Here is a 72,089-nt window from a genome sequence, read left to right as displayed (position 1 = left end):
CTTGATAATTCATTTAACATGAATTTATAAATGTAATATATCAACAAATGAATTAACAGTCAAGAGTAATATTTTTTTATCATGTGCCAGAAATTCATTTGAATAAAAAGAGACATGCATGAAAGATATTAATTTTAATTGATTTATGAAAATAAAAAATATTATAAACAAATACTACACAACTATATAGAATTTTATAAATATTTTTTAGTCTCTTTTAACCTTAGATTTGGATCGTTGCCCCTCTAAACAAAGCTTAGGATCGGCTTTTTATGTAAAAACAAAAAGTTAAACAATTTATTTTGCCTTTATGTAAAAACAAAGAGTTAAACAACTCAACAATTAATAAATAATAGTGAAGCAAGAGAAACTTCTTATATTGGAGAAGAAGACCTCTCAAATGAAGTAAGACACTAAGACCCTACCCGTGCACTTGTCTGGCTTCAATAGACCCACTTTCATTATCATTACAAATTTACAACCTCTAGTTGCAAACAAACATATCCACTCCACGTCAGATTTTCCTCATCACGATTCTCCCACAGCACTTTTTTCTTTTTTTTTCTTTCCCTCCTTCTTTTAGTCACCACTATTTTTATCTATGCCAAATTAATATCCCATTCACTTTCTCATTCACCACCACACCACATCATGAATTTGGGCCAGAGCCTGGGCAATTGCCCAGGGTAACCGGGCCTTGAAACCGCCTATGACTCAGGCACTGCTTTGTTCAAGCCTTAAGAGCCTGCACTTCTCAATTCCCAGTTACACTCTTGTGTTATCTCATGTCTTTTTGCATATGGAATCTCTTTTTTTTTTTTTTTTCTAATCTGTTTTAGAGAATATAGTTTCATAACCTTACTCGTGTTCTTCTACTTCTCTAAATCTCTCCCTAATTAACTAAAAAAATCACCACTTAATCACTAAAAGCAGTAAAAAAATTAAACTAGAATAAAAATATCAACAATTAAAGCAATTCACTCACAAATATTTTAAGTATGTCATATTTTCTAGTCATGGAAAGGGTGAAAATAGAAATCATACCTTACCACAAGTCACATGGTTTAAGTATCTTGGGTCAATCATAAAAAACACAAGAAATAATTATTTATCAACCATACCACTTATAAGCTGAAAATTGAATCTTTAATTGCATATCTAAAAAACATAATTATTTATCAACCATACCTCTTCTAAGCTGGTTATTGCTTTCTTTGATAACCAATTACAAACACTATTACACACACACAACAGGATTTTCAGGCTGAATAATTCGAACTATTTATACATTGTAATAGTCGTTGCAGTTCCTGGCCAAAGGAAAAATAAATAAGTTTTTACTAGAAATTAAGGAGCAGATTTCTTGCAATACACGAGATCGTCCTTTACATGGCTAGTTAATTAACCTATATAACAAATCGTATATCATTCAGTTTCAGGGTCTTGAACCACTAATTAGTGCTACTTATTGAGTCCTAATTAACTAATTCATATGGTTGTCAATGGCGTGGGGTTAAACTTTAATCTTCCTAACACCTGGCTCCAAGCAATCAAATGTGATAGCAAAACATGGAGCAATCAGAGCCAGTATTTTTTTCGTCAAAGATTAGAGTAGTTCTACCAGCTTGTTTTCTTTTTTAGGCAAACAAATCAGCTAGCTACACTTCTCGAGGGCTATCCCCTTCTCCACTGAGCACTACTGATCAAGGTTCAACTCTACAAATGTCTAACTTCCCAATTACAACTCTATATCTTTTTAGTTTTTATTTCGTCTAGCCGACTAACTAATATCCACCAACTACCTACTCTTCGCTGTCTAGAATAGATACTTAACGTCTTATTACATTGTGTTGTATTTAACTTGCAGAAGATTTGGCCCTAACACCCACCTACAGTTCCTTAGTGTTTCTTGTGCTCAATCACCCGGTATGAGAACCATGTGACTTCAAGATCTTGTTTGGTTTCAGGACAGTGGGGAGAAGGAAATTTGTTAAGATTTGTGATGTGGTCTGTTATGTTCTAATCAAACAAGAAATACAATAATTTTATTTTCCCAATGCCTTATACCTTCCTTTAAAAAAACAATTATTTTTTTAAAAATATTAGTTTAGTTTATAAAACACCACTTGGAGCTGTCACGAGTCTAAACTCGAAACATTTTTTAGTTGAGTTGGGCTAATAGTGGCCTGAAATTTTGGCTCCTTTTTATTAGCGAGTGTTGATCTTCCTTCACTTGATCATGAAAGATTCACTCTTCACTAAAGTAATTTATTAGCAAGTATATCCATCCTCTATGTGTACTTAGTCTAAAACTCCTTTTTTTTAAACACCATCTGGGTTGTTTCTTCCTCTGTCACAAGCCTTTCAGGCAGCAACATTACTTTTTTTCGTCTTCTGTTTAGATTTTTATTTTGCATTTGTTTTTCTATTAGTTTCACTTTTTTTTAGAATTTAATTTTCACGTGTTATTAGTATATTTTTTTATAGTGGTAGCCAATTAAAATTTATTTATGATAGTAACTTTTAAAAATAATTATTATAAAATTATAAAAGTAAAGTTGATTCAATAATAATTTGAAAAGATTTTACACATTTTAATTAATTTCTCTCTCTTTTTTCTTAAGAAAAAAATGATAAACTTATTTATGACATAAAATATTGTAATAGTTGTAAAAGAATTAGCATGCATTTAATTTATAATCCCCTATTTAAAAATGTAAGAATATAAATTTCGTTTTTATTTACCGGGATTGTTTTAGTGACGAGGAATGTTAGATAATATTTAAAAAATGAGATATAAGTTGAGTAAGTTGAATACTTAAAAGGAGAAAAATAATCACAGTCATTTGTAAAACTAATAAAAATTAATAATTAACATTTAATTACCTAAGAAAACAACAACTAATATTTGTTGGTAAAAAAAATAATATATAAGATCATAAATTTTAACTTTGTTATTATTATGTAAAAAATAATATTAAAAGTTAATTAATGTATAAGTTCATTGCATTTGAAGTATTGGCGGTTTTGATTTTCAAGTCTATTTCAATTTTAGCTTTTAAAGATGTTTTACTGGATTAAGAGAAGAAAAAAAAGATATTTAAAAACTTAGAGGAATTTTCGACTAAACAAAAGAAGCATTATTGCATTAGTGTACTTATTTAATTGTATCAATAACTATTTCAGAATAGTTGAAAACCTAAGACTCCTCTCTCTATATCAAGAAAGTATAAGAATAACAAGACAAATTTGTGGAATAATATTTATGGTAGTTCATTATCCAGAAAATAATTAATTGCTAATATTCTTTATCGAATTCACAAAGATCAGTGGTCTTCATTATTGATTATCATCTAAGGCCAGACTATAAGGTAATTTTAACAAATATTTGTTATTATTAATTTTTTTTAGGTTCTATTTTTAATTAATAAATTGTTTGTTTCATAGGGATTATGCAGGAAAAATACTCGTTAGAAAAAAGTAAAAAATTCCCCATACTAGTGTGTCAAAACTTTTATCTACAAAACAACATGAGATGGTAAATATTTTGTTTTTTTCTCATGAGTCTTAATAAATATTTTTTTTGTTCTTTTGGACTTACATGTATTGTGTATTAGGAAGTAGATCTTGGAGTGTTGTGGGTCAAGGAGAACTATGCATTGCGACTCACATGAAGAAAAGTGGATCATATGTCAATGAGGAGGCAAGGTCTATTGGGATAATTTATGAGATTCCTTTTTATTTCTTAATTTCATATGTTTCTAATATTTTGTGCTTCCTTTTGTGTTTAATATTATCTATTCTCAGTTCTGATGAGTTTGAAACTCCCAAAAACTTTATTGTTCTTGCATGTTTGCCCCTTATGTTGTGTGTTAGTGTGTAGTATGGATATTGGTGTGAGGTAGAAAATTGCTATGCAAAGGGGGTGTTTGGACTGATTTGGGGATGTACCGGAAGTAGTGCTCTTGCTATTGGTATTGGTGGGGTTCTAGGTAGTGAAGGGAGGGTTGTTGCTATAGATTTAAGCCTTCTAGTTGTTGTTGCAGTTTACAATGTGCATAGATATTGCTTGCATAAGCTATTTTCCCATCATGGTTTTCTTTCATTGCTTGCGTTGGTTTTTTTATGAATATGTTGAAAGTTTTTTCTAATTTATAGGATAAGATGACACAAGATATGAGTCAAAGTGACAACTTTATAGAAATTTCAGCTAATGATGGTGTGGGTAAAGTAACATGAAAGGATCATATTGGGCGTGTGCGTTGTTTAGGACTAGGAGGTCTTCACAGTGTTGCATTTCAGTCCACCACAAGCTTTAGTGGTTCAGGGTCTAGTTTTTCAAATTCTAATTCAGCTGAGTACTGTAGATTGAAAGAGGAGGTTACTTGTTTAAGGGACAAATTGACAACTTCTTAAGAGAATGTCAAGATATTAAAAAATGTCATGCTTGCATACATTCAAATGAAGGAAGGGCATATTCCTTTTGAGACGAGTGCTATGTTTGGTCATAATACTAGTAACGGAGTTGTAAGTACTTCTCTTATTCTTGTGTTAATTAAATTTAATATATTATTAACACTCACTACTACAAAAAATAGATTCAACATCGGTGTGTTAACATCGGTTGTTAAAAAAACCGATGTTAACATATGCGCGGTGGCATAATTGTAAATACCGAGTATACGTTAACATCGGTTTTGTGAAAAACCGATGTTAACGAAGTTCATTAACATCGGTTATTGGAGAACCGATGTTAACATTTATTAATTAACATCGATTTTTTAATAACCGATGTTAACATATGTTTATTAACATCGGGTTTTTAGAAAACCAATGTTAACGTTTGATATGTTAACATCGGTTTTTTTCCAGAAAACCGATGTTAACCTTAACATCATTTTGTTAACATCGGTTTTTTTTTTAAAAAACCGATGTTGAACTTATATTTTAAAAAATATGGTGAGCCCTAAGAAGCTGGCACTCTATCTTCTTCTCTATCTAAGCTTTCGCGCTCTCTTCTTCTTCTAATCTCCGTCTACCTTCAAGGTCCCTGTCTGCATCTGAGCATCGTGTTCGTCGCACTCGAGCATTGTCTTCGTCGCACTCGAGCATCGTCACAAGTCTCTGCTTCTTCTCCTTCGCCACCATACCTAGGTATGTTTCGTCTCCTTCGCGTTGTCTTCTCCTTCTCTCTGTCTTCTTCTCCATCTAAGCTTTCTTACTTTCTTTGTTCTCCATCTACCTTGAAGTTGTATGTTCTCCATCTGACCATCGTTTTGTCTAAGGTCGAGCATCGTGTTCGTCACACTCGAGCATCGTCAGAATTCTGTGCTTCTTCTCCTTCGCCACCTCACGTAGGTATGTTTGGTCTAATCCTGTATAAGTATTTGATTGCATTCATGTATCGCACACTTAGTGAACTAAACATGGCTAGGGTATCTCATATTTAACTCGAGCATCGTGATAACTTTGTGCTTCTTCTCCTTAGTGAAGTTTCCCTTACCCTTATTGTGTTCTTGTAACAGTTTAAGTGGAATCATGGTTATAGGTATGTTGAAAAACTGAAAATTCAGGGCTAAGAATTGCACTCTGTATTTTAGGTTTATTTTAGGTTCCAAATCAGACTACATTTAGTCTAGATAGGAACCACTGTTGGGCCCTATCATGATTTTAAAAGCTCATTCTTACCCTATTTTGGTCCCCTATTGATACAAAAACCCCTCCCTAAGATTGGTAGACCATTGATAAAAATTAGTAGAGAAATTCTTCTCCAAATTTCTCAGCCAAGTCCATATTAGAGAATATTATCTTATTCCTTTTCTGTTCATAATCTGTGTAAAATTCATAATTGGTTCACTTGAAAAAAGTATATTTGGATCATAATGAATAAATGATTTCTTTTGTAAAGGCAAAAACATCATCCAAAACCAAGGACGAGACTTGTATTCCTTGACAACAAATCTAGTCTAGCTAGTTCATTAGCTACTGTTCGTAGATCTGTGAGTGTAAGTAAAACTATGAACAAAATTAGTACACCTCCCATCAAAGCATAGTCACAATAGTTATCTTTGTTCCTAGCTTTCAACTGTTGTACAACTCTTTGTTCAGTGATGTAAGGCTCGTAGACTTTTGGAATATGAAGGGAAGCTGCTGCCAGAACTTCCCATGCCTCTTATATTATGCCAGTACCCTTCTGCTGAATGGAGACATCAAAATTATCATTTGTTGAAAATTTTGGTAACTTAGCTCGGCATTGGAAACTCATGAAATCTTCCCATGTCTCTTAGTGTTTTGTTTGTACTTGCTATTGTGTTTCATATTTGCATTCCACACTTTCTCACAAATGATGATCCAACTTAGTGTTTCATATTTTGGGTATGGATCACACGATTGAAAACAAACTTGAACATACATTGTCTTACTACTTTGACACCAATGAGAAAATCTTCTGTTTCCATAGATTCCTTGATAAAACATCCTAAAGAAATTGCAAAGTCATTGACTAAATGTCCTCATGTCATGCTTCTTGTTATCATTGCTTTTCATTTGTAATTTTCCCTGAATTGCGGCCGACAATCCTTCAAAATGAGCCCATGGCCGACAAGCTCTTGAAGCTGCTGCTTCCTTCACTGAAATTTGATTTCTGTGATCTTTCTGGCTTCATAGGGCTAGATTCCACTTCTGTATCACTGATTTTGTTAATCTTAGCAACCATGTTGTTTTATTTGATTCCACTTGATGACTTAGTTGCCTTTTTTGTATTGTTCTCCCTCACGCTCTTTTTTTTCTCATTTCTTTTTTCTTTTTTGCTTGATGATTATTAATTCAGTCCCTCATATTTAAGTGCTGCTTGGACTTATAAAATTTAAGAGTTCACGCCTATTATTGGAGTTTATATTAATATTGGTCGTTCTATCTCTTTCACAGACCATTGTTACCCTAAATGATTAAACATTTTGACTGGAGACTATTATGTTAGTTCTATGGTATTCATATGTAAATTATGATACTTGCCTACTTGGTTTGCTTTGGTGTAGAGGCAGATTGTGTTACCAGAATCTCACTTCCTTACCCCTCTCTCCCTTTGTGCGCATTTTTTAATGATAACTTTATCATTATTTGGTTTGAGTGCCGTATTTGTTTTCTTATGCTCTTCTTTCCCAGTTTAGTTAGGATTCTTTTATCAGCCCGTTCTTTTAATCCAACACAATGTCAGTATTTTGGTCTAAAAGTTAAGATAGTTCCAATGATTGTTTTTTATGCATATTTTTGTTTGTGAAGTGATCCTAAGAATTTTTGTATGTAGCTTGTGTAGAAAATTGAAACCAGTAATTTGAAAATAGGATGCTTAAACTGGTTTAGGCTATAAGAAGCAAGTTTTAACCACTATGCTACACAAGCCAATAGCATAGTTATGAAACCAATAATTTGAGAACAAGATGCTAAACTGGTTTAGGCTACAACAAGCAAGTTTTAACCACTATGCAACATTTGCTTTTAACCAATGTAGTGTATATGGTCCTTAAGCACACGGGTTAGTAGATCAATCTTTAGGTCAATGTATATGAAATAACATATTTTCTCTTTTTTGCTTGATCATTATTAATTCCGATGGCAATATCAATAGATACAAAGCCACAACTGATATAGAAGTGGCCCCTGCAGCAAAATATAGAAGTTTAGTTGCTGCCACAGCTGATATTCTCTGGATTCAAACTCTTCTCTTGGAACTTTTAGTCCCTCATTCTAGACCTAGGTAGGTTAATTATTCACCATGAAGTAAAAAGAGATTATCATTTGTATATGCAGATAGATATATAACATAACAAGGCAGCTAGAGAGAGAGAGAAAAACTAGAGAAAGAGAATGATAGTAAGGGAGAAGTTCATTTATGTTCCAAATTTCAGTGACATGATTGATTCATTGATTAAATTCCAACCAGCATGGCTAAAAGCTTTTGAGTTCTTCCCTTAATTCTTTTTTTATTCTTCTGTATTTTATACTTTTTTTTTCTATAGTTCATTTCATCATCATTGTAACTATAGCTGCCCATTATAAAATAGCTTAGACAATCTAGGTCTGCTGCTTCTGAACCTTTTATTTATCCTTGAAGTAGTTTAATTTTTTTTATTTGTGTTCAACTAGTGAAGAGTGAAGACTGAAGTTGTTCTATCAGACTCCTTGATTTTCCTTTTATTTCAACGGAAGCCTAAGCAATACACTGCCACTAAATTGCCAGTAAGAAAAATTGGTCATGAAACACACACACACACACACACAAACCCTAATGACACACACACACACACACGTATGATAGAAACACACAGACACACACTGATGACACACACACACACACACACTCATCATACAAACACACACACACAAGTTTGATAACAAATTTGTTCAATTATACATGCAGAAATTTGTTCAGTTCTGACTTGTTAGCTGTGACAAGGTAGTTGGCCTCTTCATAAGGTACTTATCTAAGTTTAACTTAAATTCTACTGCAGTGGTGATGACCTACTAATATTAGTGAAAACAAATTTTCCTACTGTACCTTAGTTAATTTGTTCACAGTTGTAAAAAATGAATTGATTTTAACTTGAGTTATTCGTATTTTAAGTTTTCAAATATGCTTGCATGATTGTATTTGTATGAGGATTATATTCTTTTTTTATATAAATTTTGGCAAGCTGAACAGTTGTTAGTGTAATGTTGGTATTTTTATTTTTTTTAAAAACAACAAAAGTATATTTTATAGATAAAAGTACCAGAGGTACTAAAGATACAAGATAGTTATAGTTAGAACTGAATTTATCAATGTGACCTTCCCTGCCATTGATAGAAGTTTATGGTTCCACTTAGACAGCTTTGCTTCAAATTTTTTAATCAATGGTTCCCACACCAAGCAGCTAGAAGGCTTAGCCCCTATAGGAATCCCCAAATACTAAAAAGGAGTCTCCATCTGCCTACACTTGAGAAAATGAGCTGCATCATGAACCCAGTTGATATCAACTCCAAATATCCCCACACTACTTTTGGAAAAATTAATCTTCAACCCAGATACCATTTCAAAGCCCCTAAGCATGGCCTTCATCACAATTACATTATCCCATAAGGCTTCTCCCACAAAGATAGTATCATCTGCATATTGCAGAATGTTTACTGGCACCTTCTGCTTTCCTACTAGATAACTTCTGTAAAGACCTTTGGTTAAAGTTGCCCTCATCATACCAGTCAAGCCTTCTGCCACAATATTAAAAAGAAAAGGGGCTAAGGGGTCCCCTTGCCTCAAACCTCTAGTGGGAGCAAATTCCTTTGAGGGGCTACCATTTATTAGAATGGAAATAGTAGCTGATTGATTACATGCATTGATCCATTTTCTCCATATGGGGCAAAATCCCATTCTGTCCATCTATAATCCAAAAAGGACCATGAGACAGAGTTGGAAATTTCTGCATTAATGCAACTCCTTCACCATTCCAGCAATTGGGAGTGATCATAAAATAGAAAAACTAACATGAATTTAATTTAAATTACTACTTTGTTATCATTCTTGATGGATGTTCTAGAATTCATGAGTATTGACTTTGGTTTAATGGCTTCCATTTCTTTTAAAGGATTAAATCCTGCTCTGATATTGGATGACCATTGGTTGAAATGAATACCAAAATCCTTCTCCAAATGTGTCAGCCATGTCTATGACCATTGGTTTTTTTTTTTCAGGTTATCATAGACTACTTTTAATTGACATTGTTGTTGAAGGTCGTTCGGGTTATAGCAACTCCAGGTATGTACGTAGGAACTAGCATGTATATACTGTTGTTTCATTTAAAATATTATATAGTGGTATTTGCTTTAAAATGTTATATACTAGTGTTTGATGTAAAATGTTGCATACTGGTTTCAATGAATGAGGAATTGAGTCCCTTAGGAAATGAATTGATGTAAAAAACAGAAAACCTTCTGCAGTGCTTATTTTTCCACCCACATTTTTTTTTATCAGCCAAGATAAATTTTATTTATATATATTGTGAGTACCAGAGGTACAAAACAGTACATGAATTAGATTGACTTGCCAGCAACATGGTTCCAAGCTCAGACTGAGATCAGTCTCGCAAGGAACCAAAGCTAGGTATTACAAAGACCTACAACACCCACTGTCTATGGTTTCTACCCCCCTGAAAAGACAAATCCTGATGCTAATAGCTGTAGGTGAAGGCAAAGTCCTTCTCAAAGTTCTTCAACCATGTCCATAGTGTAAAAATAGCATCCTCCATTAACTTGTTACCATCAAAAGTTTCATTAGAGAAGATGATTTTATTCCGATGCTGCCACACTGTCCATGTGAGGGCCAGCCACCAACTTCTCCATCGGTTAAGACGAATTCTACTAGGCAAACAGAACGCGTGCTGGGAAAAGTGCTGCCACGGTTTCTGCGGAAAAGCTCCATGAATGTTGACCCATGTCATAGATTCCCACCATAATGGAAGTATTCTATCACATGTCAAAAATACATGATGGAAGCTTGCTTGTGGGGCTTCTATGGAGGCTGGATCTTTGAGCTTCAATGGGGTCCTTTAATGGTGATTTTCCACCATGGAGATGCAGCGGAAGACAAAGGAAAGGAGGTGAGAGGAGGCGCCATCCATTAAGGAATAAGCCATGGAAGAAGGAGCTTCACCACCAAGATGACCCTTGGATAAGAAGCTTGGAGAGGATGCTTCAATGGAGGAAAAGAAAGAGGGAGAGAAAGAGGGAGGGGGAGCACGAAATTGAAGGAAGAAAAAGGGAGAGAAGTTGAACTTTGAGTTGTGTCTCACAAGACTCTCATTCATCAAAGTTACAACAAGTGTTACACATGCTTCTATTTATAGACTAGGTAGCTTCCTTGAGAAGCTTTCTTGAGAAAACTTCCTTGAGAAGCTTCTTTGAGAAAACTTCCTTGAGAAGCTAGAGCTTAGCTACACACACCCCTCTCATAACTAAGCTCACCTCCTTGAGAAGCTTCCTTAAGAAGATTCCTAAAGAAGCTAGAGCTTAGCTACACATACCTCTCTAATAGTTAAGCTCACCTCCTTGAGATGAGAAGCTAGAGCTTAGCTACACACCCCCTATAATAGCTAAGCTCACCCCCATGACAAAAAACATGAAAATAACAAAAAAAGTCCTTATTACAAAGACAACTCAAAATGCCCCGAAATACAAGGCTAAAACCCTATACTACTAGAATGGCCAAAATACAAGGCCTAGACGAAGGAAAAACCTATTCTAATATTTACAAAGATAAGCGGGCTCATACTTAGCCCATGGGCTCGAAATCTACCCTAAGGCTCATGAGAACCCTAGGGCCTTTCCTTGGATCTCTAGCCCAATCTACTTGGAGTCTTCTAGCCAATGCCCTTGCGGGGTAGGATTGCATCAATACATGTGCTTCATTCTCCTCAGAATTCCCACAGAATGGGCATAATGTGTCATTAATTACCACCCTTCTCCTCCTCAAATTTGTCTTTGTTTGTAGTCTCTCCTTTAATTATCGAATATTGTCCAGTAGGGTCTATTTTCCAGATCCATTCATCTTTTTTGTGAATCTGAATACTGCTGCCAGCAACATCATTAAGGAAACAATCTTCCATCTCAAGCTCTCTGTCAAACAAGTGTCTTCTCCATTTAAAGTTCCACTCCTACCCTTTTTCCACCCACATACTACAGATGCTGCAGAATTTCTGCCTTAAATAAGCTGCAGTGCTTATTTTTGTAAAAGCTACAGTGCTTGTACATAACTTCAATTAATTTGAATCTGCTTTGCAAATGCTGCAGAATTTCTGGCTTAACCAAATTAATTTCTGCCTTTCTAGAAATTGGTCTTTCAGGGGAATCCCATCCTCAGCCCAACCATCTTCCGAGAACAGCATTTGGTCACCCCTACCCATCTTCCACCTGTTCAGCCTATCCTCAAATTTCCTAATTATAGGATCCCACACCACCTTTCTTTTGGGATTGACACCAATCGGAATACCTAAATAGCAGAAAGGAAATTGGAGCAAAGCACAATTGAGGTAGTTTGCAGCATGAAGACACCACTCCTCAGATTGACCAAAAGCTTGTAAAGCATTGATTTGATACTGCTTCCCTCATCATGTGGCTCATGATGTTTACAATTTAATGATCCTTTGCTACCCTGCAATGAGACACACATAGATACACAAACACACACACATAGAGACAAACACACGCAGACACAAACACACACACACACAGAGTCACACACACATAAAGACACAGACAAACACACAAACACACTGAGCCACAGACACACACAAAGACCCACACACAAAGACACACACACTGAGTCACAAACACACACATACACAAACACACTCACACACATAGACAAACACACACACACACACACACATAAAGAGACAAACACACACACACACACAGATAAAGAGACAAACACAAACACACACACACACACAGAGTCACCCACACATAAAGAGACAGACAAACACACAAACACACTGAGCCACAAACACACACACTAAGTCACAGACACATACATACACAAACACACTCACACACATAGACAGACAGACACACACACACACACATAAAGAGACAAACACACACACACACACACACAGAGAGAGTCACACACACATAAAGAGACAGACAAACACACAAACACACTAAGCCACAGACACACACTGAGTCACAAACACACACATACACAAACACACTCACACATAGACAGACACACACACACACACACATAAAGAGACAAACACAAACACACACACACACACAGATAAAGAGACAAACACAAAACACACACACACACACACAACTGTTGATGTCCTTGTATGTTCTTGTACGTCATGAATGTTCTTGTATGTCATGAATGTTGTTATACGTGCTGAATGTAATTTGCTATATAAATAACTGTTGTTCATGTTGAGTGAACCGTAGATTCCCGTTTGAGACTGAATGCAATGATTCTTGCAGATAGTTTGCATTAGTCATTGTATTTAGTCTTGAATTGTCCATTTGGACAGTTTGGGGAGACAGGTATTTTTATGTTAGACTCATTCGGTCAGGTTATTATTATTTTGAATGCATTTCAAGTTGTTCTCTGAGTGCATACTTGATTATCGTGAAATTCGTTTCACCGATGTCATGTCGTGTACTTGGAGACCAATGCGAAATGCTGTCGAAATTTACTCAAATTGTTCAAAATAATGCTAACCATGACGTTTGAGGCTAACATAAAAGACAGTCTTCCTAAATGGGATAGGGCCACACCTATAAATAAAAAAGTGAGATTTGCATGCATGGATTTGCTTAGATGGATCGAAGTTGGATCAATCAAAGTCGCATGAGCCCAGAATATGAGGATGGCGTGAAGCAGTTTTTGCAATTTGCTTTAGAAAGAGGTCGGCCGAATGAAGAAGGAAAATATTATTGTCCTTGCATCAACTGTTTGAATGGAAGACGACAACTACTTGACGACATACGGGACCATCTATTGTGTGATGGGATGAAGAAGAATTACACGACGTGGATATGGCATGGTGAAGTGACTGACATGCATAGTGGGTCCCAATCTGAACCGTTTGATGTAGAAATGGGAGATCGCTTGGAGGACATGATTCGTGACCTTGGACAAGAGTATTTTCAAGAAGCACACGCCCCTATGTATGAAGGATTGCAGAGTGATTCAAAGAAACCTTTGTATACGGGGTGCAAGAATTCCTTAACCCTGTTGTCTGCAGTGTTAAGTCTGGTTAATGTGAAGGCCAGGTATGGGTGGAGTGACAAAAGTTTCACCTCACTGCTTGAGGTAGTGCACAATCTGCTTCCAGAGGACAACACGCTGCCTAAAAGTTACTATAAGGCGAAGAAGATACTGTGTCCCATGGGTATGGAGTATCAGAAGATTCATGCTTGCCTCAATGATTGCATACTCTACAAGCATGAATTCCAAGAAATGTCCAAATGCCCTGTGTGTGGGACTTCACGGTACAAAGTGAAGGATGACGAGGAAAGCAATTATGATGAAAAGTCACAGAGGGGCCCGCCAGCAAAGGTTTTGGGGTATCTTCTAATCATTCCAAGGTTTAAGCGTCTTTTTGCTAACGAGGACGACGCAAAAGACCTTACATGGCATGCAAATGAAAGGATTTCTGATGGAATGGTCCATCATCTGGATGATTGCTCCCAGTGGAAGAAGATTGATGGTTTGTATCCGGATTTCGGGAATGAGCCAAGAAATCTTAGACTTGGACTAGCCAGTGATGGAATGAATCCATACGGCACCTTAAGCACTCAACACAGTTCATGGCCAGTTTTGCTAGTAATTTACAATTTGCCTCCTTGGTTGTGCATGAAGCGAAAATACATGATGTTGTCTATGATGATATCGGGCCCAAGACAGCTAGGAAATGACATTGATGTTTATCTAAGTCTGTTGGTTGAAGATCTGAGAAAGTTGTGGGACGAGGGGGTTGTAGTGTTTGATGCGTTTTGCAAGGAGACCTATGAAATGCGTGCAATGCTTTTTTGTACCATTAATGACTTTCCAGCATATGGGAATCTCAGCGGTTACAATGTTAAGAGTCATCATACATGCCCCATCTATGAAGAAAATACAAGTTACATACAACTTAAACATGGCAGAAAAACAGTCTACAGTAGGCATCGCCGCTTTCTAACACCCAATCATCCTTACAGACGACTGAGAAAAGCTTTTAATGGAAGTCAAGAGCATGATATTGCGCCGATACTGTTGACTGGTGAGCATGTATATCAGCGGGTTCAACACCTGAATACTATATTTGAGAAAACCCAAAAGAAGGATAAAAGTCAGAGTTGCATATGGAAGAAGAGGTCCATTTTCTTTGATCTTCCGTACTGGTGTGATCTTGACGTTAGACATTGTATTGATGTTATGCATGTGGAGAAAAATGTTTGTGACAGTGTGATTGGGACGCTCCTTAACATTCAAGGCAAGACGAATGATGGTTTGAATACCCGTCAAGATCTAGCTGATATGGGTATACGATCACAGTTGCATCCAAGGTCTGATGGGAAGAAAATTTACTTGCCCCCAGCCTGCCATACTTTGTCCAAGAAGGAGAAGATAAGTTTTTGTCAGTGTCTTCGTCGGGTGAAGGTTCCACAAGGATACTCTTCAAATATTAAGAGCCTTGTGCAGTTGAAGGAGCTTAAGCTTGTAGGGTTAAAGTCTCACGTGTCACGTGCTCATGCAACAATTGTTAGTCGTGGCTATACGAGACATCTTGCCAAACAAAGTCAAGTTAACGATAACTCGCCTGTGCTTTTTCTTCCATGCTATATGTAGCAAAGTCATTGATCCAGTCATGTTTGATGAGTTGGAAAATGAGGCCGCAATTATACTGTGCCAGTTGGAGATGTATTTTCCCCCTGCTTTCTTTGACATCATGATTCACTTGATTGTGCATCTGGTCAGAGAAATCAAATGTTGTGGTCTTGTTTATCTACGTTGGATGTACCCGGTTGAGCGATACATGAAGATCTTAAAAGGGTATACAAATAATCTATATCGTCCAGAAGCATCTATTGTTGAGAGGTACATTGTAGAAGAAGCCATTGGATTTTGTTCAGAATACTTAGAGAAGGCTAAACCTGTTGGGCTTCCTGAGTCTCGGCATGATGACAGAGTGGGTGGTAAGGGTTCAAGAGGACTGCAGGTGATCACTCCAAGTGTAGAAGATTTGTTACAAGCTCACTTGTATGTCTTGAACAACAGTAATGAAGTTTTGCCATACATAGTTAAGCATGAAGCTTTAGTCAAACAGAATAATCCGAAAATGTCAAAGAATTGGGTGTTGAAAAAGCATAACAAGACTTTCTGTGATTGGTTTAAAGATACAATCTTTGCAGATGAGAATGCTTCAGAAACATTAAGAAAGCTAGCAAATGGGCCTAAAAGAAATGTTATAACTTGGGAAGGATACGACATAAACAGGTATTCATTTTACACAAAAGCACAAGATGACAAAAGTACAATGCAGAACAGCGGGGTCACCCTAAGGGATGAATCTCAACACTTTGCAAGTGTCAATGACGCCAATCCCTGTGTAGCTTCCATCCCTTACTTTGGGTTTATTGATGAAATTTGGGAGCTTAATTATGTGAAATTTACAATATGTGTTTTCAAATGTAAATGGGTTGACAACAACACCGGTGTGCGCACCGATGATATAGGATTTACGCTGGTAGATCTAAAGAAACTTGGTTACCACAATGACCCTTTCATCATGGCAAAACAAGCTAGACAAGTATTTTACGTGCAAGACCCTTGTGATGAAAGGTGGTGCGTGGTTCTGTAGGGCAAAACAGTTGGTGTTAATGTAGAAGATGATGATTCATACATGGACACCTATGTTAGTCCTTTGACCGCTCAAATCACTCGTAATGTTGTCGGAGAAGAAGAAGCTGACGACGTTCATGCTAATCGAAATGATCATGATTAAGGAGAGATTTATTAACATCGTCTAATGTAATTTTCTGCAGAGACAGAGGTCACCAAAGCTAGTAAGTGACAACTACATTTTTCTCTGATTGAGGCATCGCTTTTTTGTTTCAATTTGCCTCCTTAGGACTTCATCCAGGTGATGTTTGTCGCCAGTTTCATCATCCACCACCCTTTTCTTCTCTGTCTTCTCACGTTTATTGTTGTTAAACCCATATTTATGCTTTCTTCCCTTCATGTCTTGTTTTATCACAACTTTAGCTGAATCTCCCATCTTCAGCATAGTTGAATCTCCTGTCTTATTCTCCAATGACACACTTTGATGGCCCGTATCTCTTTTCTTCGTATGTTCTAGTGCTTCAGCTTCAGAATGCATAAAGCAATCAGAATTTTCCAGTGATCACCAAAGGCTTCTGCATCATCATTGACACTCTCCACCCTCTTTGGTTTATGCTTCTGTGTTTTCTTCCGTGCCTCCTCGTTATAAATCTCAGCTTTATTCAAGGTTGCACTAGAACGATCAGCACCAATCTGTGCTTCTTCCTCGTCTATCAAGTCAATATCTTTCCTTTCAACTTTTATTTTGTAAATTACAGTGTAGATCACAAAAGCAAGGTGAAAGGAAAGATATTGAGCTGGTAGAGGAGGAACATGCATGGATTGGTGCTGATCCTTCTAGTGAGACCTCCAATAAATCTGAGAATTATAAGGAGGAAGCACGGAAGAAAACACAGAAGCATAAACCAAAGAGGGTGGAGAGTGTCAACGCTGATGCAGAAGCCTTTGGTGATGACTGGAAAATTTTGATTGCTCTATGCATTCTGAAGCTGAAGCACTAGAACATCGAAGAAAAGAGATAGAGGCCATCAAAGTGTGTCATTGGAGAATAAGACAGGAGATTCAACTATGCTGAAGATGGGAAATTCAGCTAAAGTTGTGATAAAACAAGACATGAAGGGAAGAAGGCATAAATATGGGTTTAACAACAACAAACGTGAGAAGGCACAGAAGAAAAGGGTGGTGGATGATGAAACTGGTGACAAACATCAGCTGGATGAAGTCCTATGAAGATCCTCCTCATTCTCAAAGAGGGGAACGAGCAACAATTTGAAGGTTGTACATTCAGGAACTAAAGAATTCAGAATAGCTAGTAATAAGAGGGATTTGTTTTTGGGATTTTCTGAGCACCAAGAGCGGCTACGCCAGAAGCTTGCACTTGAGGAGGGAAGGATATTTGCAGCTAATGAGCAACTTTCTTAACTATGTGTCCTTAAGATTTTACTGTTTCTTTTTGCTAATATGTAAATATAAATGGTATAAGGGTATCGCGTAAAAACATGGTCTATATTTACTTCTAAGATTGTTAGGGGTAAAAATGACCATGTCCATAAGCCATAGCCTTATATTATTTATATTTACATATAAGAAAAAAAACAGTAAAATCTGAAGGATAAATAGTTAAGAAAGTTGTTCATTAGCTGCAAATATCCTTCCCTCCTTAAGTGCAAGCTTTTTGCGTAGCCGCTCTTGGTGTTCAAAAAATCCCAAAAACAAATCCCTCTTATTACTAGCTATTTTGAATTCTTTAGTTCCTAAATGTACAACCTTCAAATTGTTGCTCGTTCCCCTCTTTCTTTTCTGAAAAAAAAGAAAATCAATATCAAAGAAAACATGGATAAAGTCCTAAGAAAATCAATATCAAAGAAAACATGGATGAAATCACAATTAAAAAGCACAACTACCAATCTTTCAGAGTCCTTTGGTTAATTTGTCTTGTCTCCTTATGTAGTGGGGTTTTGTTTAATAATATTATACTTTTGCCTTCCAAAAAAAACTTATGACTGATCCTCTTTTCATTAATCCTATTTTGTATGTTGTTGTATAAAAGATCATGGGTTCTCCACCTGCCTCCACTACTCCTCCTCCTCCTCCTCCTTTTTCTCCTTCTCCTCCTCGTCCTCCTCCTACTTCGGACGCATCGGCTTCGATGTCTGCCGTGAAGCGGACACGCAAAGCCTCACGTCTACGATCGTTGTCCATTAGACCACCTGGTGTTGAGAGACCAGTGGTGCATGTTGATCCTGCTACCGGGAAGGCCGACGGTCCCCACAGGAAGAAATTAAGAACATATTTGGGGATTGTGGCACGTGATAAGGTGGACATCACCTACGAGAACTGGAAGGAGGTCCCTACTGCTCAGAAGGACCTGATTTGGGAGGATATTCAGGTATTTCTCTTTTCTTATTTGATTTTGTGTAATTAATAGCCAAAAAATTTCATTATTGTAACAAATAAACTTTGTTTCATGTTGTCAGGCGGAATTTGATATCCTAGAGGCTTCTGGCAGTAGGAAGAAAAGGAAGTTACTACAGACCGTGGGGGAGAGATGGAGGCAGTTTAAATCAGACCTCACGAGGAAATGGGCCCTTGCAGCCGATCAGGACGGTGTCGAGGACACTGTCTGTGACAAATACGGCATCAGCAAGGAAAAGTGGGCCCAGTTTTGCCACTCGCAGAGACCCTTCTTGGGAGGTATGTTCCTTTGCCATTTAAGTTGTTTTTCATATTAAACATGATGTTGTTATACTTCATTCTACCCATTTCAAACATTATTGTTTAATTTTTCCAGGATGTGCGCATCAAGGCACAGGCCATCCAGAAGTAAAATACTGCCCCCCACGTTTTGTCTCGTGGGGGTTATGATTATTTGGAGCAGAAGCTCCTGGCTGAAAAAACCAAGAAGAAGCTGCAGGAAGCTGCACAGTCAGGAAGCGTTGATGGCGTCATCGACCCTCCATCCCCTGTCAGACGCCACGTGAAGTGGAAGATGGCCCGCACGAAGAAGACAGGGGAGATAACGACTGAGGCCGCAAAGAAAATCGCTGAAAAGATTGTAAGTCATTTTCAACTAACCATTACAATTATGTTTGAATATTTTGAGAATGCCATGTACCACTATGTGTTTTTTGTGCAGGATTCGTTTGAGGAGCAGGCCACACAGGGATCGTTCGTCCCCCATGGACATCAGGATGTTCTGGCCGCTGCTATTCGACGTCCAGAGCACCCTGGACGTGTCCGTGCTGCTGGAGCCGGTGTCACCATCAAGCAATACTTTGGATCAGCTCCACAGATGTCCCGCAGCGCTTCCTCCCTGCCTCCTGACGAATTACAGCAGCTGACCCAACAGATCAGGGACCAGCTAGAGGAGTCCATCACAGAGAAAGTGACAAGGCAGGTCATGGCATCCTTCAGCCAGCTTCAGTCGCAGATGCAATCTTAGGGACTTGCAGTGCCTCCTGAGCCTCTGGTTGGTCCTGGTCCCTCCGGTCCTCGAGTGAGCACAAAGGGGAGTTATGTTGATCCCTCAGGAAACGATCCTGAGACGGGTGACTCTGACAGGTGCGGCTTGTACATAGAAGCATATCCTGTCCGCCTGGTTGCCATGGGGAGAGTTTATGAGGGATCCACTCTTGTTCATAACACTCATTTGTTGCCTGGCCAAGTAAAGGTGAGTGTGGACGAGGTTAAAGATTCACATGCTCCAGTTCCTGTACCCACTGATGAGGTTTCCTTAGTGGGGCAGGCACTTCACACCTTTCTTGCTTGGCCGACACATCTAGTCAAGTCTTTATCACAGTAGGTACTTATTGTCCTTACTATATGTTTCTTTTTTTTAAAATTAATTCATTAAGCGTGCCTCAAATTTGGCTATTTAACTTTGTTTCATGAACAGGTAGTTGTGTCTCCGCCAAAACCACCTCCGAAGCTCGATCCGGAGGTCGATGATCCGCTTTATCTGATGACATTGACCATCCCAGAGCTTTTCTTGAGGCCTTATCAGGTTAGATGGGATGCCACCGTGTTCGGGGTCATTAATTCAGATTTCCCCCTGTACATAAAGCACGAAGACCTCTCCGAAATCGCACACAGTGGTCAATGTCTCAGCATATCAGTGTTACAGTTGTGGATTTTGTAAGTCTTTAAATAAAAGGATTTTATTTACCTAAGTTATGGCTTTCAATTCATAAATATTTAACTTTGACTTAACATAAACAGGCATCTCACTGAAACATGTATGCGAGCGGGGAATTCTGATATCTATGGATTCCTTGAACCACAGTCCATTCAGAGGTCTGGGCAATCGCAGTTTGAATCTGAAAGTTACATAAAGAGTTGGATGCAGAGTTCACAACGTGATGTGTATCTTGGAGCCTACCTAAATGGGTAAGTAAAAAAATAACAAAATTTAATTAATGTTTACTAATGTACTAACCCATTTTAGGTTCCACTGCAGCGGACACTGGCAGATGATGGTCATCCTGCCCAAGGAACACTTAGTTGTTTGGTTTTGTTCATTGCATAACAGGCCAGACAACTACCTTAAGGGGATTATTAATAGGTTAGTGTTCTTTTCAATACATTTGCATTGTAATACCTCAACGTATAACACCAGTTTTTAATTGTTACTCATATGGAATAGTGCTATCAAGGGTCTTGATGATGCTCCACATCCTAAATCAAAGGCTCCTGTTAGGTGGATTGTCGTCAAGGTACGTCATTTACATAAAACTTCCACTTATATATATTTCTTTATATGTCTGTACACTAGTTGTTTAATTAATACCCAAATTTCATTATGTATTTAGTGTAATAGATAAAAAGGAACTACTGAGTGCGGCTACTATGTGATGCACTGGATGCCCACCATCATTTTAGGAACTTTTAGAAATAATTGGGAAGCGGTAAGTTTATTTCAAAGAAAATCAATTAATTTATAATTTGTATTACATTATTAACTTATTATGATTTATTTCATCATGCAGTATTTTAACGATCCTAGACCATTGGAGCCAGAGAGATTAAAAGCATTGCGGATCCAGTTGGCACAGTTTTATCTCCGAATTAGAGATCAGGCCTAGGATTTAGGGACATTTTTTAACATTTTTTACATTTTTTACATTTTCTATGTAACATGAACATTGAATTCATTTGATGATTGTTCTTTATAATAAATCAATTATTTAATTTGATGTTTATTATCATTAAAACTGCTTGAAAGCAGAATAAAATGTTTATTTGCTGTGAATTAGGCCTCCTGAAATTGCATTTGACAGGTACAATTTTAGGTTTACTGTAAAAACATAAAGTATATATAAAAAAAATACTTGAAAACAACATCGATTATTAACAAAAACCGATGTTAATATCATAACCAACATCGGTTATAATAGAAAACCGATGTTAACGTTTGTATATTAACATCGGTTATTTGAGTATAACCGATGTCAGCGTTTGAATTTTAACATCGGTTATCTGTGAATAACCGATGTCAACTATTGTACATTAACATCGGTTAATTATAAATAACCGATGTGAATATTGCGCCGTTAACATCGGTTATGTACAAATAACCAATGTGATACACAAAGAACTACACCAAATAAGTGTATGCATCATCAATGTTGACATCGGTTTTCTAGCAAAACCGATGTTAAGGTCATATATTAACATCGGTTTTTTTAGAAAACCGATGTTAAACTAACATATTAACATCGGTTTGACTGGAAAACCGATGTCAACGTTCATCATGCATACACTTTTTTTGCTGTTGTTCATTGTGTTTAACATCGGTTATTTAGAGAACCGATATTGTCATATGTATGTTAACATCGGTTCTAACCGATGTTAACATTCATACATTCAACATCGTCATTTTCAACATCGGTTTTAGAACAAAACCGATGTAAAATTTTCTAAATAACCGATGTTGAAAGTGTATTTTCTAATAGTGACTTGACATGATATGATTTTTATTTCATAGGATGAAGGAAGTGGACATGATGGGCCAATACCAAGAGGAGGATCATCATTAGATAGTAATTTTCATACAACTTCACATATGTTGCTTAATTCCTTTTGATATATATGGTTTTGGATGTAATATATATTTCAAACTTTTAATGGTTTGACTAATTAGATTTCCTTACTTTAACACATTATCCATGCACATTGTTTCAACTTGGAGCTTGTTATTACAATGAAGTTTTATGCATGTTGAAATTATGTTTGTTATTTTTAATTGCAATTCTAATTCTATCAAAGATGTAATTTTCTTATCGGTACAAAGTATAATTATAGGATAGAATGAATCATTTTGAAGATTGTGGTGTGAATAAGAATAAATATGAAAGAAAAATTATACAACAAGATAATATTAATAATTACAATAATTATGATAGTATTAAAATTTGATAGAATAGAAATTTAATACATTATCTCAATTTTTATACTTAATCAAATAGGAATGAAAATTATTATAGAACTAATGGAAATAGTTAAAACTAGAGAAAGATTAATATGATTTTTTATATTAAAAAGATATTGTTTTTGGCAAAAAAAAAAAATACAAAAACACACTTTGTGTCATTTTTATACTTAATAATTAGAATAATTATGATAGTATTAAAATTTGATAGAATAGAAATTTAATACATTATCTCAATTTTTATACTTAATCAAATAGGAATGAAAATTATTATAGAACTAATGGAAATAGTTAAAACTAGAGAAAGATTAATATGATTTTTTTATATTAAAAAGATATTGTTTTTGGCACAAAAAAAATACAAAAACACACTTTGTGTCACTTTTGTAATCGCCAAAAAATGAAAAATAAAAATAAATGAACTATGTGGCAATTTTCATCATCACAAATTTTCTGGTGAATTTACCAGCGATCATCTGACAATTGCTACAAATTTTTTCTAACACCAATTGCCTTAAAAATTGATCCTGATCGTCATAAATTCATTTTGTGGCAACTTTTAACCGCTAAAAATAACATTTTTAACCTCCATAAATTATCAATTTTTATATAATGACCCAATAAAAAAATAAGATAAGACCCGGTTCACAAGACTAAGTCAAAAAGACCTCATCAATGAAAAAATTAACCATTTTTTATTAAGCACTAAGAAAAATTAAAAGGATTTCCAATATTTAATAAAAAAAAGATGACATTTTCCAAAATAAATGTTTATAATAAGGTTAATAAACTGCAAATAATTGTTAATTAATACATTCAAAATAAATAATAAAATCAATTAAAATATGACATTAGTTCCATTTTAAATGAATGATTCTTGAGTTTACATGAATAAAAATAATATATTTAATGAGAGAATTTATGATAATATAATATAAATTTATCTTACTTTCAAATTTTGATAATAACATTTTATATTTAAGCCAATTTAAATTGTCTTATTAAGTTTGCTTATAAATTTTTCTAAATTAATTCAAAATATTTTAAATTCAGCTCGATTCAAATGCATTATTTGTTTAATCATTTATTCCCTTGTCAAAGGAAACAGTCAATAAATTAAGTTCAGTGACATAATAGTTTTTTTTTAACAGAACAAAACAATGAATGTATATAACTGCAACAGTCAACAAAGAAGAGATATATCTAATAAATCTTGAAAAAAATCTACAATGATTGATTACGTGTTAGTGCTATGAGTGGTGGGTAGCAAGCAACTTATCTGGCTGTTGACTGTTGACTTCGCCTCATAGGTGCGCGATGATTCGTGTCGTCATAATTAAATCTTTAGTGAAAATTGAAAGTTTCAAACCACTGATATTTGTTTGCCAGTTAGTAAAATATTTAATTAGTTAATTTTTTTCTAAAAAAAATATATAGCCAATTCATGATTTTGGTTTCACATTTTTAATTTCACAATTATTTTTAAAATTGAAAATTTTAACCATTTGTTAACTTATCATTTATTATCTTTTTTTCCCTCATATTTTTAGATGTTTAAACTTAATGCTTATAAACGAAGAAATATTTAATTAATGGAATTAAAATAATTAAGTTTACTGAAGGCATAAGTTTTATCCCTTAATCTAATTATAAATTATTGTATATGATAAATTTATTAACTTTTATATAATAATTATTTTAAGATTTATACTAATAATAATTTATACGAGTTAAATATGTCAACTGTAATTTGTATGATGTTGAAAGTAAAGTAAGCAATTTCAATCAATTTTCATAAAATTGATGGTCAAAGTTATCTGCGCATGCATTACAAACCATATATAGATGAGATAACAATCGTTAATTTTGTTTATCAATGACTAAAATAACTTATTTTAATTTATCATTTTCTCTCTAAATTTATGCAATTTAAATCATTCATTTAAATTAATTATTAGTTTCAATACTTTCATACACAAACTTGACGTTACTTAAATCAACACATACTTGTATAATTCACAAAGTACTTACTATTTTAATTTATCAATGGATTTCAAATGACAATTTTTTAATTCTCCTTAGATGAGATTAAATTCAAGTTCCTGAACCTCAGGGCATCAACTAACATTCAATGCGATACATATTATTTTACACTCAGTTAAACTCTTTATTATATATCCGTAGTTGAAGACTTGAAGGTATTTATTTATCTTTGATTACCACGGGCCCACGATGTGGGTGTGAGTAAGATCAACCAATACATTCTTCTATATTTTATCTAGTATGGTTGACGATTTACATTATACAAACTTTTTTGAAGTAATACAGTATCACACACAAAAAAAAAAAAAAAACCCATTAAACTCCTTCTTTCTTATACATAGCTAACACAAACAGTCCTCCTCCATATCTCAGACTTTAAAACTTGGATATTAATTACCTTAGTCCATCCACACATGAACATCATTAAAAATTATACTTTTTTTCTTTGAGAACATCATTAACAACTATACTTTTTTTCATTGAGGCCTATATCAAACCCATCTTTTGAACCCTTAGATATATACCGATCCAGTCTGAGAATCACAAAAGAATATGGTGAAACTCTTCAAGGTCGTAGCCTTAACTTTGTTGGTGTTATGGTCATGGTGGAGCTTTGAGGGTGCAGTAGGAGACCCTCAACTCTTTTTACTCACAAATGAGTGCAGCGGATTTACCACCGCAAATTTCGACTTGTCCACTTTCTTCCAAAATCTAAACGCAAGTTTCGCAGACCTGAGAGAGCAGGTGACCAACCAAAGCAAGCAATTTGCCATTGCTCAATCAACCAGCGGAACAAGTCCTGTCTATGCCATGTTTCAATGCATGAACTACCTCTCCATCGCTGACTGCGCTGCCTGCTTAGCAGCCGCCGACACCGAAATCCGCAACTGCTCCACCGGAACCACCGACGGTGCTCGTGTCGTTTATGACGGCTGCTTCCTCAGGTACACATGCCTCTAATATTTGTTCAATAATTGTCCATCCCTATGGCTGCTAATTCAAAAGTGATTATTTATTTTGTACACTCTGGGTACTCTTTGAGTTTGAGGAAAGGAGAGGGAGAAAATTTTGTGTGACAATTAGAAGGGTAAAATGAATAAGACGAGCTACGTCACTAATCCTATAAAATGTAGGACTGAGTTTTAAAAAAACAAAAAATTCATCTAGGGGTGGACTTAGCATTCAATGACTGTGTGTTAAAATCTGTTAACTATTTGACTCTTGAAACAGATTTTTTAAATTGTAGTTAGTTTTTTTAGGATATGCTGTTACGCTGCAGATATGTTGTTAGGCTGTTTTTAAATTTATCTTCTATTTTTTAGGCAACAACCCATAGGAGTTTTATCTATATATTTTAGCATCTCTTTGTAAAAGGTACTCTGCTTTCCAGATCAATAAAACAACCTTCTTCTGAAGTAATATCCTGAGTTTCTTTATCTTTTAATTCTTCGTATCTTTCTAAAAACAACAAATTGGTATCCTGAGCCTTATTCTGAGGGATCTGAGAGATCGAGAGAACCCATACACATTCAAAACACAAACACACATAACCTGGTCAGAATGAATCCAGAAGGTTCATCCATTCCACTTACACTTCCGCTGTTTGATGGTAAAAGTTGTCATCTCTGGGCTTTTAGAATGGAAGCCTATCTCGAAGCAGGTGATTTGTGGGAAGCTGTTGAAGATGTGTACGAAGTCGAACCCTTGTTGGACAATCCAACGGTTGCTCAAATCAAAAATCACAAAGAAAGGAAGCAGAGAAAGTCAAAAGCAAAAACAACTTTGCTTGAGATGCAGAGAATGAAGGAATCAGAAACGATTAAGGAATACTCTGATAGGCTTCTTGGCATAGTCAATAATGTAAGGCTCCCAGGTACTGAATTTTCAGACGCTAGAATTGTTCAAAAAATTCTAGTCACAATACCTAAAAAGTTTGAAGCCACAATTGCATCTCTGGAGAATTCAAGGAATTTGTCAAGCATTAAATTGGCAGAATTGTTGAATGCACTACAAGCACAAGAACAAAGGAGGCTTATGAGGCAAGAAGGGTCTGTTGAGGGTGCTTTTCAGGCTAGATCACAGAATTACAAAGGAGGCAAAAATAACAAGAAGAAGCAGAGCAACAACAAAAATGGCCAAAGCAGCAAGACACGTGTCTTTTCACCTTGTCCTTATTGCAAAAAAAATAATCACCCACACAACAAGTGTTGGTGGAGACCAGACATAAAATGCCACAAGTGTGGTCAATTAGGACATGTGGAAAAAATATGCAAGACTCAACAACAACAACAAGGAGAAGCCAAGGCTGCTGAAGATCAGCCTATGGAGGAGCAGCTGTTTGTAGCATCATGATTTGCAACCAACACCACTACGGAGAGGTTGCTTATAGACAGTGGTTGCACAAACCACATGACTTATCATCGTGAACTTTTCAAAGAATTGGACGAGACAACTATTTCCAAAGTCAGAATTGGAAATGGAGCACTCATTGCAGTAAAAGGCAAGGGAACGGTTACAATTGAAGGCCACTCAGGTTTGAAATTAATTTCTGATGTATTATATGTCCCTGAAATTAATCAAAACCTTTTAAGTGTTACTCAACTGCTGGAGAAAGGATATAAGGTGTTGTTTTAGGACAAAAACTGTGTGATTAAAGATGCAAACAACATAGAAATGATCAAAGTTCAAATGAAAGGCAAGAGTTTTGTCTTGGACTTGATGAATGAGGAGCAGCAAGCAGCTGTACACAAAGAGGATGATAATACAATGCTTTGGCACAAGAGATTGGGGCACTTTCATCATGCTGCACTACTTTTCATGAGAAAGAACAATATAGTGAAAGATATGCCAGAATTAGACAATTTACCTCCAAAATGTGTTGCTTGCCAATATGGAAAGCAAACCAGACTTCCTAACAAAACAAGACTTCAAGGGCTTCACAAAAGCTGCAGTTAGTACACACAGATGTGGGAGGACCCATGAAAACACCATCATTGAATGACAGTAAGTATTATATTGCATTCATTGATGATTATTCAAGAATGTGTTGGATTTATTCTATGAAGTTTAAATCTGATGTTGCTGACATCTTTGTGAAGTTTAAAGCTTGGGTTGAAACTCAAAGTGGATGCAAGATGCAGGTGATCAGGTCCGATAATGGAACTGAATATACCTCTGAAAAATTTAACAAGTTTTGTGTAGATGCAGGCATTGAACATCAATTGACAGCACCATACACTCCGCAACAGAATGGTGTTGTCGAGAGGAAAAACCGAACAATTATGGAGATGACAAGGTGCTTACTTCATGACAAAGGGCTACCAAAGGAATTTTGGGCAGAGGCTGCACACACAACAGTTTTTTTGCTGAATAGGTTACCAACAAAAGCTTTGCAGAAAAAGACTCCATTTGAAGCATGGCATGACTACAAACCGAAGCTAACAAATCTGAAGACATTTGGCTGCCTATGTTTCTCTTACATACCTCAAGTAAAAAGAGACAAGCTTGACAAGAAAGCAGAACCTGAAATTTTTGTAGGTTATAGCTCAACTTCAAAGGCCTACAGAATCTACCTACCACAGAGCAACAAAGTAATCGTCAGCAGGGATGTCAAATTTCTGGAGTCAGATAGTTGGGACTGGAAAAATGATTAGAGGTCTGAGTTTCAGGAAGAGAATGAAGATGTTGATGAAGAACCTATCAGAGGAACCAGATCACTTTCAGACATCTACCAAAGGTGTAATGTTGCTGTGATGGAGCCTGAGGGATATGAAGAAGCTACAGCTGATCAAAAATGGAGAAATGCAATGAAAGAGGAGCTTATAATGATTGAAAAAAATAAAACATGGGAGCTGGTGGACAGACCTAACCACAAGAAAGCGATTGGTGTCAAGTGGGTTTATAGAACCAAGCTCAATTCAGATGGTTCTATAAACAAATACAAGGCAAGGCTTGTTGTTAAAGGATATGCTCAAGTGTTTGGTGTTGATTTTTCAGAGACTTTTGCCCTAGTTGCCAGACTAGAAACCTTAAGAATGTTGATGTCTCTTGTTGCACAAAAAGGTTGGATTATACATCAAATGGATGTGAAATCAGCCTTCTTAAATGGATACTTGGAGGAAGAAATTTTTGTTGAGCAATCTGAAGGGTTCGTTGTTCAAGGACAGGAGGAGAAAGTATATCGATTAAGGAAAGCTTTGTATGGTTTAAAGCAGGCACCGCGGTCATGGTATAGCAGAATTGATGCACACTTGGTGAACTTAGGCTTCAAAAAAAGTTTAAGTGAATCTACTTTATATGTGAAGAAGACTGATGGTGAAATGCTTGCAGTATCTCTATATGTTGATGATCTACTGGTTTTGGGAAGCAGCGGGGAGCATATTGACAAGTTCAAGGAAGAAATGAAAGATGCTTTTGAAATGACAGACATTGGAAGGATGACATTCTTTCTCGGTATGCAGGTGTATCAAAAACAGAATGAAATATTTCTTTGCCAGGAAAAATATGCAAATGAAATTCTCAAGAAGTTCAACATGGAAGGGTGCAAACCAACTGCAACTCCAATGAATCAAAAGGAGAAGTTTTGCAAAGAAGATGGAGCTGAAAAAGTGGATGAAAAGCTGTATAGGAGCCTTATAGGCTGCCTAATGTATTTAAGTGCATCAAGGCCTGACATCTTGCATGCAGTAAGCTTGTTATCAAGGTACATGAACTGTGCTAGTAGAATTCATTTTCAGGCAGCAAAAAGAGTTCTTAGATATGTTAAAGGCACAATTGATTTTGGAATAAGATACCATTATGTTAAAAACTTCAGACTTCATGGTTATTCTGATAGTGATTGGGCTGGATGTGCTGATGATATGAGAAGTACTTCAGGTTATCTTTTTAGCTTTGGTTCTGGAATTTTCTCATGGTATTCAAAGAAACAGGAAGTAATAGCTCAATCCACAGCAGAAGCAGAATATGTTGCTGCAACTGCTGCTGTAAATCAAGCTCTTTGGATCAGAAAGCTTATGACAGATTTGCATATGGAACAACAAGACAGTACGCAGATATTTGTGGATAATCAAGCTGCAATTTCAATTTCAAATAATCCAGTGTTTCATGGCAAAACAAAACACTTCAAGATAAAACTCTATTTTCTCAGGGAGGCACAAAAGGAAGGAGAAGTGAAATTAATTTACTACACAACAAAGGAACAAAGTGCTGATATCCTAACAAAGGCGCTTCCTAAAGCTAGATATGAATTCTTGAGGCAGAGGCTTGGTGTATGCTGTTCCAGAGTCAAGGAGGAGTGTTAACTGTTTGACTCTTGAAACAAATTTTTTAAATTGTTGCTAGTTTTTTTAGGATATGTTGTTATGCTGCAGATATGTTGTTAGGCTATTATGCTGTTATGCTGTTTTTAAATTTATCTTCTATTTTTTAGGCAACAACCCATAGGAGTTTTATCTATATATTTTAGCATCTCTTTGTAAAAGGTACTCTGCTTTCCAAATCAATAAAACAACCTTCTTTTGTAGTAATATCCTGAGTTTCTTTATCTTTTAATCCTTCATATCTTTCTAAAAACAACAAAATCAATAAAATATATAAATATTAAAATTTATACAAAATATTTATATAAATTATTCTTTAATGGTGTAGATTTTTTTTCATAGGTAAAAATTAAACACGATGTCAAAAAATTTATAAGACTTACATGGTCAACCAATTAAGCTAAATCCCTTGGTGATACCAATGTTTTGGGCTACTATTGTTGTAATCAATAATTTAGTGAGGAAACTAATTTATTCTTGTTTTTACTAGATTTTTGGAACATAACTAATAGGATGGTTTTTTTTTTTGGTAAAAAAAGTATGTTTAACATTGATACCAATTTTATTTTATTTTTATATAAATTCCAGTATGTTTTTGGTGGCATTTAAAATTCAAGATTTTGTAATTTGTAATTGTGTCTTAAAAATAATATTTAATTTATTTTCTATGTAAAAATATATTTTTATTATACGTTCTTTGATCATTTTGTAAAACACATAATTATAAATATTTTGTATGAATTTTGATGCTTGTATATTAATTGAATGAATTTTAATTTTTAAAGTTGGCCCTCCAACTCATAATATCCTGGTCCGTACCTGGGTTAAATGAACATTTAACACAAGTTACCAACAAGCTAGATTTTTTTAGATCAACAATTAGTTCCAACAAGCTAGGTGTTTATATATTATTGAGAGCGTGTGGATTAGAGTTTTTAGATATGTTTTCATCACAAGAACATGTTGGTTCGCAGTTCATGAGACTAAGACAGAATTGACTTTGATGATTATTGCTTTCAAATGTTTTTGACTGTTGAGTTACGAGAGCAATGACTTCTTCTTTGAGAACATTCCTAGAAGTCACACATATTGTGGAAGTCAGACTACAGATGACAGCACTGCTTTTTGGTTACATGAACACACATAGGGATTTATAAGATTGACTTGACAGTGAAGGAAGAAGAAAAAAGAAAAAAGTCATGGATTCAAATTTCACTAACAGAAAGTTAATAATTAACATTTGCTGAAAAAATATGAGCACAAATAACTAATATGATGTTTAAGATGATTGAGAATGTCGATTAGTTTTTCTTATGTCTTCATTACAAGTTTATTTGATACTTTCAAATCTGTTGTTAAGGTATGAGAACAATAACTTCTATGAAGACACCACTCTGCCTGGCAACAGTATGCGTTGTGGAAATCAGACAGCAGTTGAAACCACTACTTTTAGTACAACTGTACAGCAAGTGCTAATGGACCTGCGAATCGCAACACCTAAAATTAGTCGTTACTTTGCAACTACCAAGACACAAGTGGCTGGTATTGCAATCTATGCCGTTGCACAATGTGCTGAAACTTTTACACGAGACACTTGTTCGAGTTGTTTGTCAATTCAACAGAGTAACATACAAGGTTGTCTTCCCAATACAAATGGTAGGGCAATTGATCCTGCTGGATGCTTTATGAGATACTCACAGACACCCTTCTTTGCTGATAACCAAACCACTGATATCAGTCCCTTCTTAAACAAAGGTACAAATGCCATAACTACTCCATTTAACAGATGTTGACTTTAATGAGTAAAAATGGACTAATGGACTAGTAACACATTATCTAACTCACTTTATTTTTGGTGAAAATATATTGAAAATCACATTTACAAAATTTTGAGACGTACTTATTTAATGTGTTTCAATTATAATGTTTGTAGTTTCTAACAAATTTTAATCAGTAGCAGAGAATGTATTAGAAAAACATGTTGCTAGTATTTCTCGTAATATAATATCAACATGTTGAACGAGCATGTCGTTTGGAATTGAGGTCAACTTCTTTTCTGTCTTGAAGGAGGAAGTTCAAGCAAGAAGTGGGTCATTTTTGGTGGCGGTGTTGGAGGTGTAATCCTTGCTGTGATCCTTCTTTCATTATTTCGCTGGTATAGAAGATCCAACAGTCCCAAGAGAGTTCCTAGAGGTAATAACAAATTTTGGACTTCGGAAAGTCTATATGTGTTGCCTTGTATCCAACTATATTACAAAATTACCATGTCTAAAAATATCATTAATTGTTCTCCTAAACATAGATGAATTCATTTCCTCATTTATATATAAAGAAAAATCTAACTAATATTAACTTAGCAGCTTACACATTGGGAGCAACAGAGTTGAAAGCTGCAACCAAGTACAAGTATAGTGACTTGAAAGCCGCAACAAAAAATTTTAGTGAGAGAAATAAGCTAGGAGAAGGAGGCTTTGGTGCTGTGTACAAGGTAAACTTGAGTTGTTCCTCCTCACATTTCAATCATGACTCTTAAGCGTTTTGTTTTTAATGTAAAGTTGTCAATTAAGATCTCTCCATAAGCTAAGAAGGCAATATTACTTACAAGCTACACATCTAGTGATAGAGATAAATCACTTTCAAGCACAAATCTTAATTCGGTGTCTATTCAATAGGGGACAATGAAAAATGGGAAAGTTGTTGCAGTAAAGTTACTTTCAGCAAAATCCAGCAAGATAGATGATGATTTTGAAAGAGAAGTAACGCTTATAAGTAATGTTCATCACAAAAATCTGGTTCAACTTCTTGGTTGTTGCGTTAAAGGCCAAGACAGAATACTTGTTTACGAATACATGGCAAACAACAGCCTTGAAAAATTCTTATTTGGTAACAAACATTTTAATTTCCAATAAAAGCATTTTGTGTAAGTTTTTCTTTACCCCTTTTTTCACCTCTAAAGTTTTGAACAAACATGGGAAACAGGTATAAGAAAAAATTCACTCAACTGGAGACAACGCTATGATATAATTTTGGGCACAGCAAGGGGATTGGCCTATCTACATGAGGAATTTCATGTTTCAATCATACATAGAGATATTAAGAGTGGCAATATCCTCTTGGATGAAGAGCTTCAGCCCAAAATTGCTGATTTTGGATTGGTGAAGTTGCTTCCAGGGGACCAATCTCATCTTAGTACAAGATTTGCTGGGACATTGTAAGTCAAAATATAATACCAATGACTCAACTTGAAAATTTTAAGAGTCAAATATACTGCCGCCACATGCAAAATAGTCTCATAATTTCTTAATTATATATGTGGCATAAATGTGATGCACTTGTCAGGGGATACACAGCACCAGAGTATGCACTCCATGGTCAATTATCAGAAAAGGCTGATACATACAGCTATGGAATTGTAGTCCTAGAAATCATAAGTGGTCGAAAGAGTACTGATGTGAATGCTGTTAATGATGATAGTGAGGATGATTACCTTCTTCGACAAGTAAGGAACTTCCCATAAATATGTACCAATTTTTTTTTGCTTTCTTGTAACATTTTATCATATCACCCTTGGTTTTTACTACAACAGGCATGGAAATTGTATGAGAGTGGCAAGCACTTGGAGTTAGTGGACAAAAGCTTAAACCCTTATAAGTATGATGCAGAAGAAGTGAAGAAAGTGATGGGCATTGCTTTGTTGTGTACTCAAGCATCGGCTGCAATGAGGCCAGCCATGTCTGAAGTAGTAATCCTACTCAGTAGCAATGACTTACTTGAACATATGAGACCATCGATGCCTATCTTTTTTGAGTCAAATTTAAAGCCCCGCAATGATATCTCTGCTTCAACTAGTTCCTCTATGACTAACACTACTACCTCAAATTCTATAATACCTGCTCGATGATTGAGTATATGATCTAAAAATAAATTTTTGTCCAGTTCATTATCAAAGATGGGTATAATTATTTGTAAATCTTACTTATTTTTATGAAAAAGTTACATTGACATTCCTGCGGTTTTGTTCATTAGTGCAGATTTGGAGTGCTTGAGTAAGAGGAAAACGAGGAGAAAATTGAGACTACAAAAGGCTTATTGTATTCAGCAATAACAACGCAATGTATTTATATAGCAAAAGAAAGGTGCTAGTAGAAAGGCAAATTAACAAGTGAACAACTAATTAACAGATGGTGCCTACAGAAGATAATAAAAATAGCAGTATCCTATTAATTAACATGACTTTTATTTCTTAAAAAATAGCATAAACGTCTCATCTTCTGCAGTTTAGTAAGACGAGTTATAAGCTAACTTGTTTGATAATTTAAAAATATGAATCCACTTTTTTTAAGAAAAACGTATTTAATAAAATACCTCAGAGTTTAGGCATTAATCAATGCCATATGATTTAGTCAATACTATATGATAATCTGTATATATTCTAGGATTTATGTTATTTACAAATAAAAAATAACCATCTTGATTGATTAGATTGGTTGAACAGTCTAAGCCACGTTGTGGACGGATGTAGAAACTTCCTCCTGGATGTTCTCTATTCTATCTTAGAGGCAGTATTGAAGCAAGAAAAACAGTCATTATTGGACAGATAGTTTCTGCATTGAAACATAGAATATGTATTGACCTCTCCACTGGATTTCTTTGATGCTTCAAAGTGGATGCTTTGGTTCCTAATTTCTTCTCTCAGCTGAGAATGTCTCATTGACATTCGCAAAGAAGCTACCAGGGTTGGTAGCGTTGATTGGACTGCACCCAGTGTTTATTACATGTGTGTCGCGTGTGGCTGCAGCTGCATATTCAACATTAATACTGCTCCACCATATCAAAGTTAAGGCCAGGAGCTTAATAATTTGCACCATCATCCTTTTAGCTTTGTGTGTATGTGGTAGGTTTGAGATACTATAGTATTTTGGTGTTGTGTTTTTTAGTGAAGTATGTTCTCGTATTCTTTTGGTTACAAAGTCTATTGCTACATATTAGGAACTCTTGGACTTGGCTTATTGAAAGGTATCTTCTTTTAATAGATATCATTTTGTACTTATAGATTTGGGGATCAAATTTTTTACTACATATTTTAAAAAAAATTATATACTAACCATGTTATATCATATTATCAAGAGTAAATTACACAAACTCTCCCGAGATTTACTATTATTACACCTGATATTCTTTTACTTTTTTACATTAATATGATCCCCCAGGGAGTAGTTGGTTGGTGTAATGCTTTTTATACCTAATTAGGGTGCAGGAGGTCAGTGTAATGAAAGCTACGATAGTGTAATTCAATGGATAAGACAAAGTATGGGAGTATTTGTGACACCTTCTACCCTACGCATATATGTACTAATAATAAGAGGAATACAAATGCAAAATTTATTAAAAGTTTTAAAACACATTTAAATAAAAACATTTCAAAAGGGTAATAGACTCACATTCATTTTTTAACATCATAATAGAACGTCCAAATAAATAATAAAATTATCCCAGCTCAAAATAAGACTGTCCAAGTTTGCAAAAGGAAAACAAGTTAAGTAGTGGAATAAAATAAAGTAAAATAACATATTCAAAACATTATGCAATTGAAACAGAAACACATGTTTAGTGTCACATCTTATCAGAACATTGTGTCTCAATGTCCTCTCACTGCTAAAAAAAACTTTTTTAACGACACACATTCTAAGGCGGTTTCCAGGAACCGTCTTAGAATGTCCCTCAGTGGCATTTTTGTAAATAACGAAAACATAATTACGACGGTCTTCGAGGACCGTCTTTGTAGGCGTTATGCAATGGCATTTTGGTAATTTGAGAACTTATTTCTACTACGGGTGTGAATAGAAAACCGTCTTTGTTCATTTTTTTTAAAATAAAAAAGGTTTTTTGATTAGGGTTCGCACTCATTCTACGTGATGCCGCAAAGCTCAAAACCAACAGTCACTCCTCTCTCTTTTTCTCTCCACACTTGCTATCTTCACACTCATTGCTCAGCTTGCTTCTCTTCCCTTCCAATTCTCAATCCCAATTCACTCTTCTATTCCTCCCCTCCATGCTCCACCGCACTTTCACCTCTCTACCGCTCGTCCGCCAAGCGCCACCTCCGTCCCTCCGCTCACTCCTCCAACCTCCGTACCGCCCTCCGCCTCCTCCTCTTCCACCGCCCCACCTCCTCCTCCTCCTCCCGTCTCGCCGACCTCCTCTCCAATCGCCACATCCTCACCGGCGTCATGGCAGAAGCGATCGCAAAGCAGCGCGGCGTCCCCAACAACGACGCCATTTTGGAGGAAGTCACGATTGCGCTTAGCACAGTGCTAACGAACGTCATGGAGGTGCACAATAACGAATGGCGCGCCCTCGGAATCTCGGTTTTTTACCACATCTTTTCTTGGATCAACCACAGTTGTTCCCCCAATGCCTGCTACCACTTTGTCCTCTCTTCTTCTTCGCATTCCAAGGAAGCCAAACTTGGAATTGCTCCACACCTACAAGTGAAGTACTCTTTCTTCTCCCACTTCTTTTTGAGATTTTCTGCCCTTTTTTGTTAATTGTTGAGACGAGAATTGTGTTTTGCAGATGAATAGTAGCATGGTTACTATTAGCAGTAGTGAATTTGATTTTCTTAAGTATGCACTTTGTAATTGATTTTCTTAAAATGGTTTTTTATCATTGCTTTTGTTTTATTAGTTTTTATTTAAATTTTTGCCTTTTCCTCAAAAAATACCAGTCAATTGAATTTAAAGATATTGTCAACATTGGACGCACTCATACTCAAGATGCAACACCTTTGACTCTTGGGTTTACTACACAAGTAAGCCTTCTTATGTTTGGCTTATGCCTTATGTTGTTCTGTATTTTCAGTATCATTGATGTTGGATGGTAATATCCTGTGGGGAGTGATTTCTCATTAGTCACTACTTTTTCCTCTATCTACAGGTGAAGTACGGTATTGATAGAGTAATTGACACTTTGTCATGCATGTATCAGGTTAGACACTTAAGTACAAACCATAACTGCTTATTCTACACTATTTACTTTTGGAGTTCTACTAAGCAGAGATGTTACTTGAACAGCTTGCCCAGGGTGGTACAGCTGTAGGGACTGGATTGAATACCAAGAAAGGGTAAGTATTCTTCTTTTTTATATCTAAGTGATGGTTCTTATATTTTCTTTTTGTAACATTACTGTGTGTTGTTTGTTTCTGTAAGTTGCTATTTGATGTCTGCCAAAATGAATTTAATAGCAGATTTCCTTTCATTCTGCTTGGCAAATTATTCCATTTGATATGAGATTTTCATCAAGCTTGGTTTATTTTCTTACTAGTTACCATGATTCAATACCAAAAAGAAAGGACATTATCTGGAATGACGAGCATGCCCATATTCCACCGTTGATTTTAATTTATTATGGATGTAATTGTTGAAAATTAGACATCCACCGTGCTCATATTCTCCTTTTGCAGGCTGCCCATGATGCTTTTGTTGAAACTAGTGGAGTATATATTAATAAGGGAGAATTAAAATAGTTTTGTCAAACTTCAAGAATGATAATTCGATCAAATAAATTTATTTTGTTTATAACTAACAAAATATTGATCCAAGCTGACTCATCAGACTTTGTATTTTGATGCCATCTAATTTAATTATAACTCTCTATGTGAATTCTGCTTGCAGCTGATGGCGCAAATTCTGCTAAGTATACTATGGCAGTAGTAGGAGGGCGAGCCCTGGTGCAGCCGTAAAGTTGTGCCTTGGTGACTTGTTGGTCATGGGTTCGAATCCGGAAACAGCCTCTTTGCATATGCAAGGGTAAGGCTGCGTATAACATCCCTCCCCCATACCTTCGCATAGCGAAGAGCCTCTGGACAATGGGGTACGAAGTTTTATACTATGACAGTAGTAGCGGCGGCCCTAGAAGTTGCTATAGTCACGAACACCTTTAATCACCAACACAAATATTAAAATGTGTGAGTAATGTTAATTTGTATTTTACACCAAAAGTCATTAATTATATGCACTTTTATTTTTTATTCTCATATAAGGTTTAGGTCTATATAGGACGTACGGTATAAATATTACATCAAAGCTTGATGTATTGTAGAATGTAAAATAGACTTTTATTTATATTTTCTTAATGTTATAAGGCGTTTGTTACTTTAGTTCTTATTTATTCTAGATTTGGATTTTATAAATAAAAAATACAGTTAATTTATATTCAAAAGAACTAAAATAATTTTCAATTTTTAAATTAAATATTATAGTAAAGATTTTGTTATAGCAAAGATTAAATCGATACTTAAGTTTTAAAAACTAAAATAAATATTTACTCATAAAAAATATATTATTACTTTATTAGGTTCAATAATTGAATACTTATTTAATACATTCTTATCAAACATATTGTGCATGGATATATATGTATGTTGTAGCACTGTTTTACTTTTCTGACTTAAACGTTTTTTGGTGTGTGTATAATGGGTTACGGGCCCTTCCATTGTCAAGAATTCGGATGGGGAATTGTAAGGTCAACTTGGTTGGTTTGGGAAGGTTCTTTCTGTTCCCAAAGGCTCTTCCATCGTCAACTGCTCTTCTGTTTCCTTGTGACCATACATTACATGTAAGCAAAATTGCTTATTGATTTTTCATTTTTTTTACAGTGGCAAATGTGCTATACTTGGAATCACCAGCTGGTGTTGGATTTTCATACTCAAGCAATACATCTTTCTATACCTTAGTGACAGATGAAATTACAGCTGGAGATAATCTTATTTTTCTACCGCGATGGTTCACTGAATTCCCTGAGTACTCAAAAAACGACTTCTTCATTACAGGGGAGAGCTATGCAGGTAGAAAGAAATAATTGAAATAAGTCTAAAATATATTCATTTTGAAACTGCAATAAGGTAATACAAACTTGTTTTGTTTTTTGCAGGTCACTATGCTCCACAACTTGCACAACTTATTGTTCAAACAAAGACCAACTTCAATCTTAAGGGGGTAGCAGTGAGTATAGGGAAATTTTGAATAATTACAACATAAGAAATCATTTGTTTTATTTGAAAAATATAACGTGTTCATATATGTGCAGATAGGCAATCCTCTAATGGAATTTGATACTGATTTGAACTCCAAAGCTGAATTCTTTTGGTCCCACGGACTGATTTCAGATTCAACTTATAATCTTTTCACCAGAGTCTGCAACTATTTCACAATTAGGAGACAAACGATACAAGGTAATCTTAGTGACGTTTGTGCAAAAATAAATGGACTGGTGTTTACTGAGGTTAGCAACTATATAGACTAATATGATGTCACTCTTGATGTGTGTCTGTCATCAGCAAATCAACAGGCTTATGTGCTGAATCAAATGGTAAGCTTCATCTGTTATATGCACACATACCCATCTTAGTTGTTTAGATTGTTTTTTATCTCAGTTTTTGTTTTATTAACTAATAATTATCTGTGTCCCGAGCCCACATGTGTTCACCATGACCCTTCAAGGGCTCTTGGAGACTTCACTGGCATTAGGAATCACTACTCTCGCAACACATGGTGAGAAGAAGTGGCACCATAATTATAGATGTGACCGTGGCACCCTCTTCTCCAGGTATTGTACAATAGCATAACAAATTCTTGAACAATCTACTTTCACGAATTTCGTATGTAACTGTATAATCTGTATAATTGGTTTTTCATTTGAAAGATCACAAATATTCACGAGACAAAAAAAAAATGTCACTTCAGCTATTGTCCAAAACATTGGTTTGAGAATTTTCAACAAAAAGGAAAATACACCATAGACACCATTATTATTCTGCATTGTCTTGGGCGCGACAGGAGTGTTTATGCCATATCCAAATATTTTGTTTGCTGGCAGGGTTTCATACCTACTGATATTTGTCCCATTGTGTCCTAACTTTGGAAATATCAGATTTGAACATCTTTAGGATTGAGTTTTTCTGAACATCTTTATGATTTCTTTTACTTTATTACATCTTATTAAATCCTTTATTTTTTTTTATTTATTCTCAAAATTTTATTTCTTTCTATATTTATTTTTTCTTTAAACTTTATTTTTATCCAATCTTACCTGTTTATTTTTATGCTGGTAGTTCCTTATTCAGTTGTTTTAAAATAGATGGAAGCTTGAACTCAATTGCTCCCCAAATGTTGATGATTAAGCCTAGCATGCGGAAGAAGGTAAGAATGTAGGAATTTCCCTTTTGTTAGCGAGTTGGCATTGTTTTATGGGAAAACTTGTTAATAACAGTCTTTTGAATTTTATTTGTCCAGTCTTAATGTACACCTCACGAATCAAGGGAACCTTCTCGACATCATCAACCCATCTCTAAATAGGATGAGTTATATTTCCCAATTTAGTTGTCTTTTTCACATTTGTAAAATTTACAAATTGAATTGCGTCAATTTTTCTAAAAAGAAATTATCAAGCGTAGATAATAATAATAAAAAAATTTAATACTGAATTAAATAACAATGCATAAATATTTTTTTTTTAAAAAGTGAATACAACTATTGTGAAAATCTAAAACTCTCTTAAATCAATCGCTAGCTATTGGATCTAGTTTCCTTTAAAAATTTGCTTCTTTGAAAATGAAAGGCCTATAAAATGTGTTAATCTTTATATATAGTTTTTTTTTTTTGTTGAACGTTCACCTTAAAATCTTTCATTTATCTAAAAAAAATATAACATAGCAAATTTAAATAAATAGAATACATTTTTTTTATTGAAGTGTTAATTTTTATTCTTTCCAGTAATGTACCATACGCCATCAAACATAATCTAGTATTACTTGTACTAGTATTGTTCGATTTGGATGTCATACTAATATAGCATATAATACAACTTTTTTAAAGCTCAAAAACTATTTAAAAGTTAAAACTAAATAATATTTAAAATTAAAGTTATTAGTAATTTTATAATCTTCTTAATGTAAAAATTAATCTTAAGTTGAAATTTCTTAAATATTATATACTTGAGTCTTAAAATTTGGAGGAAAAAAGAAAGAGAAGAAAAAGTCTAAACCTCTTAAAAATAGCTCTTTTAAAAAAAAGAAATTTGAAAAAATCTTCTTTAAAAAATTACCTTTTCAAAAATCCCCTTTGATAAAAATTTGTTTAACTCAATTTCTCCTTAAAGAAAAGAAACCCAAAATAAAAAAGACTAAAATAGTACACAATATTTATGAACCTGAAGCTCTCTACATTTAAAAGACAACCGCAGGATTCTGGAGTCACCATCCGAGACTTGTGAGTCCAAAGTTTTGAGTTTTATTTTATTTTATTACTAGTATATATTTATCAAGCCTATATAAGCTTAGTATCAGCTTAGTATCAAGAGACTTGTGATGTCTTCTATTTAATCTTGGGGTCAATAACAAATTAGAAATTACAAATTACAAATTTTAAATGTTTTTTTCCTATACTTTCACCTAGTTACCCAATTGAAATTACAAATTTTAATCTTGGGGTCAATAACAAATTAGTTCTAAATTCTAATATCACCATATATCCTCACTACCAACTTTAGTAGAAAATTGATGTAAATGTTGAACTATTATTGAGTGTAAATTTTAATCAATGCAAGACAGGCATTGTAATGCTAGTGTCATATTTCTCTAATTTGTGCAGAAACAATTCTCTGAACTACTAATGAAGGCAACTAGTGATTATGGTGCTTTGACAGCATCAGTGGCAAATTTTCAGTAGACAGGAATGAAAAAGGATAGGGTCATGTTGCATATAGGTGTAGGCTAGGGGAGGCAATAAATCTGTACAGAGATCCATCATTAATATTGGACAGATGGTTCTTCTTCATGGATTGACACTGTTCACAATAAACCATGCATGACATGCAATTGCTATACTTATTAGCTTTAATGGAACCATCAGTTGCCTTATATGTCACGATGTCTTTATGATCATTCTTTTTAGTTTTCCCTGCATATAAGTTCCACTTTCTTTTGTACTAATTATTTTTTTTTTAATATTTTGTTTTGCTTTTGTACAAAATTATTTTCCCTTCAGTGGCATTTCTCATTGGTAGTCATCTTGTTCCTGGGCCTGCTGCTGGAGTGTTTTCTTCAAGGTATTCTTACCTGCATTACTTTTTTAATCTCTTAATAGAATTGTTAACCCCCCCTCCCCCCTTTTCTCTAATTCTTATATGTTAAGCTTTTGGAGCCAATGCTTCCTCAACTTCCTGGAAACTTGGTTTGGCAGGCTTTGCCTTATTTCTTGTTCCTGGGCCTGCTGCTAGAGTGTTTTCTTCAAGGTATTCTTACCTGCATTACTTTTTTAATCTCTTAACAGAATTGTTAACCCCCCCTCCCCCCTTTTCTCTAATTCTTATATGTTAAGCTTTTGGAGCCAATGCTTCCTCAACTTCTTGGAAACTTGGTTTTGCAGGCTTTGCCTTATTTCTTTTCCTCCTGAGATGAAGAATGGTGGCATCGATCCAAACCAAAAATTAGATTCAAATTGAGGTTTTTATAATAAGTGTTTATTGCTGAAATTTACTATTTTCATTTCTGAAATTTGACCAGTGTTTATAAAATAAGTGTCATAGGAGACATTATAAGTTTAATTATATTAGAATATTTTTATTGTCGTTCATGAACAAAAAAGTAAAAAAATAAAAAAAATTTAGTAAAACTACATCGGTTATTCCAAAAACTGATGTAGTATCCTGACAATTCTACATCGGTTACAACCACAACCGATGTAGAATTCTTTATCAAAGGGTATCCTTCTACGATGTTTGTCGCCAAAACCTGATGTAGTATCATGTCCATTCTACATCGTTATCAGCACAACCGATGTAGAAATGTGGAATTCAAAGATGGGTTTAGGGGACAACCCGTCGTAGAATGAAGAGAATCTACATCGGTCCTCTTAATAACCGATGTAGAAAGGTTAGGATGCTACATCGGGTTTTTTCCTGAAACCCGTCTTTGAACACTACCCATTCTAAGTCGGTCAGTTAACCGTTGTAGTAGGACGACGTACTTTCTACATCGTCGACTATTATGATGCGTCAAAACCGATGTAGAAAGTCTTGTAGAACCAATGTAGAAAGCCTACTTTGTAGTAGTGTCTAACACAAGGTTCTTTAAAGTCATCTACCTAGTCATATTCTCCCACAAACATAAAGTTCGAGAGTATCATAGGATCCAAACATAAACAACACACAGGGAGTGAGCTATCACATTTCTAATTAAAATACGAATAAACAAATACATAAGCAAAATACATTATAAAAATATTTATCACATAGCTCAACTTAATACAATCTACGTCACTTCACCACTTTATCATTTAAAACTCATTTTTCAATTACCAATCACAATACACATGAATCACACACTCGATTCAAGATGTAACAATACTCATTAATTTCATTATAAACAATACACAAACGTTATGCAACAATTATACTAAGACTTAAGCCTATATGCAATGTGGTATCATGTCAGTGAAAAACAACGCTAGGACACTTAGGAGTACATAACAAGACATGTTACACAATGGGTATGTCAGGTCATTCTTACTAAGTAAAATCATAAGGTAACCAGTCAGGGTCACTCTGTTTTGTGAGAATGCTCCAATCATATGGGATCAAAATAGACTTAAAGAAGCACTCAAATCGAGTGTATTTACTCGCAAGGCCTGGATTCTGAAGAATCCATTAGGGCCTCACCTTCTTGATTCAGGTCCAACCCCTAAAACAACTTTTGCACGCAGATATTGCTCATGAATTATATAATACTTATGACCTCATACTTGTTTTCAAACATGTTTAACACATTGCACTACAATTTAACACCTCGGGTTCCTAACTTGGAACCCTACACTTTTTTTTAACACCTCGTGCATTGTGCTACAATTTAACACCTCAGGTTCCTAACTAGGAACCCTACACTTTCCTTTTAGCAGCTAACACATAAACATTTTTCTCAAGGTAAACACCAGTCGGGTTATTGTATAATTCATAACTCACAACACAAGTAATATCACTTCAAGTATTAACCACACACTTATTCACAACCAAATTCCATGTCCACAATTTTAACTTATCACAACATCACAATCCACCATCACATGTTTACGTGTATCTAAAAAGTAAAAACATATTCAATTTATCCATTACATAATTTCAATCACAATTTCATGATCCCAATATAACAATTTATCATGCTAATCTAATAAATCTTATCCAAAACACAAACAAATTATACAAAAATGCTTCTCAAAATATGGGGAGTAAAACCCCTCAAACAATATCACATAATCATACAGTAAGAAATATAATACAACAAACATCCCAAAATAAATCCCAATTTGATCCTCTAAGGATCTCTATACATGTTCATTCTAATCTCTATTGCGACAAACTCATCTCTTACCTCTAAGCGGGCTCATGTATGTAGTTCAATAGTAATAGCGGCGTCTCTAGTAGTTCTCTAAGATTCCTCAATTTTTTCTTCTGGTTCCTTTGTTAGGGTTTCCAAGCGTTAGAGAGAAGGAGAAGGGATTGGAGTATTAATTTCACTATCTCCATGCAAGTGACATTTCTCTCACCATAAACATTCCTTTGCAAATCCCAACTATCGAGATGTGCAAAATTGAATTTTGAACCTGTTGTTCAAATTTCACAACAATCCAACGGTTAACGAGCATGAGATTGTAGTTTTACTGAGATAGGTTTGGGTGTATGCGGGAAAAATAAGAGCTACGTGCGAGGGACATTTTTCTCGTGACATACATTATTTCGTAATTTTCAATGATGGAAATGTGAGAAAATGAGTTTCTAAACCTGGTGTTCAAATTTCACAATGATCTAACGGTTAACAAGTTCATGATCATAATTTTACTGGGACATTTTTGAATATATGCGGAAAAAGAGAGGGTTTTGGAAGAAGGGAAGGGAAAACAAATTTTAGAGGAAGAGAGAGCCTAGAGATGCATCGTTAATATAAAAATGACCTAATATATCTCTATTTATAGCTAGGGTACTCTCAGTCTATTATTTACTCTATTTTTTTATTTTTTTATTTTATAAAAAGAAACTTTATTTTACTCCCTATCAAATGAATAACTAAAAATCTCATTTTTATTTCCTAAGAGCATATATTTATTTTATTTACCTTAAAACTATTATTTTAATTAATAAAACTATTTATTCTTATTTATTTAATTATAAAAACCTTATTATTTTCCTAAAACTCTATTTATTTTTAAATTAAATCATTTTTAATTTATTTTATGAAAAATGGGATGTTACTGTATTCCTACATGAGTAGAGAACTGTTCTTTTCTTAGCTCATCAACTATTAACCAGAGGACCCAAAGCAACGTTTCACTGATCTTACACTAGCTTTAGTTCTCTGTTTAGTGTAAATCTTAGATTTCATAGATTTCTTCCCTGCACATAAAACAATGACAATCATGACCATTTGAATTCAGTTCTAAAAAATAACCAACTTGCTAGAAAAAATATAAAAAAATTTCTATAAATATGAAAATAAAAAAATAATACAAACATGAATCTTCAAATCATAATGAGTCATTAATCCAGAGAGCCAATTAGAAGTCAAAATCAACATCTATGAATGTGAAAACAAGGTTGATGAGAGAACCTCTAGTATTATACATTTGTAACAACACTTTCAGAGAAAACAAATAGTTTGAATTAGAGTTGCAAGTAAGTTTTATAGATGATAAGTGATATAACCTTTGGGCAACAACTAGAGTAGTGTCAGGCCATCTCCCATTAAAATAAGCAATTTTTGCTTTATCCAATGTAGATAATAAACTTGATTTTGGCAAGTCTTCTGGTATCATAGGAGGATATTGGTAGCCATATAGCACAAAGGGGAGCATATAGCAATAGCAAGCCCAGAAGAGTGCATAGGATACTTGCTTACCTCCAAGACTACATCTGATAGCAGGAACAGGATCAGATAAGCACATTCCTTGCTCATAGCTTGTCGGAAGGCAGTTGCAACCACTTGGATATGTTATTAAATAATTCCATTCTGTTATAATCTTGTCCCCTCTGTTGAGGCCAATAGTGCCCTTATCTCATGTAATAGCCATTATAAATACCATGGAGAATGAAATAACAACAAGGAGGAAATTTATCTAGCCCAAAACCATGCTTCCCTATCCTAGGCTCAGTCTGTCAAGAGTAGCAAAATTGACTTTATTCTAGAGCGACTTGCTATGTTATCCACTCCACCTTCACCATAATCACCCCCTACACCACCACCACCCCTCTTCTCGCCTCACGAGCCACCATAATTCTTTGAGTACTAGTGCGTGTCGGACAACAAACATCTCACCATCATGTCCTTCTACATGGAGGGACTAGCCCTTTGCTGGTACCAATGGATGTCATACAATGGCTTCCTGACATTGTGGCCAACAATGTTGCAAGCAAGGTTATCAAAATTGAATCTACATAGATTTGTGAGACCTCCATAGACTTGACTCGTAGACTCATAAATACCTATGGATAGTAAGTAAATATATTCAAAATGCACTATTTTGCAAACAAAATGACAATGAGCTCATAGTTCATACTATTAGTCTATTACAAAACATAATTTCTCAAAATTAAAACATTTAAATAACTAAAAAAAACCACAAATGTCTTCAAAGAACCATGTCCAATCCTCTAATATGATCATCTACATGAATACCATCACTTTCATCACCATCTCCATCATCATCAAGGTCTTTCTCAGATTGTGCATCATCATTAGGTTCCACCAAAATTAAATTATCTAGATCAAAAGCATCTACAACTAGATCATTTGAACTTCCTCCAACATCTCCTACTAATTCAACACCATCACCTTCACCTTGAGGTTGCTCATCCTCATCATTATATCCCTCTTTAGTTATCCATTCATCATCAGACTCAATCTCATCAAATGGAAGAGCAATACTTTTTCTATTTTGTTTACTTTTTAACTTCAAGTTATTCATCACAAAAACCAAGTCATTCATTTTCTGTTGATGTAAGCAGTTTCTTCTCTTTGTATGAACCTATAATTAAAAATCAAATTTTAATTACCATCTAAACCAAATAATACACAAGTAAATTTTAAATGTGAGAAAGTTTAGAAATTTTACCTTTTCTTGATGTTATTAAAGTTGCATTTTATATTCTCTTTTTCATTTTCCATCTCCTCATATATGAAACCCATGGCGGGTTTTACATCTGAATCCACCAATCGAAGGACCACCATAAGAGGGGCAACAACTTTGAGGCACATGGTTATGTTCTTCCAAAATTGACTATCCAAAGCCATATTCTGTACTTTTCTCCCCTCTTGTGAAGTTCCAAACTTGCTTGTTTTCCACTCTTTAGAGCTAAACATGCTCATCAATGATGCTTTCAATTCATGAACGCAAGCTAAAGTTAAATAAGTCGTGGCAAATCTAGTCATACCAAGCCTAATCAAGTCTCTTCCATTTGTGATCTTCTTCATGATGCTAATCTACATTGTTCTACCATAAATGTAGGTGGTGATCCTTCTTCCCTTCTTTATATTAGTCTGATGAACCCTCAAATGTTTCTCAAAATCTTCAAATGCTCTAGTTTCTGCATCAACAATTCTCCAGCTGCTTTGTAATTTGCAGCATTATCAATTATCACCTGGACTACTGTTAACTCATTGACAAGTATACCAATTCATCTTAAGTAGTAAAGTTTACTCAGAAGTCCGAGTGTCGAATCCATAGGGACTTTGTTTGTACTTGAGTTGAAGTATACCCAATTTGCAAGCAAGAGATAAGGAATTGTAATAAAGATAAGAGAGAGAGAAAGAGAGATGGAAATAAGAAGTAAAAGGAAAGAAAAAATGAACTATATTAAATGCAAATGACAATTTCTGAATTTAAATATGTTGGGGCCTAGCATGCCTAACTACCCTTGATGCAATATTAATGTGTTCTCTATTTAATGCTATTCCAATTTCCACACACATCTACTAAGATACTCAACCCTGATCCCTCATGATAAAGAGCCTAATTTATCTATTCTCTCTCCCAAATTCCTTTGTAGAGATAAAATAGTAAATTGCATGAAGTTTGGAGATGTATGCATAGTCAAAAACAAGATCACTATATCCTTAGCAATGAGTTGTTTAGATTCCTTTCCCTAGTTCTTTAGAAATTACAATTTCCCAATGTATAATCCCTAAACAAATGCATGAATGATTAGACCATACAATACAATGAAGAGCAAAAAAGAGACAATAGATATAGAAACTGCATTTAATAGATAGTAAAAGAAGTTACATTACAGAGTGTTGGCTATTAGGCTCCCAATAAAGGGGGTTTAGCCTCTCATTGCCATGAGAGGCTTTACACTTTAAGAGCTAATGTGGATGGATAAAAGAAGAGGGGAGAAAGGCTAGAGAGAGAGGGTTTCCCCTATGAGAGATGCTCAGGCTTTGGGTGTATTGAATAGAGAGCTATGAGTCTCGTTGTGTCTTTCTCCTTTGTTTCCTACTCCTTTTATAGGCCCAAGGTAGCTTAAAATCCATGCCACCTCACGCTATGCATGCCCCTTCTGGGCTTAGCGGGGTGATCATGCACTGAGCGCGATAATGTCTGGGCTTAGCGAGGCATTCACACGCTTAGCGTGGGATTTTGCGCTAGGCGCACCTTTAGGCTTCTTCGAGGGTCTTCTTCGCGCTAAGCTTGAGCTTGCTCACTAAGCAATGAGGTGCGTTGAACCTGACTTGGGCACTAAGCGAGTTGTCCCTTTTTCAACTTTTTCTTCAATGTTTTTTATTTAAGTTTTTGCATCAATTTTCCTCCAAAACACTTATAATTTACTTCTTTTGAATCCTGCTAGTAAAAAAATCACATGATATTAAATTCCTTATTATTTCATTAAAAATAATAGTAAAGTAAAGGAATTTTAATCATTCTTAGTCAAAATTGACTATCATTTAAACCCAAACTTCACAATTATGAACTACATTCTCCTCTCCAACAAAATTCACTACAACATCCAACATCTTCAACACTTTGTGAGTTGTTTTTGAGATGTCTGAGGTATCCAATGAATAAAGAAATATAGTCCCTTTTGGATTGTTCACCAAAAAATTACAAATTAAACGTCTTTTTTTATCTGTCCATCCATCAGACATAATTGTGCATTCAGTTTTCTTCCACTCATCCCTGAATTCTTGAAGCATTACATTAGTTTTCTCCACTGCTCTTTTCAAAAGCTGCTCGCAACCATGTCACAAAATTTTGCAAAAGTTGGATTTTTAATAACATTGAATGGAATGGCACTTGTGTACCAAAATTCAGCACATTGATCATCAACTTTATCTTTGTCACCTTTTTTACATAATTGATTTACAGTTGCCTGAACTCCCTCACCACTAGCTTGAACAAATTTTGCTTTTCCTCTTCCTTTGAAAGCAAGAAACCGTATCCCTTATATTCCACTTTGAGTGGTATTTGACTCCCCTCCCTCAGTATGTATACCTTCTTCATAAATATTGTTCAATTTTCTTCTCTTCTCTCATGCATTAGCAACCTCTGCAACAACTTTCATCATAAGCATCTTAACTTCTTCAGGCACTGAAGCACAAGGTTCAGAATTCCATCTAGTCCTATCAAGATGATGTTTGAATCTAAAAATTCCCCCATTGTTGATCTTTGAGCAATAGTTGCACTTAACTTTTTTATCATTCCCTAAAACATCTGTCACATGTTTCCACCCAATATCAGTCCTATTTTCTAGAGCCTTTTTGCTTCTTCTTGCTGCACCTGTGGATGCACCTAAATTGGCATGTGATGAATTTGATCCATTCCCACTCCTAGACATACTGAAATGGAACACAAAAAACAAAACATAATATAGTCCACATATGCAAACAAAGTAACCCATAATACTAACAAAGATACATGCAATCACTAGGGAGTTAGTTAAATATGGTTCTATACCAGCATTGTCACTATCAGTTTACTTTTTACAAAGTATTGCAATAAATATTGTTTATTTTGATTCTTAGTATGCCATTAATGATTTGTGGTTAAGCATACCAATATGTCAACCAATAATACTTCAAAAACAACATGGACATATTTAGAATAATGAGTGTAATTTACATACCAATATGTCAACGACACTCTAAGACTACCTTTTGTTTCTCAATGGACAAAATTTAACTGCATAGATTAGTTGGTAACAAGAGGAACAACACTTATGCAAACAAACATAAGATACAATGCTTTATCAAGCCGAAGAAGATCAATCAAATGATTTCAATTACCATTATACAATTGTGTACATCACAAATCTAAGTCCACCTCTTGAGTGAAATGAAATAAACTGTGCAGTTGGTGTGCTGCTTTGATCATCAGAAAATCATAGCATAACTGTATGGGAATGCCTAATTTACTATCTACCAAAGTAATATTTACACAAAGTGTAGAGACATAATCACCAAACATACCAGTCCACAGATGAAAAATACACAAAGTTGGGAAATCAAAGAAAGAACATGCAACAAGCTTTTCTCATCACGTCAAAATCAAAAAAAGAAATATTTACCTTTTCTCACCTTACCTGGACCTGGTACCTCATTGACACAAGCAGCAAGCTTCTCTCGCTCGTCGTGGGACTTGCGGCTTCCAATCTGAATGGTCTCACACCGTCGGTCTCGTCTCGCAACAGAACCAATGCACCATGCTGCCACGTCTCGTCTGGTTTCACGGCCAACCGTCACGTCTCGTTTGGTCTCGCGCCACGCTGCTGCTGAACAGCTCTAAGCCTCCAACTCGTCATGAATGAAGAACAGGGACAAATTGGGACAAATCAGAGTGGAACAAAAGAAGAAAAATCCCTAAACGCGATCAACTTTTTTCACGATGCAGTGGGCACAAAACAAGTTTACTTTCGATTTTATTGCCAAAAAAAAAAATTCCCAACTAAACCCGTGTGACTCGGGATAGACTCGCGAGTTTACATGAGTCTAACACGAGTTCACCGAGTCTGCTCTGAGTTTGATAAAAAAATGAGTTTACTTCCAATTTCATTCATAGGGACCAATTAAACTCTTAATCTCGTAAGAGTCTACAAGTTGACTCTAGAATTTGACAACCATGGTTGCAAGCCCTTGAATCGTGTTTCGCCCCTTCTTATGATGATGATCCACTTGAAGCTTTTTTCAAGCTTCAGCAACAGGGTTCTATAAATGACTACTTGACGGACTTTGAAAGGTTGATGAATCACATGGTGGGCCTCACACCTCCTTTCCTTCTTAGCTTCTTCATCTTTGGTCTTACTCCTGACCTTCGTCGAGAGGTCCAAGCCTTGCCACCCTTGTCTTTGCCGCAAACTATAGCACTGTCCAAGTTACAAGAGGATAAACTATAGGATCGTCGTTTCTCAACTCGCAGTTCGCACCACCCTCTGCCACTCATTTCCCTTGCCCCTTCTGTCACGCCACCTTCCCAAGGGTCCTTACTATTACGTGTTCTGGTGAAACGCCTATCCACCAAAGAGTTAGTTATCCGCCAAGACAAAGGTCTCTATTTTCATTGTGATGACAAGTGGGTCATTAGTCATCGCTGTAAGTCGCGACTTCATCTTCTCATCACGGACGAAGACTTGGAGAACCCCTTATACGTTGAAAATCAATCCGACGAACCTCTCAGTCCGCCAACATTGTCCTTGACGGATTACCCACTACTCAGTCTCAATGTGTTGACTGGGATGCAAGCCGTCGAGACCTTTTGCATCTTTGGGACTATCCATCAACACAAGATGACGATACTCGTAGACAGAGGAAGCACTCACAATTTCGTCCAACCACGAGTAGCCAGCTTCTTGAACCTTCCCACATCTTCTATTGACCTACTTCAGGTCATGGTGGGCAACAATGCCATTTCGTGTTCAGCATAATTCATTTAACGTGAATCATTTTATATTGGCCCTTAGCGAGGTAGATATAGTACCTGGGGTCCAATGGTTGAAGCAATTAGGCCTTGTACTTACGAATTACACCACTAGAACAATGGTGTTTTCATATTTGGGCCACTAGGTCCACCTTCAGGCTGACGTTCCCCTTCGACTTTCCAACACCTCAACCCATCGAATTAAAAGGTTGGCGCAAACCCAGAGCATCTCAGCTATGTTCCACTTATCTCGGATTCCTAACCGGCCCAATCGCTCGAGCCTTCTTCCTTGTTCATCGACCTTCGCACACCACCAGAACTCACCACCCTTCTTCTCCATTTCGACCAATTGTTTCAGGAACCCAATGCACTACCACCTCCACGTACCATTGCCCACTGTATCCACCTTCTGCCACACACCAACCCTATCAACGTCTGTCCCTATCGCTACCCACATTTCCAAAAGACTAAATTAGAGAAATAGGTGGCCACTATGTTAGACACCAAATTCATCCAATTGAGCCATAGCCCTTTTTCCTCCCCCGTTTTGCTTGTCAAATATAAGGATGGCATTGGCACTTCTGCATGGATTACAAAGCTCTAAATTCGATCATGGTCAATGATCGATTTCCCATGCCCGTCATCGATGGGATTTTTGATGAATTGGGCAATGCATCCTAGTTCTCAAAGCTTGACCTCTAACAGAGATTCCACCAGAATCACATGGTTGAAGCAGATATTCCCAAAAATGCTTTTCGAACCCATCACGGACACTAGAAATATAAGCTGATGTGGTTTGGTATCTACAACGCGATGGCCATATTTCAGGCCACCATGAACGAGTTGTTGAAGATATTCTTACGCTTGTTCGTTGTCATGTTCTTGGATGACATCCTTATGTATAGTTCATCACTATCTCTGCATCTTACACTTAGAGGAAATCTTCAACGTGCTGGCTCAGAACAAATTTCACCTGCGAAGAAATAAGTGTTTGTTTGCAAAGGAAACACTCTAGTACTTAGGGCATATCATCTCAGCTGTCGTCGTAGCTCTGAAACCAAGCAAAATCAGTGCCATGTGCGATTGGCCTGTACCATCCTCTACCACAGATCTCACCATTATACTTCCATAGCAAGACCATTGACTTTGCTCTTGAGGAAGGACCAGCTCAATTGGTCCGATGATGCCCAACTCGCCTTTGATACTTTGAAAAGAGCCATGACTGAAGCACCGATGTTGATCCCCCCTAACTTCAGTCTACCCTTTATATTGGAAACTGTCACATTCGCTACTGCCATGGGCACAATTCTATAATAGCAATCGCATCCTATTGCTTTCTTTAGCAAGGTTTTCTACTCAAGCACTACTACAAAAAGAAGATTTAACATCGGCAGATTAACATCGGTTTTTGACAAAATCGATGTTAAGTTAAATGTGGTGGCATAATTGTAAATAATGTATATTCCTTAACATCGGTTTTCCGAAAAACCAATGTTAATTTACTGACATCAACATCGGTTGTTGAAAAACCGATGTTAACATCAACTGGTTAACACCGGTAATTTAAAAAACGATGTTAACATGAACTGGTTAACATCGGTCTTTTAAAAAACCGATGTTAACCAGTTGATGTTAACATCAGTTTTCTTTATAAAACCGATGTTGTGTTATAGATAAATTAAAACCCAAAAGGCTCTTTCCCCTGGCGCGCTCAGTCTTAGAAACAAAAGCCTTTTTCTCCCTCACCCCGAAGACCTGTCACTATCGTATCCTCCTGACCATCGTCGTCACTGGGGTTCATGACCGCCGTCGGGGTTCATGACTGTCGTGAGTCTGAGCATCCTCCATTGGAGTCCGACATCAACACAAGGTACCCAACAACACCAACACTGAACTTTCAACATTTTAGGAACAGGAACAGGAACCTCCATACTCCACAATTTCTCAGTCAGGTAATTCCCTCTTTGCAATTTCTTGAAATGAGCTTTGTTAAGTTAAACCCTATATGGCTATTTTTCACCACCCCTTTTTTATTTGCCTTTGGTGTGTTGTGTTTCTCCTTGCCTATTTGAACAAATTCCCCAATGTAACTTAATAGAATTTTTAATACATAGTGAGAATTGAATTTACATATATATGAACATAACTAAATTTCATTTACAACTTTTTGTATCAAGATAAATTTGTATTGTGATAGAAATGTGTTACATATTGTTCTTAGATGGGTGAAACATATTTGTCAATATTTCACCATTTAAGTGGCCATTTACGTCCCAATCACATCACTATTAGGAAAAATACAAGCCAAGAAGGTAACACAAACACTAGAGTCAGCCATCTGCTTTTGGCAATTCTTGTTTTGTAATGTTTGTCTTCAAGCTTCATTGTTGAAACTTCAAACACCCACCACTAGTTTCTTATTTACAAGTCCAAGTTGTTTTCACACTTGGTCTTTATGCCTTTGCTTCTTTCCTTTGTATCTGTCCCTGTTGAATGTTGATTACAAATCATCAAATTCACGTTCACATGGTTGTGATTTTAAAAGGGTTATTAGATTTGAATTTTGATTATTTGAAATTGCTATGTTTTGCTTGTGTCAATGTGGGTGGCGCAAATGGTGCAGGATCCAAGTAACCATATAAAAACCATTCTCTATCCGTAAGAAAATGAAATGAAAAAGAAAGGAAGGAATAGCTTTCAGAGAGTTTGTAGAACCAAACCAAAATGAGCACATGGTTACAAAGCCTATACTCCGTTTTTTTTCTTCTTAGGCTAAACTTGTTCTAGTACCCCACTGATTAGTTTTTACAGCCCAAAAGTAACATACAAAGCTCTAGTTGGCATTACTTGATATGAATTCGGGCTTTGCTACTTCCACCAATTTTTATTTAAGTTCACCCAAACCATTAAAAGAAATGTTTTTGACTAAAATATCCTTAATGAAAACACATTTTCATTGTATATATCAACAAAATTTATCAAGATACACAAAAGAAACACATTTGCAATCATATATTGTGAAGTCACACCACATAATAACACAACAGAAACTTATTTTTATTATTTATCTCAATTTTTATGTTAAGATACACAATGAAAATATGATTTTTGTTATGTATCTTGATTGATCTTGTTAAGATGAATAACGAAAATGGTGAAAAACTTAATATATTTATGAAATGTATGCATGATTTCTATGATACCCGTGTGATACTTGAGCATGAAAGGAATCTCTTGATGATTGCTTATAGTTGTGAGACGGGATGAAAGTGAATTTGATGCAAGTCCTGAATCACATCCTTGGGAGTATTATGAGGGACAAAACAACCAGCATATGGATCTAGAAACAGAGGCTTTGCACTTGCAAAGAAGTGATACTATGAGACATGTTGATCTTGTCCACTATGTGACATGACAAAATGTAGCATATAAATGGCATAATTTCTCTCATATATCTGTTTTTATCCTCTCATAATTTTTGTTCATATATATGTTTTTATCACATCATATTATCCATCATACCTACATTTCTCTCTTCACTCTGTTTCTTTCTCTAAGTGTTAAAACAATCTGCTTCGAATGGTGGGCTATAAAATGCTAGCTTAGCACAATCAACCTACACCTACCGTTTCTTGAACAATTCTATATAGAGATATAGGTTTGTACTTTGAAGCATGAAAACTCAACCCCAATGTAACTTATTTGTTCAAAAAATTCAATTTAAACCCTATCTTTTTTTTAATGGGCAAATGTTAGTTTGTTAGTTTTGTGAGAAATGTCAGTCGGGGATTCCAACTCGCGACCAAGCTTATATCTCCCGGTAAAATACCCATCTTGTCCTGGGGTTTGTGATGTGATGATCCTTGGGGTTCCTGATTAGGGAATTAATATAGTCACCCCTATATTTCTTCAAATATAATTTGGTTCACGCAAAATTAGTATCTTGTTGCACCTCATTCTGTGCAAAATATATTCGTACACATGTGATTGTGCCCACACACAAGCCACTATTGTGACCATTAAGCTCTGACACTAAGAAATGGGCATTGGCTTTGATGGGCCAAATAATCTCTATTGACTGGAAAGAGATATCTGGATTTTGATGGGCATTGGCTTTGATGGGCATTGGCTTCGACATTAAGTTTTTGTTTTGTAGCAGCACACTTAGCATTTGGGGAGAAGAAGGGTGATGAAGGGAGAAGGAACCATCAGGTAGAAGAGATTTTTAGGAGAACATCTTTTTCTAGGACCACAAAAGACCATAATCATTTTCCTCTAACCATCTTAGGCCACGAGTAAGTTTGTCTCTACTCGATCTGCATTTCACTACTAGTATTTATTGTTCTCACAAGTAATCAATAGTATTTTGGTCTAATTTCATTTTGATCTCACTTTACTATCTTATATTTAATGGAACTGTTGATGTAACAACAGAATGCTGATGTGGATGTGTAATACAGGGTCAAGTTGGTATTTCTGTCAAATATTGAATATTAAGTTAATAAATGAACTAAAATTACAATTAAAGAATTAGGAGACTAAATACATTAAAAAAGTAGAAGGGACAAATTTGAGAAATAATGATAATAGGGGATCAAAACTGTAATTAACTATTAACTCTAAATTATTTTACTTTTAATTCTTTAATTATTGTTTTTAGGATAATGATTAATAAAACTAGTTTTGTTTCTATTGGTTAGAACATTTTGAATTGTCTTTAATTAAACTTAAATTCGTTTCCTGGGGACTGTATCATTTGACAGGAGAAAAAAGAGTGTTGAATAGGGCTAGAGAGAATCTTCTCGGTTGCCAATTAAATCAAAACCAACCTGAAAATCAATTATACCATAGAGTTTGTATTTAATACCAATCCAATAATTGAAGATATGATTTTAAATTGTAGCTCAAGTAATAAATGTTGTGATAAAAAAAGTAAATGACGAGCTCACAATTTATGGATGTTGACACAGTGGATAAATGGGGTATATCATATATCTTGTGTACCAGCAGGTCATTGTCAATTATAAGATATCTAAGTCCACTAAAAAACATAACTCGTGTGGTAGCTAGAGTTTTGTCAATTAAATTGAGTACGTAACATGGCTCGAATTCTCTCCTACATGCTAGAAAATTCTTAGCCTGCATCATAAAAAGAAGTCACTCTGTACTTTAGTGTATACATCCAGCTAACTAGGTAGAGAGAGATATCTGGATGCTTTTTGGAAAGAGAGATATTTGGATTACATGAAAACATAAAAAAGGTTAATTAAGGTCAAGTTTTGTTTATTTATGGGAAATGTTTGGGGAGGGGGGGTTGTTCATATGGGAAAATGAATTCCAACCACCTTTACTGTTACGATTTATGAGATTAATTTCATACTCAATTGGGACCTTATATAGTTGTGCAAAGCCACATATATCCAGAAAATAACCCCCCTAGACCACTTTGTTAATTACTTAAACTCCATCTTCACTAATGAAATCAATTTGAGCCAAAAACCCTTGTGAGATGAAAAGCTCATTAATTAATGTAATCTATATATGTCTCTTTCTCAATTGCTAACAAATAGGGCATGATTGATCCTTGTGTGATCCCTTGTCCCATCACAGGAATGACATTTAGAAACTGGCCGCTGCATTGCTAGCATTGCAAAGACATTGAGAATAATTAACTTAATTGGTATTGGGTAGGATAGCACTGGTAGGATAGTTATTATCCCTTCATTTTTCTTTCTTTCTTGCGTATTTAGTTTTGCTTTTGAGTTCTGATTGATGTTTTAATTTTGGTATATTTTGGTTTTGAAGGAGGAAATATAGGGTGTAGCATTGTCTTGGCTAATAGATTTTCCACACTGTAGGGAACTTGTCATCTTATTTAACCTAGTCACACCTCCTTCATTAATAACATGCGAAATCAGATTTTTTAAATGGAAATATTCAATTATTAATTTGCTTAGAGTTATTGATTATCCTAAACTGACCCTCCCCACTTATATTCTTTGTTAATTTTCTTTTTGTTGCTTATGAATAGCCAAACCCAGGAGAAAGCCTTTCCTCTCACACCCCCTTTCTTAATAATCTGTAGCCTAGCTCCAAACAAATTAAAATTCCCACAACAATTGCATGTGGCTCTCATCATATCATCACATATTTTTCTCTAATTATATTGTAGACTCATACTCCAACATCATCCATCATCTTCTATGCTAGCTCTAAAACATGTGACACACATACCCTTCTAATTCCTCCTTTTCATACTTGAATATAACATCAACAACAAGAAAAAAAAAGTATTACAGCAGCATAATCATGTTGATTTTAACCTTGGAATTTGTAGGAAAAAAAAGTATGTACAACAACATAATCATGTACTACAACAACTTAATCATGTTGATTTTAACCTTGGAATTTGCTGCAATGGCAGTCTTGTTGAAATATCTAGCTCCAATAAGTTTGAGTACACAGGTTCCTGTCATTTGTTAGATGAGTGATCAACTATTTTTCTGATTTTATGGAATCAATGGTGGATTAAAACCAATCATGATGGGTTGTGAAAACATAAGGAAAGAGGGATTTGTCCATGTTGAATATCTATGTGGAACTCTTAGCACTGCCATTTTGAGCCAATAGAAACCAATGAGTAATAAGGAACATAAATGAGACTGGAAACACTAAGTTAGGTTTAGGCTTCATCATTGTTTATGCAACTAAAAATGAAAATATCTGAGTTTGAACAAGCTTATTAGATGATGCAGCATGTTTAACAATTTTCATAGGTGATGTAAGAGCATTTCACAACGAACATTATACAAACTTAGGAGAGAGAGACAGAAAACCAACGAACCCGAGTAAGACTAACCAAACAAGACTAATCCTACGATTCGTTAGCGACGCCCTCTCCCAATTCCTCTTTCTCTCTCTAACACACACACTTGTTAATATAATTCCCTCTATCGAATTTTATTTGATATATCGAAGTTTGCGTTATATCTCACTTAGCATTGAAATATTTTTTTGTAGGCACTATTTGTCTAGTTTTTTGCATTGTGATAACGACATTCGTTGTTGGACACTGTACTACTCATGATCATAGGTACGACAGTTTTTCATAAACTTTTGATACTTAATTTTGTGCGATTGTTTTTGTACGTTGTTGTATGTCATTAATGTACTTTGCTTTAAATACAACTTTTGTTCATAATGAGTGAACCTTAGATTCCCGTTTGAGATTGAATGCAATGATTCTTGCAAACAGTTTGCATTAATCATTGTATTCAATCTTGAATTGTCCGTTTGGACAGTTTGGGGAGACTGATATTTTTATGGTAGATTCATGCATTAAGGTTAACAATATTTTGTTGAATTTGATGAAATTTCGGTACAATGCATTTCTAGTTGTTCTCTGAGTGCATACTTGATTATCGGGAAATTAATTTCACCGATTTCATGTCATGTACTTGAATACCAATGCAAAATGCTGTCGAAATTTTGTCAAATTTAACAAAATAGAATTAACCTTGAGGTATGAAGCTATCATAAAAAAGGTCTTCCTGAACGTGATAGGGCCACACCTATAATAAAAAAGTGAAAGTTCCATGCATTGAATAACTTTATGAGTATCATAGAGTTATTATTTAGATAGATCGAAGTTGGATGAATGAAAGCCGCATGAGCTCTGCATATGAGGAAGGCGTCGAAGAGTTCTTGCAATTTGCCTCTGAAAGAAGTCAACCGGATAAGGATGGAAAATATTATTGTCCTTGCATCAATTGTTTGAACGGAAGACAACAAATATTGGATGACATACGGGAGCATCTATTGTGTGATGGGATTAAGAAGAATTACACGACGTGGATATGGCATAGTGAATTGACAGACAGGCAGAGTGAGTCCCAATCTGAACCATTTGATGCAGAATTGGAGGATATGATTCGTGACCTTGGACAAGAGTCATTTCAGCAAGCACATGTCCCTATGTATGAAGAATTGCGAAGTGATTCAAAGAAGCCTTTGTATACGGGGTGCAAGAATTCCTTGACGCTGTTGTCGATGTTGTTAAGTCTGGTTAATGTCAAGGCCAAATATGGGTGGAGTGACAAAAGCTTTACTTCATTGTTTCAAGTAGTGCACGAGCTGCTTCTAGAGCAATACACGTTGCCTAAAACTTACTATCAGGCCAAGAAGATACTGTGTCCGATGGGTATGGAGTATCAGAAGATTCATGCTTGCCCGAATGATTGCATACTGTACAGGCATGAATTCGAAGAAATGTCCAAATGCCCTAGGTGTGGGGCATCATGGTACAAAGTGAAGGATGATGAGGACTGCAGTTCTGATGAAAACTCAAAGAAGGGCCCTCCAGTGAAGGTGTTGTGGTATCTTCCCATCATTCCAAGGTTTAAGAGTCCTTTTGCTAATGGAGACGACGTATAAGACCTTACCTAGCATGCAAATGGGAGAAACTCTGATGGAATGATCCGTCATCCGGTTGATTGCTCCCAGTGGAAGAAGATTGATCGTTTGTATCCAAATTTTGGCAAAGAGGCAAGAAATCTTAGGCTTGGACCAGCCAGTGATGGAATGAATCCATATGGAAATTTAAGCACTCAACACAGTTCATGGCCAGTTCTACTAGTAATTTACAATTTGCCTCCTTGGTTGTGCATGTAGCAAAAATACATGATGTTGTCTATGATGATATTGGGCCCAAGACAGCCAAGAAATGACATTGATATTTATCTAAGTCTGTTGATTGAAGACCTGACAAAGTTGTGGGACGAGGGGGTTTTAGTCTTTGATGGGTTTCAGAATGAGACTTTTCAAATGCGTGCAATGCTTTTTTGTACCATTAATGACTTTCTAGCATATGGGAATTTGAGCGGTTACAGTGTTAAGGGTCATCATGCATGCCTTATCTGTGAAGAAGACACAAGCTACATACAACTGAAACATGGTAGAAAAATAGTCTACACTAGGCATCAACATTTTCTAAAACCTCATCACCCATACAGGCGATTGAAAAAAGTTTTTAATGGAAGTCAAGAGCGCGAAACTGCATGGATACCGTTGACTAGTGAGCAGGTCTTCCAGCGGGTTCAACAGGTGAATATTGTATTTGGAAAGACCCAAAAGAAGGATAAAAGTAAGACTTGCATATGGAAGAAGAGGTCCATTTTCTTTGATCTTCCGTACTGGCTTGACCTTGACATTAGGCATTGTATTGATGTTATGCATGTGTAGAAAAATGTTTGTGATAATGTCATTGGGACGTTCCTTAACATTCAAGGCAAGACGAAAGATAGTTTGAATACCCGTCAAGATCTAGCTGAGTTGGGCATACGATTGCAGTTGCATCCAAGGTCTGATGGGAAAAAAATATACTTGCCTCCAACTTGTCATACTTTGTCGAAAAATGAGAAGATCAGTTTTTGTCAATGTCTGCACCAGGTCAAAGTCCCACAAGGATACTCTTCAAATATTAAGAGCCTTTGCAGTTGAAGGAGCTTAAGCTGGTAGGGTTAAAGTCTCACGATTGTCACATGTTAATGCAACAATTGTTAGTCGTGGCCATACGAGACATTTTGCCTAACAAAGTTAGGTTATCCACAACTCGCCTGTGCTTTTTCTTCAATGCCATATGTAGTAAAGTCCTTGATCCTGGCAAGTTTGATGACCTGGAAAATAAGGTCGCAATTATATTGTCAGTTGGAGATGTATTTTTCTCTTGCTTTCTTTGACATCATTCTTCACTTAATTGTTCATTTGGTCAGAGAAATCAAATGTTGTGGTCCCGTTTATTTGTGGTGGATGTACCCAGTTGAGCGATACATGAAGATCTTAAAAGGGTATACCAACAATCTACATTGTTCGGAAACATCTATTGTTGAAAGGTACATTGCAGAAGAAGCCATTGAATTTTGTTCAGAGTACATTGAAAAGGCTAAAGCTGTTGGGCTTCTTAAGTCTTGCCATGACGACAAAGTGGGAAGTAAGGGTTCAAGAGGACTGAGTGTTATCACTCTAAGTGTAGAAGATTTGTTACAAGCTCACTTATGTGTGTTGAATAACAGTAATGAAGTTTTGTCATACATACTTCAACATGAATGTTTAGTCAAACAAAGTATTCCAAAAATTTTAAAGAACTGGGTCTTGAAAAAGCATAACTAGACTTTCTTTGATTGGTTTAAAGATACAATCTTTGCTGATGAAAATACTTCTAAAACATTAAGAAAGCTAGCAGATGGGCCTAAAAGAAATGTTATAACTTGGCAAGGATACGACATAAACAAGTATTCCCTTTATACAAAAGCACAAGACGAGAAAAGTACAATGCAAAACAACGGGGTCACCCTGAGGGATGAATCTCAACACTTCGCAAGTGTACATGATGACAATCCCTGTGTAGCTTTCATCCCTTACTATGGGTTCATTGATGACATTTGGGAGCTTAACTATGTCAAATTTATTGTTTGTGTTTTCAAATGTAAATGGGTTGACAACAACACCGGTGTGTGGACCAATGATGTAGGATTTATGTTGATAGACCTAAAGAAACTAGCTTACCACAATGACCCTTTCATTATGGCAGAACAAGCTAAACAAGTATTTTATGTGCAAGACCCTTGTGATGAAAGGTGGTCCGTGGTTTTGCACGGGAAAACAATTGGTGTTAATGTAGAAGATGATGATTCATACATTGATACTTATGTTAATCCTTTGTCCACACAAATGACTCCTAATGCTTTCGAAGAAGAAAAAACTGACGGCGTTCATGCTAATCATAATGATTATGATGAAGGAGAATTAATTAACATCATCTAATGTAATTTTCTAATTATGTATTTCATTTCGGTACATTCATTTACATAACTGATTCAGTTTTTTGATAATGTTAATGAACTCATGTTTTTCTCTTTACAGGCACATGGCTACTCCACCTGCCTCGCCTCCTCCTCCTTCTCCTCCTCCCCCTCTTCCTGCAGTAGCATCAGAGTCTCCGTCGACCTTGAAGCGGACAAGCAAAGCCACACGACTATGACCCTTGGCCACTAGACAACCTGGGGCAGAGAGACCGGTGGTCCACGTCGATCCTGCGACTGGGAAGGCCGATGGTCCCCACAGGAAGAAATTAAGAACATATTTGGGGATTGTCGCTCGTGATAAGGTCGATGTGACATACAAGACTTGGAAGGAAGCCTCTGCTGCTCAGAAGGATTTGATATAAGAGGATATTTAGGTATTTTAGTTCTCATCTTTCATTTTCTTTATTAGCCAAAAATTATAATTTACTAACAAGAAAACCTAATTTATTGTTTGTCAAACTAAATTTGATATCCTTGAAGCTTCTGACGGTAAGACAAAGAAGAAAGTACTTCAGACTGTCGAGGAGCGCTGGAGACAGTTTAAATTTGATTTGACTAGGAAATGAGCACTTGCAGCCGACAAGGACAATGTGGACGACACTATTTGTGAAAAATACGACATTAGCAAGGAGAAATAGGTCCAGTTTTGTCAGACCCGCAGAGACCCCTCGTGGGAGGTATGTACTTTGTCATTTTAATTGTTTTCCACTAAAAATTCAGCTCTTATAATACATTGTAGTAATGATTTTCATTAATGTTTGATTTTTGCAGGATGTGCGGAAAAAGGCACAGGCCATCCAGAAGCAAAACACCGCCCCCCACTTGGTGTCTCGTGGGAGTTATGAATATTTAGAATAGAAGATGATGGCTGAAAAGACAAAGAAAAAACTGGAGGAAGCTGCTCAGTCCGGAAGCACTGAGGGCGTCATTGACCCTTCATCTTCCATCAGACGACACGTGAAGTGGAAGATGGCCTGCACCAAGAAAACTAGGCAGATGACGTTTGAGGCAACAAAGGAAATTGCTGAGAAGATTGTAAGTCATTTTCAATCAAGAATTGTAATTATCTTTGTTTATTCTATGAATGACTAAACAAATATATGTGTTCTGTACAGGATTCTTTGGAGGAGAAGGCTTCACAGGGTTCGTTTGTCCCCTATGGATGTCAGTATATCCTGACTGCTGCCATTGGGCGACAAGAACACCCTGGTCGTGTGCGTGATGCTAGAGCCGGTGTGACCATAAAGCAATACTTTGGATCAGCTCCACGAACCTCCCACAGTTCTTTCTCCATAGCTCCTGAAGAACTCGAACAGCTGACTCAACAAATCAGGGACCAGCTGGAGGAGTCGATCACAGAAAAAGTGACTCGGCAGCTGATGTTATCCTTCATCCAGATGCAATCCCAGTTTCAATCATAGATGCAATCACAGGGACTTGCACTGCCTCTGGAGCCTGAGGTTGGTCCCTCAGCTGCTCGTGTCAGCACAAAGGAGAGTTGTGTTGATCCCTCAAGGAACGATCTAGAGACGGATGACTCAGACAAATGTGGGTTGTACATCGAAGAAAATCCTTCTCGCCTAGTTGCCCTAGGAAGAGTTTATGAGGGATCCACAGTGGTTCACAACATCCCTTTGTTGCATGGCCAAGTGAAGGTTAGTGTTGAGGAGGTTAAAGATGCAGAGGCTCTCATTCCTGTACCCATTGACGAGGTTAGTTTAGTGGGGCAGACACTTAACACCTTCCTTGCTTGGCCGACACATCTTGTGAAGCGTTTATCAAAACAGGTATTTTACTATGATTATATGCTTCTTTTTTTCAATTGATTTGTTCACTGTAATTAAATTATGTTAATTAATCATGTTTGATAAACAAACAATTGTGTCTCCAACAAAACCTCAAGATAGGTCGGATCATGAGGTCGATGATCCCTTATATTTGATGGCATTGACCATCCTATAGCTTTTTTTTGAAGCCTCTCCAGGTTATGTGGGATGCTACCGTGTTCGGGGTGTTTAATCAAAACTTCTCGTTGTACATAAAGCACGAAGATCTCTCTAAAATTGCACATGGTGGTAAATGTCTCAGCAAATATGTTATATAGTTGTGGATTCTGTAAGTCAATTTAGATAATTACCTAAGTTATTGTTTTAAATTCATACATAATTAACTTTGTCTAAACAACAATAGGCATATGACTGAGACAAGTATGCGAGCTGGAAATTCAGATGTGTATGGATTCCTCGAGTCATAGTTCATTCAATGATCTAGGCAATTGCAATTTGAATCAGAAAGTTACATGAAGAGTTGGATGCAGAGTTCAAAATGTGATGTCTACCTTGGAGCCTACCTGAATGGGTAAGTCGAACTAAACAACTGAATTTAAATAATGTATAATACTACAATAACCCATATTCGTCTCCACTGTAGCGCACACTGGCAAATGGTCATCATTTTGCCTAAGGAAAATCTTGTTGTCTGGTTTTGTTCCTTGCATAACAGGCCAGACAGCTACCTTAAAGGAATAATTAACAGGTCAGTTTTGTTTTTCAATACATTTGAATTAGCATAACTCAACAACATCAATATTTTAATGTTCCTTGTATTCAACAGTGCTTTGAAAGGACTTGATGATACTCCACAACCTAAATCCAAGGCTGGTGCTAGGTGGATTGTTGTTAAGGTACGTGATTTAAATAAAACTTCTACTTATATATATATTTTATGTGTGTGTACACTAATTGTAGTTAACGTTTAATATCCAAATTTCATTATGTATTTAGTGTAATAGACAAAAAGGAAGCACTGAGTGTGGCTATTACGTCATGCACTTGATGTCCACAATAATCTTAGGAACTTTCAAGAATAATTGGGAAACGGTAATTTTTTATTTCAAACAAAGTTGATTATCTTATCATTGGTATTACATTATTAACTTATGTTTTATTTGATCATGCAGTATTTTAATGATGTTAGACCATTGGAAGCAGAAAGATTGAAGGTGTTTCGCATCCAGTGGGCACAATATTATCTCAAAGTTAGAAATCAAACTTAGGATGTTAGGGAGATGAACTATGTAACTTTAGGTTACTTAATTAGTTTACTAGCTTGCATTACATTTTTTACAATTGTTGTTTCATTTTAACATTGAATAATATTTGTTGATTAATAAATTATTTATTCATAGTTATCAATTGATTTTATACAATGGATAGTTTACTAGCTACCTTTTTGCTAAAACTTGTTTGAAAGCAGAATGCAAATGATATATGTTGTGCTGTGTGGTCTGATTTTAATTTTACAGGTTAAATTTTGGATTTTTTGTAAAAACAGAGAAATTATTTAAAAAAAATTCAAATAGTAACATCGGCTATATAAAAAAACTGATGTTATTATACACAAACAACATCGGTTTTTCCATAAAATCGATGTTAACTTATACATTAACATCGGTTTTTCTAAAAATCGATGTTGATTGTGTATATTAACATTGGTTTTTTTAAAAAACCGATGTTAATAACGAAATACGTTAACATCGGTTTCTGTAAAAAACCGATGTTAACGTTTGGAAGTTAACATCGGTTTATATACAGAATCAATGTTAACGTATAAGTTAACATCGATTTTTGTAGAAAACCGATGTTAATGTATGAGTTAACATCGGTTTTGTATAAAAATCGATGTGAAGTGTCAACATTCATACATTTTTTTTGGTGTAATTCTTATTATATAATATCAGTTATTTAAATAACCGATATTGTCAATTTTACGTTAACATCGGTTTTAAAAAATCGATGTTAATGATATTACTTTCAACATCGATTAATAACTGATGTAGAAAGTCACAAATAACCGATGTAAAATGTATATTTTCTAGTAGTGAAGGATGCAGATGTATGTCTGCGAACTACCTGCAATCACCATCACCATGCTCAAATGACAACACTACCTCCTGGGTACCCATTTTACCATCCTTATAGATCATAAGAGTCTTAAGGATCTTATGTCTCAGGTAATCTAGACATCGGAGCAACAACAATAATACCTTTAAAAGCTCTTGGGTTACGACTATTCCATCCAATACAGACCCGATTTCGGCAACGCCACGACAGATGCTCTGTCTCACATGACTACCCCATCAAGCCAATGTCTAACCCTCACCATGCCTAATTTCGTTTTCATGGATCAGTTCCGCCAATCTCTCCACAACAATAGCGAATTCAGGCACTTATTGCAGCAAATTTGCAATGCTCCGACGGTGCACTCGAATTTCACGATTCAACATGACCTAATTTTCTATCACCGAAAGTTGTGGCTCCCCTTTGTCGACTCCTTCGTCCTCACTCTTGCTGAATTTCACACTACTCCTTTGGGCAGACATTTAGGCATTGCGAAAACTCTCCGTTGCCTGCAAGATAATTTTTTCTGGCCCAACATGCAGAAGGATGTGCGCGCATTCGCAAGTAAAATATTAAACTAGGACCTCGCCCTTCCCATTCCTACTATTATTATGAACAATGATATAATGTAGTTTTTGTTGTATTCTTACAACTAATGAACGATTTTTCATTCTAATTCACACATTGATGGTTGGTTAAACAAGTCTAGGTTACACAAGAAAATGGAGACACAACAAGTTATAGACAATAGACATGTAAAACTGCAAAGTTTGCAGATCCAATTCGTTGGATTTGCCCAACTCATCATTTGTAAAGTTTATAAATGTACTATTTCATTTTGTCATACGATGAACTTTGCATTTTGAACTAGAAACTAAATGTTGAAAAAAGATTCGAAAAAACACATACTGTTGTATAAAGTTTCCAAGAAACAGTGACAACAACCTCCATTCCTATATAAAAAGCTATAGAGGCAAATTTTTTTAAGTGATGATGGACAATAAAATGATAACATTAAAACTATTAAAATATGGTATCATAATACTATTAAAATGTGATATCACATTAAACAATTAAATTTCTTTTAATATTGTAAATTGTTTATTTATGTTTTTTTATAACTTACAAGATTTATAGTCATACAATTTAAATTATATTTTTATATACATACATATTTTTTAAATATCTATTAATGTACCCATATCCTAGATTTTTGAAAAGTCTGGTATCCCATACCCATTACCGATATCGTATTTGTATCCTTGCAACAAGCACTGCTTGAGCTTCATTCCAACCAACTTTGTGGGTCAATTCCACTTTCAAAAAATATATGCAGTCATTTTGGACTACTCAAGAAATAAATTCAGCTTTACTCCACCTGAATAAGGATATAATTGGATAATATCTGTATCCATATATACTTAGTCTAAGTGGTAATTTCCCGTTAAAATCGGACCAACTTCATATGGATACTCGGTCAGATATTTTAAGATATCATTTCTAATATTAGATATACTTAATCATGGAGATGGAGCAAAACTGTCTATATTCTTTTAGTGAGTGTGCCACTCTAAGAGGTGGGTTGCTACCAGATCACATATTCAAGTAAATGCCAAATTTTCAAAGCACCTAATCCGTCACATGTTGTTTACTACACTTTCCTAGTCCCCCATCTGCACTAGGGTGTCATTATATATTAACCATCCTCCATCTTTTTCTTTTTTTTATGAACTCGATCCTCCATCTCATCATGTGTCAAATTGCACAAATATAAACTCTATAAATCATATTTGTTCATCTAATGGCACAATAGTCTCATCAAACTTAATTCATTTTAATTTTTTCAATAATCTCATGATACACTTGTCGATTCCTCATCATAGAATATGCCATTACGTGTTCATTTTAGAGACAGAAGCTCTTCAAAAGATATTTTTTTTTAGATTCATATAGAACCTGTAAATCATGTGTTCATATAACAATTTTGAAAATAATATTATTGATCAAGATACATATTTTCTTTATTTTTCTATCATGAAAAGAAAGTCATATATAAAAATGTTGTAATTATTTTATGTACAAATATAATTCTTTTTATCAGCATAGAAATATCATATCTAATATAGTTATACATGAGATGGAAGTACATTCCAAAACCGACTAAATTCTGTTTGTTGACTACACTTTCCTAGTCCACCATATAACCTTCTTTGATTTCTTAGACTCATTCCTCTCAACAACATAAAAGTACTCTTAAGTTTTAATTAACTTTTTTATTTTTATTTTTTTTATCAGAACTACAAAAGTTTTAATTTACCCTTTTCTCTCTAAATTTATATCATTCATTCAAATTAATTATATACGTATAAAATTTTAAATGATTTCATTTATAAATTTTACCTAATAGAATATTATAAAAAAATGACTAAACTTCTTTCTTATACATACATAGCTAACAGAAACACTAGTCTTCCTCCATATGTCAGATCTTAGACTTGGACAACCTTAATCAACCCACGCATGAACATCATCGACAACTAGACTTTTTTCTTTGAGGCCTATATCAAACCGGTCTTTTGAACCCTTAATTAAGAATCACAAGAAAATGGTGCAACTCAAGGTCGTAGCCTTAACCTTGTTGGTGTTGTGGTCATGGTGGAGCTTTGAAGGAGCAGTTGGAGACCCTCAACTCTTTTTACTCACATTGAAGTGCAGCGGATTCACGGTACCCAACTTGTCCAATTTCTACCAAAATCTAAACGCAAGCTTGGAAGACCTGAGAGCACAGGTGAGTGGGTGAACCAGCTTAGCACTTGCCCCTTAAGAGATGGTGTTGTCTCATTATTAATATGACACGCATAAGCACATAACAACAAGTAAATTATCATACACCACCGGTTTTCACATGTGAAATAAAAATAGAGTTAGCCACTCCTTTTGACAGCAAAGAAAGTATGCAGGTCGAGAATGAGAAATGAAGAGCAATATAGAAACTATGGGAGTATATATAAACTTACCATTAACAAGAACAGTTGAGAGAAGTCAATGCAACAATGGGCAACAAAAAATCAAAAGGTCTCGTACCAGCAAAGAAGAGAAGCATATGCGATAAGTTTTTGTCTTTCTACTTTCTAAATTTGAAATTTGTGTTTTAAAATTTTCAAAAAACAAATTTTCCACTGAAGCCCTATTAAAGCGGTGTGTTAAAGTGTTGAAGCCCCAAAAAAATTATATTTTAATCTGACACTGGAGTAGTGTGTCAGAGACATTTTGTACGACTATCAGTGTCGAACACATAGAGTAGGCCTATATTTTCTTTTTCTTTTTTTCTTGTTTTTAGAGAAGACTGAAGAGTGTTTTGGTATATATTATATATGTGTGTGAAAATCTTCCACTTGGCTTATCCACTTATCATAGTCTTGACTTGGTCTTCTTTTACCTATGTGAAGGGTTATCTTTTCTAATAGATATTATTTTGTACTAGCTTATAGATTTCTTGATTTGGTCTTCTTTTACCTACGTAAAGGGGTATCTTTTCTAATAGATATTATTTTGTACTAACAGATTTGGAGATCAAATTGTTGACTACGTACATACTTAAAAAACAACTATCGGGTAACTATGTTAATTATACTATATTAGCCTTGGTGTGTATATTACATCACAGAGAAGAAGATGGAGAACCGAAGAGTCATGCATGTACATCCAAGAGATCAAGGGAATACGATGTTTTTGTTATTTTATATTTTTATATAATATATATAGAAAGAGATATAATTAAGGAGGATGGAATCTAAGTAGTCAACAACATTGCAAAACAATTTACGTCTGATTTTTGAGAGAATGACATTCATGGAGTATAATGAACGAGCAATGACTTCAATGTGTGAATGGTTGAAATACAGGAGTCTTTGTCGTCATTGTCGAAATACAATCACAGTTGGCCCCAAAAAAGGAATAAGTACTCAACTCAAATATTAAAATCCAAAAAAGGACAATGATTGGAGAGGTTTTAGACTTGAAAAAAAATATATCTTGCTGATCTATTTGGAGTAGAAAAGTCTTTTTTGGCATATTAAAAAGAAAAAAAAAACAGCCAGACAGGGTTTGATACTTTGATTTGTTATCATGGCATATATGTATTTTTTTCCTATTTATGATCTAAATTAGTTGGTGCAATTTGACATAATTATCTAAAAGAAAATTGGTTAGAGAACTGGTCTCAGTTTGTCACGCATGTATGGTTTCATATCATTCAGAATTATCTCTTGTAATAATCATGTATACATGATTTAAGACTAATTTTTGCTTAAAAAAGACCATATATATCTTGCAAGTTGCATGCAATATATAGTCGTTGTGGCTCCTACTTTTTATGACAGGATAAATGAATTACGACCTTAGTTTAGGGAGAAACTCTCCATATTAAAAGCATCGTTCGGACCTCATAAGTATAAATATCATTTCTAATATTAGATATATATACTTGATATGGAGATGAAAGTATATTTCATAAATGTCTATATTATGTTTGTGAGTGTGCCACTATTAGAGGTGGGTAGCTAGGAAAATCATATTCACATATTAAAGTATTTTTTATCAGTTAATTTTTTTTTTTGTTAGAATGCTAGTTGAAGAATTTGATGCACAATCTTTCTCTTCTCTTAATCATCAAACCAACTTTATAATTAACTCCCATTCACATACTAAAGTAGATGCCAAATTACCTAAGCACCTTATCCGTGCTTTTATTGATTACACTTTCCTAGTCCACCATATGCACTTGGGTGTCATTATTAACCATGTCCTCCATCACTTGGACTCATTCCTCTGACTACACACACACACACACACACACACACACTCAGTGCTATGAGTGATGTTGTAGCTGCTTATCCGGGACGATGCCTCGTACTTACGTGATTATTCAATGTCATCATAATTAAATCCTTAGTTTCTTTTTAATAGAATTAATTCCTTAGTTGGAATTGAAAGTTTCAAACCAAGGAGGATGTTAACTCCTTGACAAGTATACTAATTCGTTTAAATAGTATTTTAAAACGGTAAAATCGAGTAACGAGCCTATATAGACTTTGACTGTACTTAGAGTTTGTATATTTTTATTTTTTTAAGCAATTAATGAATTCAATCGAATATTTGTAACATAGTGACACATAATTGTAAATTCGATATAAATTAAATTATAGAATTAGCATGTGTAAGGCTGAGAAAA

General features: G+C 35.3%; 2 protein-coding genes across 21 annotated transcripts; both read left to right on the top strand.

Annotated features, from left to right (window-relative positions):
• The first annotated feature begins 25,051 nt into the window (after positions 1–25,051).
• CRK40 (cysteine-rich receptor-like protein kinase) lies at positions 25,052–34,161 on the top strand. The gene is made up of 8 exons (XM_006591228.3): positions 25,052–25,771; positions 31,506–31,900; positions 32,213–32,338; positions 32,506–32,633; positions 32,818–33,028; positions 33,125–33,356; positions 33,485–33,644; positions 33,732–34,161. Exons 1-8 carry the CDS (start codon positions 25,380–25,382, stop codon positions 34,044–34,046), a joined length of 1,959 nt encoding a protein of 652 aa, XP_006591291.1. The 5' UTR covers positions 25,052–25,379; the 3' UTR covers positions 34,047–34,161.
• Positions 34,162–38,536: 4,375 nt separating this feature from the next.
• Positions 38,537–65,980, top strand: LOC102662890 (serine carboxypeptidase-like 46). Of its 20 annotated transcripts, none has more exons than XR_005887190.1 (18): positions 39,261–39,377; positions 39,483–39,751; positions 40,257–40,344; positions 40,438–40,505; positions 42,190–42,250; positions 42,385–42,436; positions 42,571–42,647; positions 59,116–59,188; positions 63,016–63,331; positions 63,438–63,634; positions 63,729–63,992; positions 64,073–64,744; positions 64,920–65,072; positions 65,148–65,315; positions 65,388–65,492; positions 65,571–65,640; positions 65,741–65,836; positions 65,917–65,980. XR_005887190.1 is itself a non-coding variant. In XM_041006809.1 (8 exons), exons 1-6 carry the CDS (start codon positions 38,619–38,621, stop codon positions 39,698–39,700), a joined length of 594 nt encoding a protein of 197 aa, XP_040862743.1. In that variant the 5' UTR covers positions 38,537–38,618; the 3' UTR covers positions 39,701–39,751; positions 40,257–40,344; positions 40,438–41,131. The 20 variants fall into 20 exon arrangements, 1 of the variants encoding a protein (XP_040862743.1); XR_005887205.1 differs by having other exon boundaries at positions 41,794–42,250; positions 64,942–65,032; XR_005887197.1 differs by having other exon boundaries at positions 41,794–42,250; positions 64,942–65,072.
• Positions 65,981–72,089: the final 6,109 nt, after the last annotated feature.

This window comes from Glycine max, chromosome 11, assembly GCF_000004515.6.
Source record: "Glycine max cultivar Williams 82 chromosome 11, Glycine_max_v4.0, whole genome shotgun sequence".
NCBI lineage: Eukaryota > Viridiplantae > Streptophyta > Magnoliopsida > Fabales > Fabaceae > Glycine > Glycine max.
Note: the sequence above shows the minus strand (reverse complement) of the source record. Positions and strands in the feature narration are given on the sequence as shown.

Bases quoted from the DNA above. Each gene is read 5' to 3' on its own strand.
- CRK40 (XM_006591228.3), top strand. From the start codon at position 25,380: ATGGTGAAACTCTTCAAGGTCGTAGCCTTAACTTTGTTGGTGTTATGG. The intron at 33,357-33,484 runs GTAAGTCAAAAT...TGCACTTGTCAG, and splicing joins ACAAGATTTGCTGGGACATT to GGGATACACAGCACCAGAGT. The intron at 33,645-33,731 runs GTAAGGAACTTC...TTACTACAACAG, and splicing joins ATGATTACCTTCTTCGACAA to GCATGGAAATTGTATGAGAG.
- LOC102662890 (XM_041006809.1), top strand. From the start codon at position 38,619: ATGGGTTACGGGCCCTTCCATTGTCAAGAATTCGGATGGGGAATTGTA. The intron at 39,148-39,232 runs GTGAGTATAGGG...ATATATGTGCAG, and splicing joins TCAATCTTAAGGGGGTAGCA to ATAGGCAATCCTCTAATGGA. The intron at 39,515-39,616 runs GTAAGCTTCATC...CTGTGTCCCGAG, and splicing joins CTTATGTGCTGAATCAAATG to CCCACATGTGTTCACCATGA.